This window comes from Clupea harengus, chromosome 20, assembly GCF_900700415.2.
Source record: "Clupea harengus chromosome 20, Ch_v2.0.2, whole genome shotgun sequence".
Lineage (NCBI taxonomy): Eukaryota > Metazoa > Chordata > Actinopteri > Clupeiformes > Clupeidae > Clupea > Clupea harengus.
In genome coordinates this window covers 16,911,046-16,982,792 of record NC_045171.1, presented here as the reverse complement: position 1 = coordinate 16,982,792, position 71,747 = coordinate 16,911,046, and the positions used below count along the sequence as shown (strand labels likewise).

The window sequence follows — 71,747 nt, the reverse complement described above, 5'->3', positions numbered from 1 at the left end:
ATAAGCCTCATGTGTACTCCTGTTACAGAACACACTTAGCAAAAGGGGTTCTTTTGTAGAACCATGAACAGTGGAAGGTCTTACTCAGACAGTGCCTTTGGTCTTTTGTGACGCCATTGAATGTCTGTAAAAGGAGTCCTCTTTGAGAGATTTAGCACATGAAAGGGAGAGCTTTTTGTGAGATGTAATATACATATCTCCTTTTTTCCCCAGAATCCCCTGAACACGCTGTGCAGGCTCTATCTGACCACAGCAGCTTGAACGAAACAACAGCAGCCAAGAACGAAACAACAGCAGCCAAAATCACTGATGGCCAAGCAGGAGATGGCACTCCTCCACAGCAGGTGAATGAAGATGGACATCGCGCGTCCTGTTACTCCAGCAGTGGCACCCAGACTTCCCCTCCACCTGCTCTAGCGAGCCCTGGCAAAAGTGCTGCCGGGTCAACAGGCGATGATACTGGACAGCCCAACAAGCTTCAGCATTGGCTGAGATACCTCCTAAGGCACCTGCAGTACCGGTGGGGGGGTGGGGCCAACAGGGGAGAAACGCAGCCTCTGCATGACCCTGATGCAGTCCCAGAGTCCTCAATTAGGGCCAAGGGCATCTCTGAGTCTCCCAGAGGAATTGCACCAGGGCCCAGCCAATTCAAGTCAGAGAGGCTAAACGTGCTGTGTGGGTGGGTGGACCAGTGCTTAGGAAGAATGTGAATTGGCAAGAATGTGAATTGGGAACATGTGAACATATTACAATTAAGGGTGTCACTGAGACTTGTTTTGAGAGTGTAAACTTTCTTTCCACCCCACAATGAATTTGAGCTGATGTGTGTGTGTGTTTGGATGTGTGTGTGTTTTGTATGCATATTTTTGTTGTTTTGTGGCACTGTAAAAAACACTTATCGTTCAGGTAATAAGGTAAGGCGACATGCATGACACACTTGCACGTGCACGCACACACACACACACACACACACACACACACACACACACACACATACACACACACACACAGAGTGACATCTTCTCCACACCTGAGGTGACAGAGCTCCCACCTTCTGAGCAATGCCAGGTGTGAAAGCTTGAACAATAGGCTGGCTTTCTTCCACCTAAAACAGATCCATGTCTAAATGATGATCACAGCTTTCTAGAGTGAATACAGGCAACATTATTCCTTCAAGAAAGCCTCTTCTCCACGTCTATACTCAAGGACTACATGAGTATATACAAATACATACTACAGTTGTTAAACCAAGTTCATAAAGCATATGTATGGATATGTGTATGCATATGCATACATATATATGCCTGTATATGTATAAGCACATGCAACGATAGTAAAATATACGTATTTTGTAATTCACCAAGCCTTAAGCATACTTTGTCTCAGCAGCTTATAAGTAAGGGATAATGTATTGTCCGGAGGTCATTATCCAAAAATAAATCCCGACGGGGCGATCAGCACCCCGACGCGCAGCGGGGAAGAGCCGTATAATAAGGAACTTCTATCTACACCTCGGAACTACCTCTACATTCTATTTATATCAAAGTGACTATTGGTACAGAATTCCATAGCGATAAGATTAGCACTATTGCTATGGATCCATGCCAAGTCAAGTCAAGTCAAATGTATTTATTAAGCACATTTAAAAACAACTCACACTGACCCAAGTGCTGCTCAGTTAAATCACAATAAAATAAAACAGAAACAAAACAATTAGATCACAAAAAAAATACACTCAACTAAGCATCTATATACACAGAAAGCAAATATACAAATTACCAACTAAAATCAGGAGGATCCAAATGCTAAAGAATAAAAGAAGGTTTTGAGCCTGGACTTGAAGGAGTGAATAGAGGGGGCTGATCTTATAGAGAGGGGGATGCTGTTCCACAGTCTAGGCCAAGGGCTGCAACAGCAAAAGTGCGGTCACCCCTGGATTTCAGCTTAGATTGGGGGACTGCCAGGAGCCCTAAATTAGACGACTTGAGGGGCCTGGCGGTGGAATAAGGGGTTAAGAGGTCTTTGATATAAGAAGGGGCCTGCCCATTAAGGGCTTTAAAAACGAACAGGAGCACCTTCAAATCAACCCTGAACCGCACTGGAAGCCAGTGGAGGGAGGCCAGGATAGGGCTAATATGTCAGTGGTTCATTTATAATCCGCGCCCCCTTTTGTTCAAGTGTATTGGTGGTGCAGTGGTTAGAGATGAAGCCTCAAACACAGATGACCTGGGTTTGATTCCTGGCCAAAGCAGGTTGACTTTGAATAGGTGCTTCATGCCCACATTTGATTATGGTCAGTAACTTTAATCAATTTACGATGTCACAAAGTTACTGACTGAACATATGGCCTACAATGACTAAGCTGCATCATGGAGGTGCGTCGGAAGGAGGCCATTGGGCCCTGTGTGGCATGCCATGGTGCAAGAGCTAGCAACCTGAGGCACTAGGATTCACCACATTCAAACCATTCTTTTGACCCTCTTCAGAAGCTACAGAATGGGAATTACTGTCATATTGGCACAAGAGAACCATTCTAGTTCAAAGTTCAAAGTACTTTATTTGTCATTGTCACAAAAACAACGAGACAGTAGAGGCAGCAACAGACAGCTAAAAATTTAAATTGCTGTGGACATTAACTGCCACAGCTAAATAATAATAAATAACAATCAATGAATAGATAAATAAATATCCCTGAGTAAATTAAAAAAAGAAATATATACATTGAGGTGCATCAATAGTTGCAGGGTGGAGTGTTAAGAGTGCAGTCTATGAGGGCGGGCCGGGCCGGGCCGGGGGGGAGGTGGGTTGGTTTTGGGTGAGCTGTTGAGAAGCCTTATTGCACGAGGGTAAAAGCTCTTTGCCATTCTGGAGGTGCGCGCTTTTGTTGATCTGAACCTTTTCCCTGACGGGAGTAGCGGGAACAGATAATGGGCAGGGTGGGAAGGGTCCGTGAGGATGCGATTTGAACGCTGCAGGCATCGGGAGGAGGAGATGGAATAGATGTCGGGCAGCTCTGCTCCGATGATCCTGCCTGCTGTTTTAATCAGCCTCTGGATGGCTGCCTGCTCCGCCTTTGTGCAGCTGGAGAACCATACGTTCAGGCAGTATGTCAGCACACTCTCTATAGCGCAGCGGTAGAAGTTGCTCAGTAGTCTCTGAGGAAGGTGTTCTTTCCTCAACTTCCGGAGGTAGAAGAGGCGTTGCTGGGCTTTCCCCAAGACGGAAGCTGTGTTGTTTTCCCAGGACAACTCCTCCGTCAGCGTTAGACCCAGAAACTTAAAAGAGGTGACTCGCTCAACCTCTTCCCCGTTGATGTAGAGTGGGAGATGGTGATTGTGCTGAGCAGACTTCCGGAAGTCAATGATCATCTCTTTTGTTTTCTTTAAGTTGAGACTGAGGTTGTGCTCAGAACACCAGGCTGCCAGGTTTCCCACTTCTTGCCTGTAGGCAGCCTCATTGTTGTTGGAGATGAGGCCAAGCACTGTTGTGTCATCTGCAAATTTAAAGATGTAGTTGGATGGGCAGGAGGGAGTACAGTCATGGGTGTAGAGAGTGTATAATAGTGGGCTGAGCACGCAACCTTGTGGGGCGCCAGTGCTGATGGTCAAATTCGAAGAGTGGTGCTTCCCCAGTTGTACTCTCTGTGTGCGATTGGTCAGGAAGTCCAATACCCAGTTACACAGTGTAGCACTGAGGTTTAAGTCCTGAAGTTTGGAGATGAGTTTGCCTGGAAGGATCGTATTGAAAGCAGAACTGTAGTCTATAAATAGAATACGGATGTAAGTGTTCTTTAGCTCCAGGTGCTCCAGTGCAGTGTGAAGCAGCAGGGCTACTGCATCCTCTGTAGATCTGTTCGCTTTGTAGGCAAATTGGTGTTGGTCAAAGGAAGCTGGTGTGATGCCTCTTATGTGTTTCATGACCAGCCTTTCCAAACATTTAGCAGGTATGGGGGTGAGAGCCACTGGCCTATAGTCGTTCAGGCATGTGACCGCAGTCTTTTTTGGCACAGGTATGATGGTTGATGCTTTGAAACATGGGGGGACATGAGAAAGGGCTAGAGAGCGGTTAAAAATGTCTGTAAAAACCTCTGTCAGCTGGTCCCCGCAATTCCTTAGTACGCGGCCTGCCACACCATCTGGTCCTGCCGCTTTCCTGGGGTTGATGGTTTTCAAGCAGAGTCTGACCTCGTGGGGGCTCAGAGTGGGTGCAGCAGCGTCAGAGGGTAGGGGCAGAGGCAGCTGACCAGTGTTGTCCCTGTCGAACCGTGCATAGAACTGATTCAGCTCTTCAGACAGGGTAGCACAGCTGGACGGGGGGGATGACGCAGTCCCTTTGTAGTCCGAGATTGCCCTTATTCCCTCCCATACTTGTCTCGGATTGGTGTGAGTGTGGAAAAGTTGCTCAACACGTTGCCTGTGCTTGGCTTTTGCAGATTTTATGCCTCTCCTCAGTGCTGCCCTGGCTACGCTGTACGCTGGTGCATCACCTGATCTGTAGGCTGCGTCTCTGGCCTTTAATAGTGTACGCACCTCTCTGCACATCCATGGCTTTTGGTTGGGGAACACTCTCACAGTCCTCCTTCTTGTGACATTGTTCACGCAGAAGTTGATGTAGTCCATAACTGAAGATGTGTATTCCTCCAGTGCCCTTTTTGGGTCAACAGGAGCTTCCAGTCTGTTAAATATTGTCCAGTCCGTGCTGTCAAAACAGTCCTGCAGCTGAGGGATGGCATCCTCATTCCACACTGTTATGGACTTGGTGGCAGGCCTTGTCGCTTTTATTCTTTGTTGGTATGAGGGGTACAGGAACAGCGAGAGGTGGTCAGACAGGCCTAGGTGGGAGTCAGACTGTACTTTGTAAGCCTTAACAACATGAGTGTACACCTGGTCTAGTGTCACACTGCCTCTTGTTGCACAGGTCACGTTTGGATGGAATGTGGGGAGCACAGATCTGAGATTAGCTCGGTTAAAATCTCCTGCTACAATGAAGGCGCTGTCTGGGTGTGTGGCCAGTCTTTTACTTATGTAGACATGTAGCTGTGCTAATGCTAGTTTAGCATTAGCGTCCGGAGGGATGTAAACAGCACAGATGAAAACAATGCCAAACTCCCTCGGTAAGTAGAAGGGCCTGCACTTCAGAAGCATAAGTTCCAGTTCGGGGCAGCAATACTTTTCGACAATGCTTGCGTTTGTGCACCAGCAGTTATTTAAGAATACACACAGACCGCCACCGGACTTCTTACCCGAGTCAGCTGTTCTGTCGGCCCGGTAGACGGTGCGGCCTGCTAGCTGGATAGCTGCGTCTGGTGTGGTGCTGTCTAACCATGTCTCCATGAAAATCATGCAGCAGCAGTTTGTCAACGTCCTCTGTGCTGTGAGTCGTAGTCTGACTCTTCAAGTTTATTTCTTATTGAGCGGACATTGGCGAGGAAGATTGAAGGAAGCGGTGGTTTGGATGGGTTAGCCTTTAGCCGAGCTCGTACACCGGCCCGCTTGCCTTGTTTCTGCTTCCGCTCACAGCGTCTCCTCTGCCGGCCCGTTGAGGCAGAGCTTTCGCTGGGTAAACTGTGGATCTCGGGAGGAATGGATATCTCGCTTGACAGTCGATGTAATTCACGATTTATGTCCAGGAGCTCGGCACGGCTGTACTGTTGTGCCAGTGCAGGGCACATGAGTGCTAACAAACAAACTATTATTAAAACAAAATCCTTTAGCCGGGACAGCTGTGTATGCGTCGCCATGGCAACCCACCTAAACAATTTCACTAAAACTAAAATAAAACTATAACTATACAATTACTGACAAAATCCTATGGTCTTGAGACCCCTGAGATGCTGCGTGGCAACCTACTATACAATTAAACTAAAACTAAACTAAAACTACAACTAAACAATTACTAACAAAACCTATAAGTCTGGAGAGCCCCGAGCCGCTGCGTGTGTACGCGCCGCCATGGTAACGGTTTTTCTAGACGCGAGCCGCATGCGGCTCTTTGCCGGCTGACGTGCGGCTCGGCTCCAGCTCGAGTGCTCACTGACTTTGCTCTTGGTGTACAGAATTTCCATATAGTAAAATAAACATCTAAAATGCATATGCATATATTTGGCAATACAGACAAAAAGCTGTCCGATTTAAATGTGCTATTTATTCATGTATATTTTGTCATCTCGCGATCTTGAGAGATGTCTTTAAGTAATGTTAAACATTAGAATGTTTCAAACATGAAACATTCTAATGTGTGCACCCAGTCTCAGAGAGTTACTAGCCAGACTAGCAGTAGCTACTGACAGAATGCCATGGATCCAGGAAAGCGTAAAGCTAAAAGAAAATATGAAGATGAACACCGGACGTTTTTTGCCTGAATGGGAGGAATTATTTGCGGAGCGAAATGAAAAACCCCTCTACTTAATATGCCAGACGTCACTGTCGCATTTTAAAGCCTCAAACTTGGAGCGCCGTCTCTCCACACACCATGCTAACATAGCCCAGGAGTTCCTAAAGGCACAGAGCTGTGCAAGCACAAGGTAAATACTTTGAAACGTCAGTCAGAGAAACAGACTCAGCTTTTTCGGAAATTCACGAAGTACTCTGAAACGGTCACGTTGGCATCGTATCAGGTGGCATGGAATATTGCTCGAGCAAAAAAGTAATATAGTGAGGGAGAGTTTGTGAAGTCTTGTTGTTGTGTCCTGTACTCTTAATGCAGCACAGGAAGTACCTATACAGGTTGTATACAGATGAAGAAGTGACACTTCCTGGAGATGCCATGTTAGTTCTGCCATGAGTAAAGTACCTGTTGGTTTACCTCTGCCTACTCCGTCATTTATCATACATTACAACACCACACTTGTGTACGTGATGTCGTTGCTATCCTCAACCCTGAAAATGACGGATCATAGCGGTCTGTGTCAGACCTGCAGCTGTCAGGCACGAAAATTGAACAGAGGGTATCTGACATTAACAACATAATTGAGGCACTGTTATGTACAGATCTTGAGAAGTGATCCCTGGAGTAGCCCCCCAAAAAGTTTCCTTAGCCCCATCGAAAAATACATATGAAGTTTAAAATAGTAAAAGAAACAAAATGGTTAAATCATCTCAAGTTAATTATAGATGTCGTGGATCTCTTTTTATCATGCCGGTTCATTGATCCTGTGGGTATGCTACCCTACTCAGTAGCTTCGCCAGCTATAACTAGCTAGTGAACTTTAGCCTACAATGTTAACCTACTCACTTGGGCTGCAAATCCCTACCATGCTACAGTATAATTAACACCTATCTCAGCAGATGTCTTCAATATGTTTATTGTTGTGCCATATTTTAAATCAAAATGTGTTCATTTCTCTTCCTAAAACCCACTAGAGGACACTATTTAAAAGGTTATTTTCAAAAAAAATCTTATGGGGGAGCATGCCCCCAGACCCCCCTAGTTTTGCTGGGTCACAGGAAAAATAATAGGTTTTATGTAGGGGCTTTTTCCCCCCAAAAGTGGGAACCTAGATTTGTGTGGCTCTTCGAAATGGTGTTGGGTTTTGTTGTGGCTCTTTAAGCTGGACTGGTTAGCCACCCCTGTTCTAGACCGATAATATTCAAACTATTGGTACAGATACTAGTGCACTAACTATAGTTCTGGTTCCGTAGCCATAGCCTGTTTATATACTGCATGTACTTATGTACACACTGTTTGGGTTACCTCTCTAGACAGGTGAATGACCATGTAGAGGTCATGACATTGTGGTTATCATCTGGCCGTCTGTGATGTGAATACACCAACCCAAGGGCTCATCTGTTAGAAGGACACTGACTTCAGAGCAGTCTCTTTAAAAAGGTAACTAGGTCCTACCAGGTATATACCAGGAAAACGATAGAACTTTTGCACCATTTTTAAAGGTTATAGGTCGATTTCAAAAGGTTGTGTAGAGTCAACACTACCTCTGTGAGTTTTCAGACGGTGTACTTTAAAAAAGCTCTAGCACTGTGTTTTTTATAAACCGACTTTGTTTCTCCTTTACATGTATCCTGCGTCGGCATCTTTTAACGCTTTCGAACATTTCCCTTCATATCCACCACATAATGCTAATTTTTCAAGTTATGAAATAGTGTGGGATTCTAATTATTGTTTACAAGACACCATACCTATTCATTTCCTGAGAATCACGCCGCCGTTGGTTTTGGTAAATAAAGAGTCAACACGAGGACACATCTGTGATGAGAAATGCTTTGCATGAGAAATGTCTCTTCGAGAGGGGAAATGAGCACCGCAGCACCATCCCCGCATCCCGGGAGAGAGAGCGCCAGTTAAACGAGGGAGAAAATTAGGAGGGAAACGAGTGTGAGAAAGAGTGAGAGAGTGATAGAGAAAGAGAGAGAGAGGGAGGGAGGAGGGAGAGAGAGAGAAATAGAGAACGACAGAGAGAGAGAGTGGTAAGGATGGGAAGTGTGAGAGTGAGAGAAAGAGACACATGACTGCACTGCTCAGGCTACAGGGAATGTGGCTCCTCTCAGTGCAGACAGGCCCTGAAACATCCTAACAACAGCAGTGCTTCATGGGTAGGAACACAAGCTGGGACTGAGGGATGTTTACCTTTTCACACCTCAGCCGACGGAAGCGGAATCCAATTCATGCTGGGAGCGGAATAATTGATTTGGATGGCTGCCATGTCAGGAACATCTGTTGGTCTGACGGTCACACCACCACACCTACTGATGACATAACATACAACGTGTAAATCAAGGGACAACCACGCACTCGAGCGGAGTGACACATACCACACAGACAAAACGGATAGAATGACACACACACACACACACACACACACACACACAAACACACACACAACTGACGGTCACACCACTGGCCCTTCTGATGACAAAACATGCAACGTGTAAATCAAGGGACAACCACTTACTCAAGAGGAGTGAAAATCCTCACACAACATACACACGGACAATTAATACATTTAGCACCATTAAAGAACGAAAGTCAAGCCAAGTGTACAAACTGTGGAAAAAGTAAAAAACATGTTCTGAAGAGGTGTTATGTTGTCTTAAATCAAATAAGATACATTCAGCTCTCTTTAAGTAAACAAAACAGGTAAACAGAAACATGTTTATTTCTCTATATAGTGCATTCCATTTGACATATAATCAACATGAAATCCATACCCCATAAATATTTTTTATTGAATGTGTTGATTCTTGATCATCTGCAGCTAAAACCTTTCCTTCAGCGTCATACCTTTCTTTATTAAGCATAGTACCAGCCTGAGCGTTAGTAACTGAACTGGCAGACGGACACCCTTCTCCTCCTCCTCCTCCTCCTCCGCCGCCATCCAGCTTCATGGCGCTCGCATTTAAAAAGTGAGAAATTATAATTATCAGAATTATGCCTTTAATGACGCGTTAATTAGACTCCTACAGTGAGATTAGCGAGTGCTTATGAATTATTAAATGCGAAGTCTTCCAGAATCTTTACAGGCAGGACCACTAAAATTTGCTTTTTTCATGGTGATTAGCGTTCTCTGAAATAACACAACAGACTGTGCTGCATATGCTTAGGATTACAACTTTTAGGTGCATTTTCTTTAACTCTGTATTGGCTCTCGTGGTTTCTTGCCAAGGTTTTTGCAATAGAAGCAATTAGAACAGATTGGCTCATCTAGTGTACATATTTGTCTCTAAATAGATTTTTTATTTTTTTTATTTGAGCATTTTCACACCCTTAGACCTTTCACACATTTTCGAAACACTTTGGAGGAAACATTTAAAGGGTGAAGTCAGTTACTAATGATACTCCTGTTTGGAAAGTAGTTTTTCTGAAACTCAGTTTTACTCATTGGGACTGAATCATGTCCAAGTCAGTTCTTTTTTTGTATTATTTCGCTGAGCATAGCCTGACCTCAATGCCGATAAACACTGTTGATGGAGTCATTGTCTCTGTCTTGGCAACAGAATTGGAAATTGGGTGTGTGTGGGATTATTTGTGTAATTAGTGGAGCTGTAATTATTCAATGTTTTTTTCTGTGCTTTTTTAGAAGTGTCTGTTTTCTGTGTGGGTACAATCAGAGAACAAAACAAACAAACAAAAAACTTTATTTCGACATCACCTCTGCAACACAAATGGAGACATGCTTCCTGTATCATGTCATGACATGGTAAAAGAGTCTGAGTGGACATGAATCACTGATGGTTGGTAAACCTATAAACAAGCTGGAACATATGACTCTGCCTGTCCCTTATATCAATCACTATTAAAGGCATAGTCTGCAATTCTTTTTTATTTCAATTCAACAGCCAATCAAATTACACACCTACCTTCCGTGTTCCTGGAGCAACGTGTTGATTGGCTGGAGCACTGTATGGCTAGGCCCAAGCCACTTTTTTGGTTTCCCATAATCAGAGCCAGGGGCTATTTGAGAGCACACATAGAACAGACAGCTAGAGGACCGTGACGAGCAGATCACTGAATTTGACAAATAGGTTACTGGATTAGAATTATAGACTGTACCTTTAAAAGAGCACACGAAAGTGATTATGGTAATCTGCTGTCTCTCAACCCTTTGCCATCTACCCTGGTTCCATAGACAGCCCTGTAACAGCAAAATGCATTCTCCTTCTAAAGGTGCCCCCCTTATGCTCTGTCTTCTGCTGTTTGAGCTCTTGGATGTAAATTGGCCTGCTAATTTGCAGGACGTGGGCCACTGCACCTGCTAACTGTACGTGGCTGCAGACGAGGACCCGGGAGCTCTGTGAGAATGAGGCGTCCAAACTGGCACACAGACAACGCTAGTCGTCTCCCAGACCGATTACTAGACAGCCACCTCATCAGCCTGGTCTAATGCATGACTTTCATGCTGATTATCAGGATACTATAACGGACAACACGTAAAAGCTTGCATAGAGTGCGGTTATGTGGTGTCCTCATCAGCTATTGAAATGTTTATGGTGCACGGCAGAGCTTTGTTGACATAATACAACAAATTGTGGTGACAGCAATTTTCATTTTGCCTGTCCACAGCCTCCTTGTATATTGGGTGTTGATGACTTCACAACCGCTCTCCTAGTTGGAGCGTGGCGATTGAGGCTTCTCAATAATGTAATTTGTACTAACAAGTGCTAACAGGGGACCCATGCTCAAGTGAGCATGTGATCATTTTATCTACCTGAATGAACCACCTCACGCTAACAAAAACAACACACTTGGAGAACACAGGCCACCAGCAGCCCGTTAAATGCTTGTATTGCATGTAGGCTGTGTTATGCTACCCGTATTTTCGCCTTGTTGGTACATGGTAACAACAGTCACTTCTGTCCATCACCTCATTTGATATGAGGTAGTGTGACATCAGTCTGGACTTGAACCATTAACTTGCACTGCTTGGTCAAAAGGACTGATCAGCCAACAACAACTGGACTGTGTCTCAGTGAAGTCTCTCCAAATTCAGTGTGGACAGTGTATGGAACTTACTCATTAAACTCCTGGAGTATGCATTGGTCTTTTCTAACATATTTATATATATTTGTGTATCTGTGTTTCTGCTGTTGGACTGCACGTCTTTCATGTGCAATCATATTTTTTCTGTGTAAAAAAACACATTTTCTGAAACTAACAGGAAATGAACTGAGTGATCATTCATTCAGCTATAAACTTACATCTTTTTCACGTTGAGAGGAATTTCTAAGGAAAAAGTTAAGATTAATAGACTTCCACCCGTCTGTTTTGTGTGCAGCTCACATGTTTCAGACTGTTTTAGTAATACGAAGGCTATTGTACACTTAAAGATAGATAATTTAGAGGAATAATTACTATAGGTTCTAATGATGTTTAATTTATAAGAGGATATGGGACAATTTTATCATTCTGTTCAGCTTCCTGATTGAGAAATAATTGGCTGTTGTCTGCTCAACTTTAATATCTCCTGCTGGATGGTTTGTCACCACAGAAGACACTTCATTGTGTGAAAAAGACCTGTGGGCATACACAAACACAAATGTCTCTCACTCCCTGTCGCTTTCTCATACCAACCCACCTACACCAATAAAGGGACCTCCAGCCGACCTACCTTGACACACTATGGTGCATCTCCTCTCCTTTGTTTTTTTATTGTGTGTGTGTTTTTGTGCAAAGTATGCAAATGAGTCCACATCAACTCCCCCTCTCCCGATAACATTAATTAACACAGTGTTACCTTATTCAATATTTGGTAACAGAGCCACATTCTGCGGATGTAAAAATTTACAGGTTTGCAATTTTAATGAGGCAGCTAAGCACAGGTGTGCTAATGAAGAATCTGCCTCATTTGAATAAAATCGTACTGTTTAGAAGAAAATTAATTAGCGAGGCTGAGGTAAACGAATGACACTACCTACACAGAAAGGGTGAAATGTGTGCTACAATGCAAATGTAGTACGATGGCTCAATGCCATGGCTCTCGGCGTATTGTACTTTCGTTCAGTCTGTCATTTCAGTCCTCGTCCATCATTGATCAAACATGAGGACATTAGTGTGTTTTTAGAAAGTAAAACCACTTCAGGGACTTATTACCGTGGTATTAAAATGGCAGCCTGTCAATGTCGTAAGATGTACCATTTCACAGAATTACTCCCTGCACTACATTTAAACTTCAAATGCTGCAGACTAATGGGTAATTTAGACAAGACCCACCTTGACTACTCCGATTTAACTTCCAGGATCATGATGTTTAAACGCTCATTTTCCTCAGACGACACAAAGGTAACAGCACATCATTATAAAGCATGAGGTGGAATTTTACAAGTCGGCCGGGGTGGAGTAGATGATAGGAGGGGAATGCCGAGGCGCTTTCTTTCCAAGCTGCGTGGAACGCAGTTTTAACCTGAGGCCCTATGCTGAAGCCTCCCCCAGTTCTCCGTAAAGCAGCAATTAGTGCGCATTGTGAAACAAGTGTTAGATACTATAAAGTGTCTCACATGATATCTCTCAGATTATCACCTTGAATACCCACTTGAGGCAAATGCTTTTTTTTGTTCCATGGCTATCATATGTGCACTGTTGTTGCATTCACCTCAGCTCTGTGAAGATAAAAAAAAACACTACATATTTTAATCCTTTCATCCCAGCCCAACACTTACCACCTATTAACAAGAAACTGAGGTATCCATTCCTCAGTTTTGTATGGTGAATCCTTAGGGGAGATTAACAATAAAGCACCTTTACAAACCTTTACTTACAATGGAACCAACTGCGGAAATGATGGCTTACTTTTGAAGTAAGATTACCACAGGACTAGAATTTTTGCCATTTACTCTCAGCCCACAGACACACACATGCACACACATACACACACAGAGAGAGTGAGAGCGAGAGAGAGAGAAAGAGAGAGAGATAACAATGACTTCTGACATGTATTAAAATAGCATTAGTTAACTTAATTGGGGATTGTGAGTTAGTCACGAAGTTCAGTATATGCCTCATATTTTTAGAATACATCCCCAGAGGTCTGTTAGGATAAAATGCAAACCAATCTCCAGTAACCCCGGACAGCATTTGGCCTGGCTATACACTGGACGTCGGGCTAATTGTTACACAGATCGTTTAAGCACCCCTGTAGGTCACTCAAGACGAGAAGGGAACAAATTGGTTTCTCCTTTAAGTAGTAGGCTAATGCTATAGAAAAAGGAAAAAAACACGGGGATGCGTTAATGCATTGAAGGAAACCTGCTGTCGAGTGTTGATTGTCGCCGTCTGGAAAGAGCCAGTGTGGACGCGAGTCAGCTCCAGACGAGCATGGAGGAGAGGCGTTGGCAGGCATAGGAAGCCCCTCATCAATGTTTATTAATCATCGGCGTGATATGATACTGTAATTGCGGTGGTAATTTTACACTCACCAGACATGTTCGAAGTGGCTTTTGGCTACAATCATAGCTGACTTTAATTAGTCACAGGTCTCCGTTAGAGCGGCGCAAAAACTGTTGGTAAAACTGATGGTGGCATAAACAAAGAAGGGAGGATATCGGCCCATCAACTGTCAGTCCAAGTCGAGAGTGCAATGGCTGCTCTGTTGCGTTGTAACTACAAACACTATAGCTACTTTCCAAAATGCTGAATGGGCACATGTCTCCTAACTTACCTATCCGGCTATACCACGTGTGTCTACAAATATTTATTAAGTCTTGCATGCTAGCATTTTCATATGGAGGGTACAAAACGTTGTTTTCTGTGACAGGGTTGATGGTGCTGTTATAAATGGGATCATTTTTATGAAGCACATTTTCTGTAATTACTACCTACAGCACTCCTGTTCGTCTGTTTTTTAAACACCGGTGTTAGACTTCTCCATGCATGGGTCCACAATCCACACAGACAGGCGGAGTCAAACGAGATCGAAATGCCTGTCACCAAAGTCGTAAAATATCCAGTCATCCCCATCCAGCAATTTCAACATTTCCATTACCAACGAAAAAACCACCACCACCTTGTATGAGCACAACCTGAGCTGCTTATGAAAATACTGAACGATTCAGACGCTTTGGTCCGTGAGCAAATTGTCACTGGCGTCAACACTCTTGATAGATAAGAACTATTAGATCATAGATGTTTTTATGGTGCATTAATCAGCGACCTTTTCTGATTCACTGGAACCAATCAATTACAACCCTAGACTTGACTGGCATAACCCTATAATTGAGTGGCTGCTTTCCTTTCCCCCAAGTGCCCTCCAGCCAATCAGAAGACAGCAAACAGGTGTCAGCGGAGGAAACAAGCTTTTCCAGTCCATAAAACGGACTAACTAGCTCCTGAAACCTGCCAACCTGCAATTATCATATCATTTGTGTAGTAAATCACTCGGGTTTTGTCATGGTATCATCAGACTTGTAGGAATGTCATGCCACAAATCCACCTTCAACATTCAACACCCCTAGAATGCAGAAAGGACTGATGTAAAGTTTGTGGGGGAGAAAATGTGTTTTGCAGAGCGTGAACATGAATTGTATATTTTTTACCCTCCTGAAAACATACAGCATGGTAGACAGGGTTGGACCACTCGGTGACCGCATAACATTGCTGTTTGTGCCGAGTAACAAGTCTACATGTTCAACTGCCATTTTGGTTTGGATAAAAAGTGTATCTCTAAATATATCAGATTTTATGTGGAGATGTAGTCCCATGTACAAAGCAGTCATCTTGCCTGCCATTGCGAAACCACGTCAGACCCAGCTAGTGTGGACTTTCCCTCCCTGCAGTCCTTACACCCCCCAATTCCAGCTTTCCCTCCCACATACTCTCCTGTCAACAGCTTCCCTGGATTCTGCCATCAGCAATGTTATGCTTTCATTTATAATGGAGAGTGTTTACTCAGATACACTAAGTCCAGAGAGGTGACAGACTAGAACTATATCTCTTGCTTCATTATGGCTGTGGAGAAATAAGAAGCGAAAGTCTGTTTGTTTGTTTGTTTGCAGGTTTTATTTGCAGCTTGTTTCAGCTTTTGGTTCATGGCAAAAACATGTAATCTAAATTTTAAGGTGATTAACTAGGATAATTATGTAAAATAATATGAAGTTACCATGTAAATGGCACACAAATAGAGGCTAATTACAGGTTTTGAATGATTGCGAACTGTACAGACAGATAATTTATGGTGTTATTGGATGCCGGGCTAATGCAGGTTTGGAGCTGCTTCCTGGAACAGTTTTTTTGTTTTTGTATTGTGTGTGTGTGGGGGGGGGGGGGGGGGGGCACAGTGTGTGGAGTAGAGTGGCAAAACTTTGTCTTTGTCCAAACTAATAGTAGCTGCGAATGGAATGGATCGCATCTGGACCAACATCGAGCCGGGTTTGCCCCAGATTCTGCCGCTGTCTGGGTGGCTTGACATTTCTGGGAGTCTGTAATCAGCCAAGCAGGCACAACTACAAGTAGCAGCAAGTCGTTGCCCTGTCTGATTGGGTGCAATTATTTAGCAAATTACATCAGTAATTATTTGGCAATGATTAGCACTTCAGTCATTCCTCATAACACTCATCCGCAGGAGTTAGTCTCGTTTGATTTTTGTTGTATAAGCAACACTAATGAAACCTTAAATGGAGACAAAGACATGAATGGTAGCATAATTCATTCTTTTCCGTCTCACCAAACAATGGGATGACACAAGCCACAAGTGATTCAAAATGTTTTGCAATGTTTTGACAATAAAATGTCTGACCATCAAAGGCTGTTTGGTACTCTGCAGAACACCTGTCAACATCAGCACAATCCCACAGAGGAAAAGATAAGGAGACAAAGTAATTGCTTGGCAGATTAGGTCTATTTGGTCGTGGCAGTGTTGTAAACATGAATGTAAACGTCACTTGCCTGTCGACATATTTTGGTGGGAAGCAAAACAAAGCAAGAAGCAAAACTTGGCGCACGCAGTTTTAAAAAGATGAGAAGCCGGGAATGCGTGGCACGAAGTAACACTACTGAAACCACCGCTTTAATTGAGATATGATAGATACAAAGCAAAACGGCTCTGACACCTCCATGCGTCCAACCATCTGCTCTTTTGTTTACACCTCTATGTTTCCATGACAACGTCTGGGAAGCAGGTAGTGAGTAGAATTTTGTTTGGGTGTGTGTGTGTGTGTTGGGGGGTGGATGCGTGGTTGTGTGTGTGTGTTATCACTGTTATAGAAATACAGCACTGGTCACTGGTTGTGACATATGAGAAGGATCAATGACTGGACAACACGTGTAGATCCTGTCAAAAACAAACCTAACGTGTTGAATAGGTGATCTTATGAAATTGCCCACATAATGTATAGATGTATGTATATATAAGACACCACAATCACAACCTAGATACCTGTAATCCATTTTGAAATGATCACTCGGCTTCATGTTTGAAGGGGGATCTGAACCTCCAGTGGTATTTGTCATTTGGTATCCTTTCTCTACTATAGCCCCCCTGGTGGTCAGTGTCTGATCCTACAGCTCCAATGCCGCAACAAGAGGAGGTCACTTTTCAAACATTACATTACTGAACAAGATCATGAGGGTCTTGTTCTTTTTCATCATTGGCGTTACTTTATGTGTCTGGAAACCATGGAACTGTTTCTGGTGAATGGAAGACACTAGTTTACATTTTAGTTCTCTTGGGTTTTCTTTGTATTGCTGCTTTATGCTATATTTTGTTATGTTTGAGCTCATATATTCCTAATATGCATTGGTACTGAATAATTAGTGGTAACAATACATGTTATTTCACAGTTTATATGCATATCAGGTAATAATGAGGCTGACTATTGAGTAAAGGTGTAGAAAAGGATGCATGTTTAACACGCCTCTGCAGCTCAAGGCTCAAAGAATTAACAGGTGCAAATCACAAAGCATGAAAGTGGCATGTATTCATTTACCAGTCGGTATAATCACAGCCACGGTCCCTGCACTCGCTCCCAGAAGTGGTGTATTATTAATCTGAAGCACACAAATACATCCAGAGGTGACAACAGCTTCACACGAGGTGATAATCACAACACTAGGGTAGACAGTTCACTGGCACAACCATTCTGTTTTAGAGCATCAGAGATTTTGCCTATTGATGGGATGAATGGGATTTAAGACATGGCAATCTTTTAATAGAACATTTCAGAGACAACTCACATCTCTAGAGGAATCCACTATGTGTAAAAAGGAAAGTGAGTCTCTGTGTGTGTGTGTGTGTGTGTGTGTGTGTTTATGTGTGTGTGCGTGTGTGTGTGTGTGCGTGTGTGTGTGTGTGTGTGTGTGTGTGTTTGCGCAGACATGCTTGTGCTTCAGAGTAAGTTTATTAGTTATTGTTTTTTCAGTGTTGATTTTCTTATGAGTTAGAAACATATTTTTTTCCCATTAAGTATTAATATTACAATTGATAATATTGTATAATGAAAATGAGTCCATGTCCATTGTCCATGAGTCAATTTTCCTTCAGAATCTGAATCTCCAAATTCTTGATTTGAGTTTTTAAAATAGTGGATTGATGCATACATTGAATGAGCAAAAGTTAAATTATATGAAAATAATAATACTATTGATACTATTGAAGGTCATCTAACATGATCTAATCCTGTAATTGAATGTTATTTTTAATGTTGTATTTATTGTCTCTTTGGAACAATGAAGTTATCTGCTCTCAGAAGGGTGTGTATTGGTGACTGATGACTTATGCTTTAGAAACATTGACATTGGGAGACACTTTTCAGAGAAGAATTCTTGAATGCTATTTTAAATGTATCTGTATTAGTGTAATTTGGCTGTGACATTTACAAGTTTACAAGTCATGAAATCTAGTTGCAGAGTTGACTCGAAAAAGCCCATTCAGCAAGAATTATGTTATTACTTTTAACTCATTTTAAAATTGACTAAGGATTTTGCAAAAAGTAATATGAAATCTTGTCTGTAAAATAATGTTATTGAAAGTTTCGTATTGTACATGACATTTGTATGGATGCGTGGCTTCCCGACTCTGGTTGTCTTGCATTACCTTGTGTTATGATTCACCCATCCAAACCTGTGGAGTTATGTTAAGGAATTTAGAAAATATGGCTATACATTTGTCCTCTATCTGATACAAAGTGTTTAAACGACTAGGTAATACGACTATAAAACGTTTCGCCATGGGATTAAATGTTTTCCCCTTTCAACTTTTTTGTCTGTGTAATGTTTAAAATAATCTAATCAAAAACAGGTTCTAAGTACGTGCTCTTGAACGTCACACAAGAGGCTTTGGAGTGACATTTATAAAAACGTGATTGCAATTAAGTGTGGTATGCAAATATTACAACCCTTGATTATTAACGCAATTAGTAAGACCTAAGAGCATAAGTGCATTAATTAAGACACAGAAGCAAATGTCAAAAGCAGAGAGCTGTCAACAGTGCAGCTCAGCTCCGTGACTCATATCCCCTTGGCAGGCACGCACATGAGCTGCTGAGAAATGGCCCAGCCGTCAGCTAGTTTGCGTGAAACATTTCAGTGAACACACAACAGAGGTTTTCTTTTGGGGTGTCACGCTGATCGTAATGTGATCGACTGATTCGGACTCCCTGACTGTTTTCTTATATTTTCAGGACAATATGGTCATTTTGGTCACTTTCTCAGAGAGATTTTTGAAAATCAAACACTGGGGATTAACATCATAGTGTGCAGTTGTTTGACAAGTACTCAAGTATCACATTTGATCATACAGTGACCAAATGAATTGGCTTCATGTATATGTGTGTGTGTGCGTGTGTGCGTGTTTTTGTGCAAGTGTTTGTACAATACGTCGTATTGTAGTAATTTGTATTATTTCAGGACATTTCTGCAGATCAAAAATGTCCCCCAAATTCAAAACACCAAACCTGAATATACATAACTGTGTTTTTAACCGAAAAATGCTTGGAATCCCATATTTTTCATAACAAACTCAGAAATCATTGGATATTTAAAATAATTTAAAATCATGTTAACACTTTAATAATCTAATATTCTGAACAGAGGGGTAAAAAAAACAATACAAAATAAGAGAGTCTAGGCATTTGTTAAACTGCGAAGTAGGAACAATACATTCCAACATTACAGACAGAATCTTGCTATGAAGTGCTACAAAATGATTGATGAGTTAGATTGGTGGTTCTCCCTATCCATGGCCTTGCAGTCTCAGTGTTTTGTCTGCGTAGGGAATCAGACACATAGGTTTCACTGTGGGATAATCACATGTCAATCATCATGAATGTCCTTTAAATAAATGCCAATCTAATCCAGATAGCAGGCGATTGAAGAAGGAAACGTGGAGAACATTGAATACACAAATGCATAGAAGTTGTTTTTGTTGTCGCGGTTGTTGTTCATTTTGCATAAAAGGCAAAACTGCAAAACACCAGAACTATCTACTGGGCAAACGCTGTAGAGAGTTTCAAATGAATATTTTTACTGCCAAAACTGGTTGTGTGGAAAAAAAGGGTTTCCTGCCTTTTGTGTATTGAATGAAAATGGCACAGCACACACAGAGTTATAAAAATATAAACACAGCAATTCAGTATATCTCACCAGAACCACAATAACTTCCAACGTAAAACAAGTGTCTGTCACTGAACCATGAACTGAGCTCATTTTACACTTGAGCAAGTGGATACAATTATACAAACAAACAAACAAACAAACAAACAAACAAACCATGATGATGATGATTAGATAGTTGCGCTATCTTTAGTGAAGGTTAAACTGACACACGATGGTGAGGTGAGACAAACATCCAAAGACTGTTAAGGAGATTTCAAAAAATAAAAATAAACTGGAACAGTAAATGATGACTATACCACGGTGTGAGACGCACCGGTGATCTAATGGTCACTGCTGCCCAACAACAACAGCCTGGGGGGCATTTCAGTCAAGAGAGGTTCTCCCGCACACAATCAGTGTGCTGTCGCTGCAACTGCATAGCTAGCGATCCGCTCCTCGGATCTGTTCCGTGTTCTGGGCCGCGAGGTGCGTTTCCAGCTCCGCCGACACCGTCGCGCCATCACCGCTGCCACTGTTATTTTCAACATGTTTTTTTTTTAAACTGAACGCAAACCAAACAAACAAACAAACAAACAAAAACAGAACATTGTACTCTCAGTCTCTGGTAGTGTCTTGGAGAGGTTTAAGTCTGGTTTAGGTCTGATCTCAGTCCTCAGAGATGACGTCGATGTCGTCCGAGCCGGGCTGCTGCGTAGCTACTCGCCAGCGGCTCACGTGCTGACTGCCTTTTCTCTTCTGCAGCGACTCCGGAGACTCCTCTTCCAGCTTCTGACGTTTGTGCTTGGTCCTCCTGTTCTGGAACCACACCTTTACCTGAGAATGGACAGAGAGAGAGAGAGAGAGTGGGAGAGAGAGAGAGTTAGACATGTGCCATGACCTTCAAGAGTCACTTGCTTTTGCCTTTGCTTACAAGATTGAGTATGATCAAGTATTAGCCAATATATATATGAACAGCTTCAAGACGTACATCAAATTATGCTTTCACTGCAGCCTCTGTCTGCAGTTTCCCTCTCCATAAGCCAAATTATGATGGCAGCCTTTAATCAAATTCTATTTCTAAGTAATGTCTTACACACTAAATACAGCAACACAAGCATTAATTTGTTTTAACACTGCCATTTTTTCCCCTGCGATACTGTCACATTTGTGAATCACTCAAGGTAGATGTGTAGTGTGTGTTTCACTGCATTCCTCTGTTGTTAGTCCAACACATCCGGTAGCCACAGAGCAGCAGAGAAACTCTTCCGTTTAGGGTGATGAAACCGTGTTTCGCTCCGAGGGGTGGTGTAGGAGATGGATGACTCAAGAGCCGACAGACATGCTACGGGCTCGTCTCAGAGCAGAAGAATGTAGGCTTGCCGCACCCCTGCATCCCATCTCTCTCTCTCTCCCTCTCTCTATTTTTCTCTCCCTCTCTCTATCTATCTATCTATCTCTCTCTCTCTCTCTCTTTCTGCTGTACAATGTCTTGGGGTGTCGGGTGGGGGTCCTCACCTGTGTCTCGGTCAGACAGAGGCCGTTGGCCAGCTGCTTGCGTTCGGCGCCCACCACGTAGTGGTTCTTCTCGAAGGCCCGCTCCAGTCGCAGCAGCTGCGAGGGCGAGAAGGCCGTGCGGATGCGCTTGGGCTTGCGCGAGAACGGCCCGTGCAGAAGCAGGTTCTCAGGACTGTTGTCCTCACCTACGAGAAGAAAGATGGAGGGGGGAGGGGGTGAGCTTGAGTTGATCTATAGATATGAAGTTGTCATTTGTGTAAATGATGTACCAGGTTCATATCATATCATAGCATAGGTGAGTATTTTGTTTAATAAATCACATTATCATTTAATCATTGTCATTTTTTGTTACAGTATCATGCAAATATAAGGTGTGAGTTTAAAAAAAAAAAACTTTTAGCATTTTATTAAAGTGTTACATCTGCAGAGGGTGTACCAGTGAGCAGTCACCGTCACATAACCACAGTGAGCGAATTTAAGATTAATATCGTCTCCACTGATTTATGTTCATATGTCATCACGCTGACAACACTGTTCATCTAGACAGTGTGATACTGCCTATAGCAAAAATAATTATGACCCCAGAAATCTTTTTCATGAATCAAAATAATATGAACCAATTAATTTTATCAATATAGTATGCATTAGGTGAAATCATATATTTAAAATAAATATTTGTTGAGACTAGATCTAAAAACATTGTGAAACTGTCTGGGAAATGTTCCAGTGAAATTTGATGTAAATCGGTACACAAGTGAAAACCAATTTAGACTAATATAATTTCAGTAATATTCATTTCACTTAAAATAAATACAAGTATAAAATTTCCACTAACATGCATACTCTTCAATCAGAATCATTATAATTGTAAACTCTATATTAGGGCCTCTAGTTTGAACACAAAGTCTTTCTCCTTAGCCTGTTGGATGCTGGCATTAGGCTCATTTGTATACAAATGCAAGGCCTTTAAGTTGTAGCAATTCAGTTAGAAGTCCTAGGTAAATATCTTATTCTGGGTGAATGCAAAAACATCTATGATGGATAAATTGCCTGATGACTATAATGGCGATATGGCAGTTAAGCAAATCAAAATCCCATGGATTTTGTCCGATTTCATTCATGGCAGCAGTGAAATGTCGTTAATTTTCGGTTTAGTTGGGTGCGGGACTTTGTGTCCCACCGCAGACACCATCTGGCTCCCCATGGACCATTATCCATTTATTAAAATCACTTATAAGAAAACGAAAACATTTTACATAAACAAATGATATTTCTACCTGACCACCATTTGAGTTTGGTGTGCATATCTTTAAAAAAAGAAACGTTGAAAACAACCGCCAACACGAATAGGCAAAAGGGACCATTCGGGGCAGAGGACACGCAAAGGGGCAACAACTGATGTCCAAACCCCAAATGTCAACGTTCACCTCAGGTGCCCAACACAAGACACGTACGTCAATAATATGCAAACAAGTGAAACCTGCACTTCACATCTTCTTGATGCACAAATGTATTTCCCCTTCATTTGACTATTGACTATGTTGTGTACAGATCGTATCCTTGACACGGTTGTGAGTTGGGACGAGATGAAGGAACGCTGTACGCCACTGTAACTCAGACGTCTGTTTTGATAGGAGACTGGAATCGTTAGCCAAATAGAGCTTATCAAGGTGCTCACTTTTCACCAATTATACTAATGGCCTTGTTGTTTCCGACTTAATAGGTACAAAAGAAAAAAAATTGCACTGCAAGAAACATTCATGTTCTGCACTTGGCCTAACACTTCATGGAGCTTTCTAGTCTGCATCAAACTGACACTCTTCAAGTGCTCTGGGACAAACTTAATTGAATTTGCTAATTAAAATGGATTTTTCTGCACAAAGGTCCCTTGAGCATGTCGACCCTTTTTGAAACCCTAACTAAATATAAAGATGTACTGATTGTGAACACAAAAGGCATTAATGGCATCAGTTCTATACGAAGGGGGATTAGCTGTAGGCCTTGCAGACTTAATGTGTCTTTCAGAGCATGGAAACCGACCTTTTATCTCCAGACAATGGCTTTGAACTAAGTCCTTTCAGTGGAACTTCCACCTAAAAGCTTGTTCAGATGAGCAACATCAGCTCAATCTGTTTTAGAAACAAGCAGTTTTATCACATTAATAATATATCTCGTATATAGTCTGAGGGTTGCTCAGGAAATTCTTTAGTGAAGTGAGGAGGACAAAACATGGTGTACAGGCATTTCCTATGTGAATACAGATTAAAGCCTGTGCAGCTATTTGTAAACATACCTGTTGGAACAGCCTACTTCTGTCAAAGGCAGAAAAACATCTTCATAATGTATTCTAAGAGCCTCTAAAAGTTATGCACTCCTTCTTCCTAATAAGGCATGTATTTTACTGGGGCTGCGGAAAGAGTGCATATTTTCTGTCACAGGACTGTCATTGACAAGCATTTTCAGCTGGCGTGCTGAAACTCCTTTGAACATCAGAGACTGAAAAGAAAAAAAAAGAAAGAAAAAAAAGGAAACGATAACAATAGAGACATCTCATTGCAAAAATGTGTCGAGTGTTTCTGAGACTGGGTATGTGTGTGTGTGTGTGTGTGGGGGGGGGGGGGTTAAGAATGTCAATAATGAGCTACCTCAGCTCTGCGGGTGTTGAAAAGTAATCCTTATATGTTCCTCAAGGAGCAGTGAGCACCAACAGGCCAAGAAGACCCGGGTGACATTAGGCTGTCCGTCACAAACGTTTGCTCCCCCATGCAAACACATCTCTTAATCTTACCGCTGACAAATTGACCCCGTAATCTCTCTCCTTAGTCACATCAGGGACGATTTCATTGAAAAATGGTCTTCACCGTTCTCATCACACCAGTCGACCGACAAGCACGCGGTCAGGCTCTGCATGCCCTGGCAGTGTGTGTGTGTGTGAGCATGTGTGTGTGTGTGTGAGAGTGTGTATATGCATTTATATGTGTGAATGTGTGTGCACAGATTTGTGTGTGTGCATGTGCATGCACATGTATGTATGTGTGTGTGTGTGTGTGCGCGCGCGTGTGTGTGTGTGTGTGTGTGTGTGTGTGTGCACATACGCGTGTGTGTGTGTGAGCGCGCGTGCGCGCGCGTGTGTGTGTGTATCTGACACTGTCACGGCTTCACCATCTCCATAGGTCCCCCTGAGAGAGGTAGAGGAGCAGAAACCCCCAGCCAAGCTCCACCAGGGACGTGGGCTTGGGCTGTTCCCCAGAAACGAAGGACTCCCCCTGGGGAAGATGGGCTCAAACAGACCCCGGCCAATCCGCACAGAGAGAGTGGCCCCAAACTTGACTGAAAGGGAACCAGATGGCATCTAGTTCAGGGCTGCTACCGTTCCCCTGGCACAAACAAGCTTGGTCTTGTCAGCACTGGCCTCATTATCTTTTGAGGAGGTGGGGGGGGGGGATTCAACAGGGAAATGAAGGACCTGAATCGTTCACCCCACCACCACCACCACCACCAACAACACCATTTGCTTCCACTCACTGTAACCTGTCTACTTCTCTCCATTTCTCTTACTGTACTGGTGTCTACTACTTCACGCTGGCCAAACGGTCCATAATATGGCATTTAACGTTTCTCCAAAAGCCAGCAAAAGTGGCTAAATCTACAAATGCATTTTAAAAAAAAAAACGTATATCACGCACACACATACTTTTCCAACGTGTCACTGACAATTATCTGACCAAGATGCAGAAGAGGAAGAAGATCAACGCAAACAAAAATCTGGGGTGTAGAAAAGTACAGAAATCTCTGTGTGACCTGTGCCAGAGTTATAACAGTGCCGTGTGCAGACATCTCTGTGTGACCTGTGCCAGAGTTATAACAGTGCCGTGTGCAGACATCTCTGTGTGACCTGTGCCAGAGTTATAACAGTGCCGTGTGCAGACATCTCTGTGTGACCTGTGCCAGAGTTATAACAGTGCCGTGTGCAGACATCTCTGTGTGACCCGTGCCCGAGTCTCAAACGTGCCATGTGCTGCAGAATGCGTCCCGTGACGAGACCATATGCACACGCTTGCCTACGATTCTGACATCCTGTTTACTTTGTGCTGCATGACGGAGCCCACAGACCCACAGGTCTTCCCCGATCAGCCCAGGATCGGAAGTGAGCTCCTCAAAGTCCATTAACACCATTAAGCAATAAGCAACACAAAACAGGGAGAGACATGGAAGGGAGGGAAATAAAAGACATGGGGCAGGTAATCCAGACACTCTGGGCTGTGTTTTGCCTTGTCCGAACAGTAGTGTTCAAGGTGACTGGACACCAGCACCGTGTGGATGTGTTCTGGGCATAAACAAAAGATAATCTATCTCAGTCCCGGATCTGGGCAATAGTCACAACAACCTCTGACTTCCCCCAATTACCTGTGGGATAGCCTGAGGGTGTGTGTGTGAGTGAGTAAGTGAGTGACTGAGGCCTGCGCTGAGCACACCTGACGCGGCTTGAGTCTTATAGGGGCAGACTTCCTCTCACTCTACAGGACTGGTCTGGGCAGCAAAGCGTTATTGATCCGCCTGGTTTAACAAATTGCTTGGTTAATGGGGCCACCCAGTATAAGTTACTTGTCAGGATGTTTTGGCCCCAAAGACCCAAACAGTAAAAGGTATAATGTTTAATGGAAAATTAGGGAGAGTCTGCTTTCAGTGAATTGCTGATCACAATTCAAAGTAATTATTCTTGTTTCTTCCATGTTAATTTACTGTTCAGTAATACTGTTAGTCCTGTAAATGTCTAAGCATGAATAATGGCCTGTGATATTTGATGCAACTAAACAAAAACTCTGGAATTAATTAATAAAAGGCCAGTAAATAAAAGTATTGGATTGGATTCCTATAAATAAATATTAAAAACTAAATATCCTAAGAAGAGTCAGTAAAAATTATGACCACATTGCCTCCCAATTAGGATTGTTTTCGACCAGTTAAAAGAAACAAGATCGGCCACAACAATAAAATGCAATGCTCCATATTATGTTCAGTTTAAACCAGGATTAAATTCATGCTCGAGTTGGCGGCGACGGCAGGTGTAATTTATTTTCTCCAAACCTAACAAGAGAACGCACAGTCTGCATAATTAATTAAATAATTCATTTTCTTTTTTTTACCCAGACTGACGATTATGATAACAACCAAAACACCCTGGTTTTTATTTACCAAAATATAACTGTATTACTTATAGCCTTTGGTGAAAAAAAAAATACATGTTTTACTGAAGGCTGTTCTCCCTAAAATAGGTGGGTACAAGACATTTATGGATAAAACCAATACTTTTTCAATGAGTTCACCATCTTTAGGTACGTTTTTTTTGTTAATAGCTCCACGTTTGTTTATTGCTTCTGCGCTAAATGTTTCATGTTGTGTGTGAAACATTTGTGTGTGAAAATAATGCTTTTTAATCGGTCGAAGCAATCTCCAAAATGCACATGCCGGTATGTTATTTTAAACGAGACCTAATTATTCACGAGTTTGCATTGTTTTTTTCTTCAAAACAACCATTTTATCCTCCCATTTTTTATTTGTTAATGCAGAAAATATAAAGCAGTCCGAATACTGGCACTGGAACTAATTGTATGCCATGCAGCCTTTCAAAATAACTGTGTAATATTTAAACGTCTTTTGAAATGTAATTTAACTCCGAGTGTACGATGAGGGTAAACAAATAGTTTCTCATGTTTTAAAACTATGAAAATCTGGTGACATGGATGTTTTGTGTTGAGTTCTTGTAGCTTGCTCCTCACGTGCTAATTGGCAGATTCATCCGAATCAGTTTAATAAGATCTGACACAAATTATGTTATTTTGTTGACAATCAACCCCTTTTCTGTTCCACCGAAGGTCTCCAAACAACTACCGATTTGTCAGCTGTAACAACCCTGTGCACGCAGACTGCTGCAATTACTAGGCCTAATAGCTGTTTCATTACTTTGCCACCGGCAGGATTACTATATCCTCACGACATGCGCTCGATGCTTTGACAAGAAAATTGCAACATTACAATTTGCAACATGCATATTTATATATGGCATATAACACAGTAATATATGTGACAACTTCGTTGTTATTTAATGTAACTTCATGGAGAATGTGCAAACTCTCTGTGGGCCCTGCTACTGAAGTCGTGCAGAACTCTCCGGGATCATCATAGGCCAACTATAGGATGCCCATTAAGTCTGATACAACACCTGCACATGAGACTAACCATCTTTTACTTTCACCAGTGATCCTTATCCTACACTGAAACCTGAATGTAAGATGTTTAACTAGCCTACTTAAAGATCATAAGGGTTGTGAACTAACCTTGGAACCTGTGTCCAAGATATCGGTTTCGCAGGACCCACGGATAGAAGTTCAATGTATCTCTCTGATGAGGGTTGAAGAAATGCTGCGAGGGGATTTGGAGGTGATGGAGAGACAGTGCGGGGTTGGTAGAGTGAGAGCCCGGATCTGGGAACATCATTTCCGGGCCACTGTACAAGGTCCTGCCGGAATTCTGGAAGCATGTCCCAAAGGGCGCGGGATGAACAGACTCCGTCAATCTCAGCGCCGTGGGTCTGATAGGTTCGTCCCCAGATGTCGAGGAATTGGCATCTTTGCCAACGAGCGATTCGATGGTAAAGCACTTTTTGTTGTGTTGAAACATCACGTCAAAGTTGCATAAAATCAAATAGCCTACCTTATGACAATTTAAAACACTGTCAGACCTGAGAGCAACAATGGGACTTCAGATCGTGTCCAACAGTTCAGAAACAGTCAGTAAAAATCCTCCAAATGCAAGTTAACGTAATTTGTATGTTCCTATGGGATCCATAACGTGCATAAGATGAATGTCAGCGTTTCGATAGCTCCAAAAAGTCTCAACGTAGAGATTGTTCGCGCTGAATCCGAGTGTCCGTCTTCCGAAAACTATTCGCACATGAAGAAATTATTTCAGAAATCAGCCGGAGTATACAACGATTCACATTAGAACGCACAACAAGTAGGCAGGGTTTGTTAACCTCGATGTCAAATGGTTTGTGACAGCGCTACTTGTGTCCTCTTCTCCCGGGGAACATTTCTAAACGCTGTTATGACCGAAGATCAGACAGGCTTTTGAGAGAGGGCTTGTCATTCGCCAACATCAATACCTGCCATCGACTCTGTGACAGAGGTGTGGAGAGCATGCGCAGATGAGGCCACGAGGCGCAAATTACAGCCATTTTGTAGGATGTTAAACGGCGTTACATGCACCCTGACAGAAACTAACCATTTAGCTTTACCTTTCTCCCATGCATGTGTTTACACAAAAGAGCATTCCTTCATTGCGTCATGGCAATATGATATATTTTGCAATGCTAATAATTTCAATTTCAATCACAGATTAATTATAAACTCTATGGGGGGTTCAATTACAGCAACTGAACACATTTTTACAGCAACTTACGCTTGAAGATGAAGTGGGAGAAAACATTCTCGTATCATTATATTTAAAACTATTCTGTTCAAATTGTTGTAGCCTTCAATAATGTTTTCGTGTGTGCGAAAAGATATTGCTTCGATATTACTCCAAACAGCCTATATCATATAGCCTAGTAAGTCATTACTTGCATCATTTTAAAAGTATTCTCAAAGTTTCTTTGTACAGCAGGGCAATTTATATCAGCATAATAATTATGTCCATTAAGGATCTACAAGAGTCACACCGTTGGTGTGCGCACCTCTTTGTATTTAAAGATTCGGTAATCAATGCCCTATTTTTACACCATGGATTGTGTGGAGTCCAGCTTCCAAGAACAGCTGTTAATGTAAACTATAAAGAAGTATGGAGACAGATCACTATTAATGAATTTCATGTGGATTATAACAAGAAATAATGTATAGACACATGTGATAAATGTCATATTCCTTTCAATTACTGCTTTTTTTAAATCACAGTGGTAAATCTGGTTTTGCAAAGGTATGGCTTACCGACATACAGCGGAAAGTAATATGGAAATATACAGTGTTAGCATGAACACCTATACAATTATTATTATCTTTTATATTGAGCAAAGAATGCAAACTAGCTACATGCTCTGCTAACACCACAGATATGGCTAATTTACCAGACATGCTCAGTGCTGATCAAAATTGCCTTTTTTATAATGCATAATGCATAATAAAAAAAAATGACCCAATTAAGGGGTACAATTGGAGCAACATATTCCTGCCCTTGATTTTGAAACACGTCTGTGCATCGGATGTCCCTTGGAAACACTCATAGCACTGATTATGTGGGAGCACGCGGATGCCACTTGACCTTTGGACTGCACGACCTTGTGTGGCGTAGAGAGCACGGAGGACTGAAGGAGTGTCATGTATACTATTATGTGAGGTATCCCCCGGTGGGACTGGAGGGGAAGGTGCCATCTTGCGTGGAATCCTAATGCTTACTGCTGAACAATTGAAGGTCAATTTCTCCGTATGGATGTTTATCAAGTGGTCTAGGAGTCTATGTGATTTTGTATTTACTTTACACCGGCCCGATCAATAAATAAAGCATGCAATAGATTGAAAAGGAGTATTTTTTGCGTTTGAGTACTCTGCAGGAGTATTCGCTGTAAGCCAGTGAGATGTTTGTCTGTATGTTGTCCGGATAGATGGGTGTCTGTCTGCACGCAGATATAGACAGATCATAGCACTGGGAAATCTTGAGCTCCTTCACCCGTTACACCCCCACCTCTGCTCTTCCTCCTTCCCTTCCCTCCCCTTCCTTCGCTTTTGTCCGTTTAAAAAAAGAGAGAGAGAGAGAAAGACAGAGAGAGAGAGAAAGAGAGAGAGAGAGATCTTGGAAGTTGTTGAGTGAGCGGCACACCTAATGGGCCTGAGCAGTCTCCCCCAACCCCCGGACAGATGTCGCCCTTTTCAGATGAAACAATCCCGGCCGCCCGGACCCAGCCAAAGCCCCCCTGCCTGTCTTTTTCATAAGGTGCTCTGCGGAAGTCCGTGTGAAACTTGCAGGCCATGGACCCTTCAGAGCCTCAAAGCTACCCACCCCTCCCTCTCTCCTTCCTTCCCCATACACACACACACACACACACACACATATCCACCCCTCCAGTGCCTGCCTACCCGCTCCCTCTGCATATAATTAATAGCTTTCACTGGCAGATTTTGCCCCCTCCCCTCTCTTTGCCTTTCGGATCCAAATGGCCATTAGTGTCTATTAATTTTGCCTCTGGCCATTGATTACAGATTGCGCGGCATTGAAAGGAGGCATTAACAGTTGGAGTTTTTGTGAATGCTCGGGGTGTGAAGTCGCGTTAAAATGTGATTATTGTTCCCCTGCCAGGAACAAGCTAACTGATGTTAAACCCTCTTTCATCTGAGGCTAGAGGAAGGGTGTGAAGCAAGTGTCGGCTATTTTACTAGTGATAAAGAGGCATAGATTAGAAGATTAAAGGGAAGATAGTGCCATTTCTATAAAAAGCCACAACTCTATACCTAATGTAAAATGAAACATTATAAGGACTTTCAAGCAATTATGTCATGCTTTTTGCATGTGTTTTAAGTTATATGCAACTTTTATGAATACTGTTTTCATACAGCTGGCACAAAAGATGGACAATAATATAGTCAAATATAGAATTGGTCAAATATCTATGATGGATACCCTTATAGTATGTGTTTCATCACAGTTTACCTCCTCATTCAGAGACAAAAAAGAAGAGCTCCATGATCACTACAAACATAGATGAAGTTTAAATATAATATATGTAGCTTTAAATCAGAATATTCAAAGTAAACCAATCAAGGCTGTACTCACAAATCAAGTCAGTTTAAACATTTCCAAGTCTGACTATGGCATCATGGATTGATGTGAGCCTTATGTTTTAATCAGTTACTTATCTTATGCACTTCTTATTATTATAGGATTAACCAAATGTAGCAAATTATTCTTTCCATCATATCATTAATCTTGTGAGTTAACCACTGATTGAGTCTTACACTAATAACGTTGTGTCCACTCTTTAATGCCATCTAGTGATCTAATCATGTAAAGGGTGACCTTCACTGTTTATTCCTCAAGTGCATTTCTACAGATGTTATTACCAAAGAGGACATAGCATTCAGTGCATTTTAATTACATTACAAAAACAACTAATAATATTATATTATTAATAATAATTTAATCATTTGTATTATTGTTTATAATTTTCAGTCACTGCAGTACTTGAACAAATGCGCACGATAAGGTTAATCTGCAAACAATATTAACGCCAATTCTACAGTCTGAAAATCCCCCCAAAATTCCCATTGAACATGACAGAGACTGCCAGAAAAGTATGCAGTTGAAATTATCTCGTCTCGATGATTATTTTTCCTCTGGAAGACGTATGATTAGCTAATAATTTGTATCATTGTGTTATTATAATTCCATTTGCACTTTTGAGCCACCTTGATCCCCCTAGGTGCAGAATATAGGCCGATTTAACGTATGGCGCTCATATTAACACTTAGCCTACTCTGAAACATGTGTGACCTTCCTGTAAAACGATTATTACATGATTTGCTACGCTAATGAATAACATTGAGGTCCAGTCCACACTGTTGATTGAATATTTAATTTAAACGACTAGGCTATATCGTAGTAGGCCTACAATATTTTTAGGTGATTCGTTTGAGAGAGTATAGACTACGTCATTTTACATAATATTAGTAGAGAATTAACCTGCATACATTATTATACAATATTAACAACAATATTAATATAATAATAATAATATAAACTTGCATTTCAATTAAAACTAGCCAAGCTATTTAAATACACCTTTGTCGGGTTAACATAGCTAATCTAAGATACAAGGGATATTTCATTTTCTTGTAACATATTGACGCCACTTGAAACAGAAATGGTAGAGTATGTTTTATTTGAGAGGCATGGTAAACCACACAGTAGTGCCATCTTCCAAACGTATCTTGTTTGACAAGAAATACCTAAGGCCAAATATTATTTGGTAACAGAAATAAAAAAAATAAGGGAAAGCCGTTGCAGGGTCTTCACTGCAACTTTTAAAGTTCCTTGAGACTACAGGGAGTCGTCACTGTCCACAGATATAAACTCTTCCGCCTCAGAACAAACGGAACTTTGGACTTGGTCTTCTTGGCTTTTTCTCCATTTCGTTCTCCTGTTCTGGAACCATACTTTTACCTGGGTCTCGGTAAGGCGTAGCGCTGAGGCGAGCAGCACCTTCTCAGTCCCAGTCATATAACGCTGCTTGCTGAACACTTCCTCTAATTTCCTCAGTTGTTCTGTAGTGAAGATTGTGCGGATCCGTCTGCATGTTTTCTGCCCGAAAGCTCCACGACATGTCATGTGATTTGGATAACCGATGCTACCTTAACAAGATAAAACAAGATTTTGTAAGCGGATTGCACAATTGTACAACCTAGCCAATCAGCACACGTAGGCTATTGTCAAGCACTAGCCTACTATCAAAAATAGTATTAATCTTACCATCATATAACTCTGTTTCGTAGGTGTGGTGATGTTGCAAGCGATGGCATGGCTCGATGTGTAGCTGGTGGAGTTGTTGCTGGTACGGAGCCGTGGCAGGTATGTAGCCATAAGGCGATTGCAGCGGGGCATGCGAGGGCTTCGACGCGAGTATTTGTTGGGGGTAAGCGCACCGCTTCGCTGCCTCCCGGTGGTCTGTGGACAGGATGGCATCAATGCTGAAGCAGTATTTAGGCTGTGCCCACGGTCCCGATATTTTGTTAGTATCGAAAGACCCCTCCAAGAAAGAGAGATGTCCATCTGTGCGCCGGTCGAGCTTCTCAGAGTGCGTCCAGTTCCTCGTCATGCTTGCCTATAGTAATGACTGCCTTGGAGACTGCCAGGCATTTATAGCCCTAGTGGTCTAATCAGAGAAGCCAAGGGTGTTGTTCCGGCGGTTAGCGACGCCTTTGAGGGAATTAAACCTAAATCCCGCTTGATGAGGGCAGAGATTTGGGTGATCGGTGTTAATAGGGAAATTACGACCTAACGAAGTCCTGACTTGTTCTCTGTTCCCTGATGGCCAACCAAAGTAATTATATATTATTATACTGACAATGTTTTTGTTGTTGTTGCTGTGTAAGTGAACCGCATATGCATATTCAAATAAGCGACCTGCCGCGAAACAAAGACATGAAAGGTCACAGGCCTATAGTCTACAAATCGTTGCAACGAAAGAATGGTAATTGTTCAGTAATATTAGGGCTAATTCTGACAATTCAATTAGTTTCAACAAGGCAGATGTTAAAAATAAATTTGATAAACGTAAAGGTCTGGTATTTAGCAGAAACTATTATCCAATGCGACTTAATTCATGTCGAATTAAAGACTTATAGGCTACTTAGTAGCAGGTGTATATTTTCTAAATATGGAAATTTCTAGTCTATGCCGTCTGAAAATTATAGTCTAAGAATATTTCAGTGAGACATATTTTTGTCACTTGGATAACCCTGGTCGAAAATAAGCATAGACAGATTGTAATTATTGAAATTATGTATGACTATAATGAACGATAAATGGACATAGGTCTTTCCACATAAATTGTCCTTGAAGGTGTGCCACGTCAGAATCGACAACACCTTCGATATAACAGCCCCGACACCTGAATGATTTGTCAACAGCAAAAAAAATAATAAAAAGTCGTATAATTATTCTCAATAAAATATAGTCTAGCCAATTTAGGCCTACGCTTAATGTAGGCAACAAGGCTAGTTAGACCCATTAGCTAGGCTCAGCGGAGATCTCAGACAATTGTATTCAGCAGTAGACAAGTCTGGGGTCTGGACCAATCATAAACTTCGTTCGTGCTTAAGCTCTAAGAATATTTGAAATAGGTCAGCGATTGACAAGTTATCTTAAATCGAGACATTTAGGTTAAGAACAATGTTGCATCTTACAAATGCAGGGATTAATTGTATTGGATGCATTTTTTGCAGGAATGACCACTATGATAGGCTACAGCATACTCCAGAAGAAGTCTAATATCTTGAGTCATTAGGCCCCATTAATCGAGGATATGGCCTTGTCAACTGGCTGTAGCCTATGGGCAGACAGCAAAGGACTAACCCATAGCTGCCCTTTTACTCGTTACCAACTCTTTGAAGGGAGAATGCATTTTCAAAAAAGGCTAACCTTTGGGCTAGAATTTGCTGCTATTTTTATCGGATAATCTCCACTCTACAGGCGGTGGAGACGTTAAACTTGAATTATTAAATGTCCAGTCCATGTGCAATTTTTGATCGGGATACCAGGAACGTTAAAGGTATACTTTGGGATATTTTGACATTAGTGCTATTTCCCATCCGTTTAGGTCAAACATTTTACTAGGGACGAAAACAATTGAAATTGGTCCAGTAGGATTTGTTATCAACACAATAACCGGCAACTGCAAAACAACTAGGCTATAGCCTACAATGTAATCCCATGGAGCAAGCATCTGTGTCTGACAGGTTCTCGTCATGTTATGATAAGGGTCTGACAACATGGGAAGGAACCCTACAGAGACAGCCCTGCGTCTGTTTACCTCAATAACTGTAATTATCTAGTTTCTTTAGTTAAGGTATAGAGACATATGTCTATCTCTGTAGGGATCCTTTCATGTAGTCAGACCCTTATCATTTCATTAAGAGCGGGAAAAAGCGAGAAAAGGCGGTTTACTTACTGGCTACAGCAGTTTTGCGGTCGAGAGTTATAGCGTCCGAAGTCAATAGGCTACTAAATACTTTTGTCCCTAGTAAATAAAAATCTGGTCGCAAAAAGATGGGAAAATAGGGCAAAGTGTAAAAGAAGTTCCCTTTCAGCGTAATATTCTACGTTCGGTTTGAGGTTTTTGTGGCATTTTGGAGACAAGGTTACAGCTATTTTTAAGTTAATTAAAATGGGCTTATTGTTCTCCTCCCTTAGTACTATGTCATATCAGTCAAACTGCATCTTTACAGGCAGATCACTGCTTATTAACACTGATCAACTGTGCTGTGAAACATTAATCAAACACATTAATGGCTTAGCTCATCAAAATGTGTTTCACGGTTTTAACTTTTAAATGATTATCGCATGCTGACAAATTGTTTAATCCTATTTAGCAATGCTAATATTTCGAATTAACGTTGGGGAAGAACATCGACAGGTATTGGAAGTTACAGTTAATAATTTTTGTGAGATTCATTCCCATCTAGAACAGGTAAAAAAAATCAAACTCATTCTGCCAGCACCTTAAAATTCCAATCGTAAGTAAAATCCCCATTTTACCAGAAAGAAGGTCTGGCAAGCATTGACAAGGAGTCATGAATCCTTGTTTCTTGAACTGTTGATGTGGCTGTGTAGGTCTGAGGGCAACCAGGACTGTGGATAAATTACATGATCTTGCATGCATCTCTTGGAATAAAACATTACTACAAAGTAGGACTGATTGGAGGCCTACTTTGGAACCAGTAGAACTATGAAAATTTCAGACACATACATCTTACAAGAAGTTGGATTGAAATAAATTTATGAATTTTATAAGAATAAAACAATGTGCAAATAATTTCCAGACACTTAATGTTATATAAATAGGTGCAAATGCACGCCAAAGTACCCTAAAACCATCTGTCACGTTTGGGCGTATGAGGATTTTGTCCTCCCAGTGATATCCTAGTATCCAGCTTCAAGAGGTTTAAGTTGTCCCCAATCACCGTAACAATAGATGTGAACAACTGCATGAGGATACCGTTGGATCCCTGTGAAATAAAGGCCACTGCTGCATCCTATGGTGTAACTTGACTCCACAAAACAAAAAGAAAAGAAAAAAACAAACAAACAAACCCATACAAAATGCTGGAATTGGAATAGATCAAACTCCTGTGCAGTTCATGAAATCTAGTCACAAGATTCAGCCAGCTTGTTCGGAGAGGAAATCAGGCAGCTATAGAGCACTTTAGCATTTGCATAAAATGAAAATATTTTCAATGAAAAGTGACAGCATTCACTCCCATGATGTCAATGTTCTAGCGAGAAGAGGGTCGGACTAGCTGAACTGACACCAAGGTGTGTCATCCAGGTCACACTCCAGTTTGGTACTGATGACTGTGCAGGGAGCCCCACTGATGGTCAACTCCTGCCTGGCCTCCACCGTGTAGCGCATGTTAGTCAGCCCCCCCGTAGGGTCCACCTTAAACTGCTCCTGAAGGATGGAGGGAGAGAGAGAGAGAGAGAGAGAGAGAGGAAAGAGAAGAATGGAAATACGTAGCTTTAGCATGAACACCTGTATAATTCATTACTATCACCAAAAAGGATGGATGTAGATTGAGGAATTGTGCTTGAAATGGGGAAAAGAGAGACAAGAGAGGAGAGAGAGAAAGAAAGATACGCAGAGAAGGGCATTACAATAAGACTTCTAGATTTAACGGATTTTCACTGACACCTTTAAAAGTGTTTCACAAGCCATTAACATGACTCACACTTCGATTAGATTGTGTGGTAATGAAACAAACATGATCCTGCACTGAGGGCAGTTTCTATTGTGTGAACAATACAAGTAAAACAAGTAAAATGAATAAAAACTGCACTTTTCTAAGAAAGCAATGCTGGAACTTAATCATATTCAAATGAGGATGGTTAGAACAGGTTACAACATGTCCAATTTAATCAGCATATGAAATCGAACAAATCTTACTGGGTTATCACCGAGAGTGAAATATAAAACAAGAAGAGAGAGGTCTGTAAATGGCTGTCACTTAGAATGCCAACTGTGACATCCAAACGACGATAAAGACACCAACGATAACTACTTATTTGTTACATTATATTCCACTATGAAGGCAGGGTGTGTGTGTGTGTGTGGGGGGGGGGGCAGTTTATTTCAGTGACTAGGACAATGACATGTCAGAATTCATTCCCTGTTCTCTACCTGTTTCTGAGATGCTATCCTCCTCTGGTCTCTCTTCCTCCATGCAGGGTCGTGGATGTGGCGGAAGGTCTTGTAACCCGTTTTTATCCCATTTGGCCTGAAAAGCTGGAGGCACAGTGACAGCTGATCAGTTCATGCTAATCACTTCTGATGAGGGAAGCTGGATATAGCATCAGCATCAAAATTACTTTCTAAATGTCCTACGTGTAACTCTCTCCCTTTCTCTGCAAGGCCAATCACTGCATTTTTGGGTTGGCAAAAAAAACACCCAGTAATGATAGCCAACAAACACTATACTCCATGACTCAGGACAACAGTGCAGGAAGTTGTAGAAGTCCCTGGCAATGACAATAGAATAACCACCAACCACCAGATGGCGCAAGCGAACCAGAGGATTACCTGCAGTCCAGCAGTCTTGAGTCTCCTAAAGAACTCATCATCCTCTCTTCCCCAGCCCCAAAACCGATTGGACATGCCATTGCACTGTGGGAGACAGAGACACATCAGTCAGACAGGCACCCATGTTTGCACAGAGCATGATGGCTAGTTTATGGACAATCAGCTTCATTTCTTGGTGCCATGAATAAATGCGTAGTTTAATTTGATGTATACACAGTGCCAACACATTGGTAAAGTAAAACAAGACCAAATACCTCTCTAGGCCATGAAAACCAACACCTTCATTAAAGCACTCCAACTGACAGAATGGCAAGCAGTGCAAAGCAAGCAAGTTTATTTATCTAACACAATTTATACACATTTGTAAATCAAAGTGCTGTACAAATGAGCCGATACAAAACATAAAAACACAAGAGATTAAAACTAGGTCAAATGCCCATTTTTAGGTTCTTTCACATGTTTGTGTGCAAGTTACCATTTGGTAATGTTGTTTGGTGAGGAGCAGGATGCCGCCTACGTAGGTTTTGTAATGGTAGATGGGGTGCAGCTCTGGAGAGGCCACATGGAAAGGCCCCTCCGTTGGAAAGCTGTAGTCCAAGGCCTCGTTCATGGGAAGCAGGTCCACGTCGTGCATGGCTACGTAGTCTGTCTCATTTCCACTCTCCAGATAGCCCACGTTAATGAGGGAGGCTCTGTTGAAACTTTGAGAGATGGGAGAACATAAGACATTGTGAGGAAAAAAATGTATATGTATTTACACATTTATGTGATGAAAATGCACTGGTTAGTCACATAACTGAACAGCCCGAGGCTGTGTGAGTGTTTGGCCTGGTGCTGTGGGTGCTTGGGGGTACAGTGTTTTGATACTGTTAAACACTGAACATAATCAACAGCCAATAGCACAAATATTAAACAAAGGACGAGATGGAAGCATTTTCTTTTTTAAGTAGTCAAGTAGTCTGCTCATCAGTGCTATGAGTATTTGTTTGAAACTTCTGCCCTTTATCTTTTGTCACACACATTCAAAACCACAGTACCCACTGAGAGACACACACACACACGCACGCACGCACGCACGCACGCACGCACGCACGCACGCACGCACAAGCACCTCCACTTACCGAAAGTGGTCCACCTGGTTGACCACAACGATCTTGTGTCGTATCCTTTTCTTGTTGAGGAACGCGTGCATGAAGGGCACAAAGACCAGCAGCTCTTCAAAGCGCTCCCTGAAGGGGATAATCAGGGCCAGTTTGTGGGGGCCCCAGCCCGGGTTGTCCTGGCTGAGCGGAAGCCTCTCGGGGCAGTGCTGGGGTGGGGGCTCGCCTGGTGGGGGCTGGCCCAGGTCTCCAGAGCAGCTCAACTGCAGCCACAGCAGAGAGCCCATCACCAGGAGCAAGCACAGGCCAAACAGCTTAAACACTGTGCACTTCCTTGTCAAAAACCTGCCAAACACACATATGCTAAATGAATGTAGTCACCATACACCAAACGAGTGGTAATGCAATTCAGTAACATCTTCAAAGTCTTTAGGGTGATTTTTAAAAAGACAAAATTTTAAACCACCACCACCAAAACCCACTCAAGTAGCCCACATGACCCTTGTGTGGGCAGTAATGCTATGCAACTCAACCAGTTATGTTTCATGCCTGTCTAGTATGCACACCACAACAAATCACACAATCACAGCAGTCACGCACAGTTAAAGTTAAAGCTGGCTCAATGAGCACTGTTAAGCTGTTTGAACAATTTGGCACTCAACTGTTAGCTTGTCATTTACACACCCGAGGGATGGAGACGGCCGACTGAGGCTCATAAACGCACAACTAATATGCAAGAACACTGCTTTTAGCCAAAAAAAGTAGTCATGGTAAAACTAAAAAATTAAATAATAATTTATTGAAGACTACTCCAATATTGCCAAAGGTTGCAATGGGTCCCCGTTATGAGCTGGGTTCTGCTTAAAGTTTCTTCCTGTTAAAAGTGAGTATGCCACCATGCCACCGTTTTCTTAGTGCTTTCTCTAGGGGGTTCAGGCTCTGGGCTCTGTAAAGCACCTTGAGACAATTTCAATTTGTATTGCCGTTAAAATTAAGATTATTGAATTGGATTGCAGAAAATAGTTTTGAGGCAACAAAGTACACTTCAGGTCTCCCCTGTAATCCTGATTCTGTGATCACTTAAATGATGTGTACCAATTATGATATGCACTGTGTACAGCTGATATCATAGCAAGTCACTAAAAGTGGCATTAGATAGACACATAATAATGCTGACGTTTGAGGACAAACTTGCTCCCACAACGGTGTCTAGGATGAGGTGAAAAGCTGTGGTGACTGCTCTTTCATCGTTTCCAGATTTCTCTTGACTGCATTTGTCTCTCATTTGGATGATGTAACGAACACATCCAGTCAAGGATGTCCTGCTTGTTTCACATTTGAAACAAGAGGAGGGTTTTGGAGAGTGACAATAAACCCCCATGTTGGGTAGGAAGGCCCTGCTAGCCCGTTGGGTTGGTAGCCTAGCCTGTAATAGAACAGGACCTCTGCTCTATCTCCGAAAGGGGATGCATCATATAGTAGGACACAAAAACAAATGCTTAAAAGACAACATGCGGTGCATCAACCACTGTAGCACACCAGTACACCAATAGGTGTAAGTAGGCTATACTTAAGACGCAGCTTCAGCCCTGTTAGGCCAACTCACGGATTAGTGTCTTGTCTGTTCATCTTGGAGTTTGAGCTTTTGAGCGAGAACACCACATCATCAGAATTGAAACAGCTTGAACTTCGCATTTCATTGTTATGGCATACACAGAAAGGCAGCTAATAGGTAAAAAAAATCCCCAAAGAACCAAATCTTACTAGGCTATGTAGTCTTACCTAGGATATGATGTTGGTTTCATTTAGCAAAGATAGGCTATAACCTATATTAAGGAGAACTAATGGTAATTATATCATTATATTAAAATATACTGGTGTGCAATCTTACCTTTTGTCTTCTTTGAAATAAAGGACTGGTTTCCTACGCGAAGAATACATCATCTTGCGGATTGGTGTCAAATTAACTTCGTTGGTGAGCTGATGTAAGGCAGACGTCCAAGGAGTTTAAGTCGGGTACCTTGGCAGTTTGAATGTCTCTGAAAAGTAAATGTAGCAGCTGGGGTATCCAACTAACGGTACAGTTCCTCCAAATGTAAGAGTGTAAAAATGTTCTTCCTTTTACGGACACTCTGCTCCATTTTGCGCCTTCTCCTTAATGTAAAGTAGCCAGAGTTAAACTACAACTCTGATTTATTCATACCACAACCCGTATAATTTCATTGCAGCGAACTGGCAGCTATCTATCAATAAAGTTAAATTATTCAGCATTGCTGAACGTTGTCGTTAACAAGTATCATGGTATAAATGTCCCCAGCCAAACTCATATCCTTAGGCTGTTGTCTAGCTAGGAGTTTAATTACCCATTTAGTTAGCTAGCTAAAGATACATTCTCTGCGCTTACGATAGCTTGTCAGCTATCGCTAAATTATATCTAGCCTAAGTTAGCTATAACATTAGCGCTTAAGTTTATCATTTCAATGCGACCCTGTCTATTTGTATCACAAACTTATATAAACTGCAAAGGATTCATTTCACTATCGCAAATCCTCTTCCGTTGATAAGACCCGTCACCGGTACTACTTGGCATCTTCGGGGGGAAAAAATCCTACACGCTGGCTATTTTCGATTTTTTTAAAGTGTGTGTAACCGCAAATGTTGCCACTGCAACTGTTGTCTTGAGTAAAGGTTCCGTAACTTCCTTAACGATGTACCCAGTTGCAAACCAACTTGTTACATTACTGCCGCCTTCCGTGTTGGCGTTTAAATGAGCTGTTACCTGGACTGTTCAATACAGTTGTTGTTCTCTACCCTTGCCATAGACTCACGATCAAGTCACTTTGATCTGGGACACAAAAGTGAGAATTATAAAACGTGGACCTAGCAATCTAGGGCTGTCTCTTGCAGATTGACAATTGCAGTTTCAGTTTTTTGTTTTTGTTAGGGTGCCATACCCTCCCCCCACAATAACGTAGTCTTAAGCCATGGGGGTACGATGCTGTCCATGTCTCTCAAAATGGTTTAGCCCCCCCTTACATCAGTTGCATCATATTATTGTTTAAGCATGCAAAACAACGATCTTTCATGTAATATAAAGGACATGTTATGAAAACTAATTTATGATCATATTTTCCTCTAAAAGAAATGATAAAACAAGGTGGCATTGACTTAAACTGAAGGGGGGGGGGTCCTCTGATGAGTCTGCTAGCCTATTAGCAATCACTTCTCAGATCTGACCTGTTGACTGAAATTGTGGCATGATTGACATAATCTTTAATCACACCTGTACATATGTAGTAGCTTCCAATATCCCACAGACCGTGTAATACACTCTGGTCTGCGCCCTGTGAACTATACCGCTAGTGTGAGATGAAGCATATCTACAAACGACTGTACCTTCTCTACTGACATCTGGTGATTGAAAGTGGTATTACGTACGGTTCCTTTGTTCCGTAGTAGACTACAGGTTCAGAAGACTGGGCTCAAGATACAAAAACCAAAGGAGACAAATCTTTTATTTCCATTTTTTTTGAGTGCAATTACAAAGATGTTTTGCTGCAAATATCATTACCTCTCACCCACGGTATTTAGAAAATAAAAAGCCTCAGCCCAATGACTCAAACTGTCTTTGAAAGTCTACTAAGATGTGATACAAACAACCAGATGTTTAAAAAAAAAAAAGGATGGAATCAGTGAGCATCAGCCACCCATTAGCATTTTCAGTGCCACTTTAACAGTAGTTCAAAGGATATGACCACGTTGCTGGAAAAAGGTGTACGACCAAATGAATGAAAATTGCACTACACAGACATGCTTTTTCTCACATTGTTGTTGGGATGTTGCGTCCTTCCATGGCAAACACTAGGACCAAAGTCCCCATTCCCTGAACACTTGTGTTCTGAACAGTCCGTACAAAAATGACTACCTGAGCGTTTGCACAAGGAAAGTTTAGCGATCTGTTAGAAAAATACATTCCTGAAACTCAGCTCATGATTGTTATACTGTTTCATAAACACATGTAGCATACGCAACTACTGTTTTTTTTGTCTGGGTTTCCTTCCATAAGTAAACAAAAAAAGGCCCGTTATGACAAACATCAAGAATGCCATGGAAGAGGGATACCTTCAAATTGACTTACAACATTATGCAACACACAGTTGGAGGGGGGTATCATACATGAGAAGTACAAAATATATTTGTACTTCAGACACCTTACTGTACAAAGTGTTTTTATAGCACTGAAATTCCAAACCCGAGCTGGTTGCCACCTTCAGATAGATGCTAAATATATCTAATTTCTCCAAGAACTTGCCAAGGATGTAGATAGCTTGTGTCCGTTTGCAGAATGTGCAACAAAAAGAAATTTGAAAACAAAACCATATCCAAAAACATACATTCATTTCTACACAAACAAAACCTTAAATATCATCTACAGTAACAAACCATTGCAAGCAAACTACCAAACACACAACATATTTGGGTGAAAGGTGTGTGTGTGTAAGCTAGTTTACCATCCAGTTTCAGAGCTGTTAGTCCACATGGCAAACGTCTAGTATGCACAAAAAAAAAAAAAAAAAAAGGGGGCAAAATCCTTTTCAATTTGAGGAACTGAAACGGATATAATTACTTTACCTCTGAGGTTGAAAAATGATTGAAACTAACTGAGAATGGTTAATGTAAGGGCAGTGGTTTTAACCCTTTCAAGACACTGAAAGACCAGGTTTGAACAGATCCTCAATGACCGCGGTAACTCAAATGAGGTCAACATTGGATTGGCGTCAAATAAAATGTTACTTCAGACAACCAAGCATTTAAAATGCATCTTAAGCACGGTCAAGATTCATGTTGAGAGGGAGGGTAATAAAATTAAGTTGAAAAAACAAATCTCAAAGCAATTAAAAATGAACACGTGGGGTAGGGGACTTGTGTTGAAACCAAATGCATCCACCAGCTTGTGCTCTGGCATTTTAGGAAATATCACCAAAACCATTGTCTGCATACTGCATTCACTGTACAATGTACAAGCATATTCTTTCAAGGACATACAAGGACAAAAAAAAAAACCTGCACACACACGCACTACACTAATTTTTTAGCCTCGAAGAAACTTTTGAGATGCCTCATCTGCCAGAAGCCAATAGCCACCAGGATCAACGTCTGGACAATGGACCACCACAGCACTCTCTGATTGGTGCTCTCGCTGGTCTGCCGGAAGCGCTCCTCACGATACTGCGGGGGAACCACAGGACAAAACAAATCACTCAGACATCCCTTGAGAAATTAAATAGGCTACTTCTTAGTAGTCAATTTTCCAACTTCTGACTATAGTAATATAATAGCAGCTGCAGTTTATATGACACACGTCTTCTCTGTCATAATCAACTATTCACTACACCTCATTGATTGGTGAGTATAAGGATGTGCCATAAATCTATTGCGCAATTGTCAGTATGGAATCAGATATGAAATCATTCACAAGCAAAACAAATAACCAATTCATATAAAGTACACTAGTGTGGACACTGTTACGTATGATTTCATCTAGTTTATGAGTTAATCTAGTTACCAATGATCAACTTTCATATGTATGGCAGTACATTGCATCTTCAAGGTATCTAACATGTCGGGAAGTTATACGTCAGGAGTCCATGGAATTAAGTGCAAGCACTTGACATGACGGAGGACTTGCCCGCTGATAGTTCTGCTCCTTCTGAACCTGATCCACCTGCTCCACCAGCTGACGGACCCTTAGCTGGAGCTCAGTCAGCTTGTCTTTGGCTGCGATTTCTGCATAGTTGTTGGTGTGCTCGCCAACCTGAATGTCCAGGTGAACTCTCTGGAGTGGAGGAAAGAGGCACGTATGATCAAAGACAGAACCGAATGAAAGGGCAGTGCTGTGAGTGAGGGGAGGTAAACAACATAACCCACAGTCTCCAGTTGTTGAGGGGAGTGATGGTGCGTTCCAGTTACCTTGGAAGTCTGAACTGAGAATGACGTCACAACCAAGTGGACCGTGTTCCAGTAACAAAATGCAATAACAGTTGTTAGCAATAATGCTTTTGTGCATACAAACACCGTAGCAACATGTCCACAGATAGAAGTGGGACAGTACTGTGTGTGCGACTAATTTAATGAGACACAAACAAGACAGAAGTGCTAACAATGTAGATGTGCGGGGGCTGCCATCTTGGATTCTGAAGTCGGGGTTAATGAAGTGTGTCAGACTTTCAGAGTTAAAATGCCAACTTGAGGAGGCGCTCCTTTTGAAATTTCCAACTTGGAAAATTCAGACTTCCGAGGGCAACTGGAATGCACCACAAGCCTCATAAAGTTGAGCTGTGAGTCAAATACTACTGCAAAGCACTATGAGGCCACATATGCAGTCTCAGACACCAAAACCATAGAGGTGCAGGGTATGGCAGGGTTAGACTCTTAATATGTACATATACTTACTAGCATCCCACCAGCAAAGAGGGAGAACTTGGAGGAATTAGAATGAAGGCAGATCTGGTGTTCACCAGGGGTGTGAGAGGTAAATGTGAACCTGCCCTCTGACCCGTACTGACGAGACAGGATCACCTACAGAAACACACACACCACATTAACATACACCATATTTAATTTCATGTACGGATATACACAACAGACATGACATTTTAATGTCGATTTTACAACCAGTTTACCTTCTCGTCTGGGTCCTTCACTTCAACAAACATGCCAAGTCCTTGAGTGGCAGGCATGTACTCCTCCTTCATTTTGTCATACAGCTGTACACGATAGTTTCCTGGAAGGGCGAGCAATAACAATATAGGTGACGCCAGATGGCAACTCCATGCAGCATGTAATGTTCAGAAAAATGACAGTCCAGAAAAATCAGGAAAAAGAAAAATGACAAATCAGCTAGCCTACTTGCGATTACCTAGTTGCAAAACACTCGACTAAGTCGTTTACAAAGCCGACAATTAGCAAGTCAAGTCGCCATCAAAAATGCTTTGTAATTCTGACTGATGAAACATATTACACAAGGCGGCTAGCAAACAGCAACGCTAGCTACTTGACCAGGAAGACAAGCAACATCAATTCATCTTGCAAGCAGTTTAAGCATCTGGGTTAAGTGACAGGAATTAGCTTGCTAGATTGCTGGGCTAACTGACATGAACTTTTCGTGTTAAAAGTAAACAGCGAACACCTACAAGGGATTACTTGTCGCCTGTTCACTTAGCAAATGTCACTAACGTTACCCTTACCTGTGGGACATAGTTTTTTTGAGTGAATTGCAATGACTTTGAAATCCTTCTACTCTGAAATGCAGTTCAACTAATGATGGTTAGCCAACAAGCTCGCTAGCAGGCTAGGTGACGTACACTACCGTCTAGTTATCGTGCAGCCAGTTCTAGAAAGTCGCTAGCCGAGCTAACCGCTAACTACCCATGTTTCAACGACTGGCTAGCAAGCTAGCAAGGAAAACTCAGCCTGAAACAATGATACATACCAATAATCATAGTTTCGTCTGGAATTTCCTCTATGAAACATTTTTTCTCCGTTTCCCCGATGTGAAAGTATAAAGCGGAGACGAAACTGTTGAAAAAGTTCAGAAGCAAAACCGTGTACAAAGTGAGCTGCATCCTGGCTGCCACCATCTTGCCACTAACACTACCGGTAGACCTACATAGAGACTGCGCAAGGTTTCCAGTGCCACGTAACCTTTTAGCTTAACATCGTCCAATCAAAAGACGAATTGCATAGTCTTGGGAAATACACTTAACATTGCAATTGCCTTTATAATGCCATTTGTATTTTAACTGAATATACACACCTATCCATTGGGTAGTTGTCTTTACAATACACATACAACCAAGTTATGTATTCGATGTTGAATCTGAAGCGTCTGTAGGCAAACCAATTGTCATACAGTCCAACCCATTAAGTCACCCTGGAATTTGCAGCATATGTTTAAATCTAGATTATGATTGTGCTTTGATGTTTTTGCTGGGTTCCAGTTTTTCTAAGAATATGAATCATTAGATTTAAAATGAATGGCGACACGCTGAAACTTAAGACCCCTCTCTATAGTCTTTGGTCAGCACTATCTTAATGATAACCATGATGGATTGTTTGTTACATGTAGAATTAGAAACAAATGTATGCCTGGTATTGTTTCTAATTCTACATGTAACAAACAATCCATTTTTGCTTCATTTGTGCACACAAAGACCTATAAGCTCCACCGTCAATCATCAACAGCAAAGAACAGAGGGGCAAGGCTTTGCATAGTTTTTTAGCTAATTGACAGATCAGGTGATGTATTTACTTACCTTCCCAACATAAGTATTTTTTGCTTTTGCTTTGTTTATAAAATTATGTTTCAGTCTTGTTAGTCTACTTCAGTATAAAGACCATAATAATATAAATACAATAATAGTATGAATACAATAATTTAACTTTTATGATGTGCACAAGTATGCTGAACTACAGAGGAAAACCATATTTTGGTTTCGATCTTCAATAGGCTACAGTGGAACAGCCCAAGGTCAGCGCATGCAATATGTTCTGTTTTAAGTGGTGGGTATGATATGCTGTATGGAGTATAGTGGGTAACGGTAACTGTATTTGTTCTTGTTGGCCAGAGAGAGAAGAGTGGCTATAGACTCTTACAGTCAGGCTGACCTGCTAATAAGAGAGGAGTGGGTGTTGTATGGTGCATGTGTTGTGTTATTTTGTTTATTATCGTTGTGTCTGATCCATTCAACTGAATAAAGTGGATATGGCTGCCACTAATTTTAGAAAAGGGTTAAACATCTTATTTTACGTTTCCTTTCCCTCTCTTTCGTGGACTAATCCACCAGCAGCTGGATTAAAGTCATTAAAAAGAAGAGAAAACAGAGTCAGTCTTGTTTTTGCATGCCTGCATTTGAAATATATTTGTCTGTCAGTGACAGGATGTGGTAGACTGAACACAGTCTGTCTTCATCCTAAAAAGAAACAATAAAATGGCTGACGGAAAAAAATCCTGACTGTAATGCATGCTTGGCTCAGAGCATGGTGACATACATAGTGTTTGCAGCTCAGGCGATTATATATTGGTGCCAAAACTGAGCACCTTGAAAAAATATGACAGAGGTCAGAGGTCATTTTCAAACTTCTTTGGTTGAAGAAGCTAGCATAGCACTGGCCACTGAAATGATTGGGAGTGGTAAGCTGTCACCCTCGTCAGGGGAGTATTCTAATATGGTTTGGAGGCAAACCTGGGTAAGTTATAAACCTCCTAGTTAGAATACCTCCCCAGACCTATATAATACCTCCAGCGACCATGACAGAAACAGAGGCATGGCATTATGGGAACAACTGTAATCTGTGTCCATTCCCAGCTACTACTTGGATGACGCTAACGCCTGGAATACTCAGATCATAAACGGGTGGAGTAAGCCGGACACGAAGATCCCATTGGATTTATAAGGCTATCAAGCAAACGAGAGGTGTTTACATCCTCACCCAGTTAAAGATTAATTGAAGGGGGACGTATGGTGTCACCCCAATTATCCAGCAACATTACGTCTTTTGTCTCACAAAGGCAGACCTTTATCACACTATATATAACAGGCTGCAGAGTGCAGGTAAACTTCATTCATTCCATGGATCTGGTGTACTGACAGACTCAGAGGGCATTGGAGTACCCCTGGGGGGTTTGAGTTGATCAGAAAGTGCTTCCAGGTTGGGTTTATGCACTGAAAATATGCTCCTGTCCCTCAAATAGTGTGAGTCCACTACTGACTTAGAGTACAGGCAGGGTATAGGTAGGGTACATCAAGTCACTTACACACTGAGATATGCATGTGGAATCTTTTCTTGTGTATGACCGAAGTTATTCTCTTTGCTAAACTGCTTCCCTTCTCTTCCATACAGTAGGACCACTGCCTGCAAATGCTGAAGGCTGTGATTACATTGTTCCTCACCATTATAACCTGTAATTAAAAAAACGTAAACATTAACATATCATTTAAAGACAGTCTTCCAGCTAAAATGCACATACCTTCTAAGTCAGATGTAAGATATAAAAAAAACTCATCTCATAGAAGCACGTTTTATTTTTAAGTTTAATGTGTGAAATTTTGAAAGTGTACTACAAAACCCTCCCCCCCAAAAAAACACCACCTCAGCCCCCTAGATGGCAGCATTGCCCAAACTAGATCCAAAATGTACAAACAACAAAACACAAATAATTAATTTAATTAAGAAAAAGAAAATGCTCTCAAACATCTCAAATGCAGGTTCGACAAAGTTAATTCACTAACTTGAATAAATATTAATGTGCTATGCTATTATTGCAGGAATGGGTTTCTTTTGATTGTAATCTTTACACTTCAAGTGTAAAAAAAAGCAATTTTAGAGAAAAATAATACAAAACATATTCAATAACCAGTCTGCACAAGTAGTAGCATGTAGCACCTATTTGACTTTAAGGTTTCCTGGGTCATCAAATAATATTTAATCTAAATAATTAAAATCTACAGTAAATAATGAGACAGTGATCATCTATTTCTGAGATCGAGAGATGAAGGTGGAGCTCACAATTATAATCCAATACAGTTTTAACTGGGAATACACAAACAAGCAAGGTGCACTATTCCACTACATAAAGTAACAAAAACTGCTGCACAACCAAAGACTTTCTTTTCAAAAGGTCATGTATTTGTGGAGCCAGTGTGTTGAAGCCATTTCTGTGGAAATAATAGTTTTGAATAATAATTGTAAATTGAGAATTTAAGATTGAATAGTGTTTATGAGAACTATAAGAAATTGTGTTGCATGTGTAATGTAGAAATGAAAAATATTGATAGTTTACCAGTGACGCTAAGAATAACGTAATTTGATTGGCTGTTTGATTTGATATGAAAGAACAAGAAACACCGCGAAGCAGTCAGAAGCTATCGGACCAACACAGTATTTTTACCTACACTAATGCCAGTTAACCTGTTAGAAAAGTATTATCCTGAATTTTTATGCTGTATTATTTAAATAATTTTAAGTAAACTTCTAAACGAAGAATTTCGGATTACAGACTTTTGTTTCTGAACTTTGGTGTCGAGTAAGAAAGAACTTTGAGGTCCTAATGGGCTAAGCTAGGCTGCACCCATACAGTGCTTTGATGATTTGGAGGCCCTACCGTTCAGCTTGTTCTTTTCTCAGTTCATTTTTTTTTTTGCAGTGTTGTTACCATTTAAACTTATAGGCAGTGTCCACCCTGCTATGCCGTTTGCTGCTGAGACCTCAGTGTGGGAGGTTGATAGTGTACTGTCGTGGTGTATCGTGCCAGATACCCTACACCTCGATACTCATACCTACAGGAAGAAGGCCTGAAAAACGTGCCATTCATCAACGACAGAGCCAAAATGGAGGACATCTACTCCAAAAAGACAGAGAGCTAGTGCAGTCTGTGTTACAGGGGGACACTCTGTCTTCATCCTGGTCGATAGCAAGGCCGGGAAATCTCTCACAGCTCCTGTGTACATAATAATAATAATAATAATGTATTTTATTTGTAATGCACTCTTCATTCAAAAGAATCTCAGAGTGCCAACATATTAAAAACTAACTATAATAATACAATAAAATAAAAATGAATTAACATAAGCATAATAGAAAACTTTTTAACATTTTAACATACGATTTAACACAAGGCCAGAAATGCCTTCCTGAATAAAAATGTTTTTAGTCCAGCTTTAAAGGAGTCCAGCGTCTGCGTTGCCCTTAGGTGGTCAGGGAGGCTGTTCCATAAGCGTGGCGCTGCCGAGCAAAAGGCCCGGTCGCCCATGGTGCGGAGCTTTGTTTTGGGGACGCGGAGGAGCGAGCTGTTTGAAGACCTGAGGGTGCAGGTGGAGGTTTGGGGAGTAATTAATTCTTGCAGGTAGGGAGGTGCATGCCCATTTATGCATGTATGGGTGAGTATAAGGACTTTGTAGTCAATCCGGAAAGAGACAGGGAGCCAGTGTAGTGAGTGTAATATTGGTGTTATGTGCACATATTTCCGGACCCTCATCAGGATCCTGCCAGCGCTGTTTTGGATGTATTGCAGCTTCTGGATGTTCTTGCCAGTGATCCCATAGAAAAGCGAATTACAATAGTCCAGTCTTATATAAAGGCGAATAGTCCAGTCTTATATAAAGGCGATAAAGGCGTGGACAAGCTTCTCTGCATCTGATAGGGTTAAAGTGGGGCGGAGTTTGGAGATGTTTCTTAGATGATAAAAGGAGGTTTTGCACAGGTGTTTTATATGGTCATTAAATGTCAGGTGAGGGTCAAACCTAACTCCGAGATTAGTGACTGTGGAGGAGAGGGGGATGACCTGGCTGTCGAAGGTGAGATGAGTTAAGGAGGATGACTGCACCTGGTGTGGAGTGCCAACAAGAAGGGCTTCGGTTTTGCTACTGTTTAGCTGGAGAGTCTGATAGTCCAATGGTGGTGTGGAGGCGCTCTAGGAGGATAGTGTGGTCCACTGTGTCAAATGCAGCAGTCAGGTCCAGGAGGATGAGGAGTGAGGGTGATCCTGCATTGGCTGTCATCAGCAGGTCATTCGTCACCCTGAGCAAAGCTGTTTCTGTGCTGTGGGCTGAACGAAATCCTGATTGAAATTTTTCAAACAAGTTGTTGTGTTTGAGGTGGTCCTGAAGTTGAGAAGCAACTACCTTCTCTAACACCTTGGACAGGAAGGCAAGGTTTGAGATAGGCCTGTAGTTGCCTAGAACCTCCGGGTCCAGGGTGGGTTTCTTGAGAAGGGGACGGATGACAGCAACCTTGAGAGCAGGTGGGACATAGCCAGACTGAAGGGAAAGGTTAACAACTTTGGTGATGAAAGGACTGAGAGTGGGGATGTGTGACTTGAGCAGAGCAGTGGGAATAGGGTCCAGGGTACAGGTACAGGATTTCATTTTTCTGAGGATTTCCTCAACATGGCTCTCCCGAACCTCAGCGAGATGTAGAGGAGACAGGACACTTGCAGATAAGGTGTTGGTGGCAGATGGAGAGCTGGACATCAGAGAGCGAATGTTGTTGACCTTGGATCTGAAAAAGTCAATGAAGCTGTTGCATTGCTCCTCTGTAGCCTCAGTTGAAGAGGATGGTTCTGGCTTCAGGAGATGGTTTATGGCATGACTAAATGGCTGCTATCGTACTGTATACATCAGAAATACTAGATTGATGTTAATCTTCTGCAAAAGGACATCTAGTGGTGATTTTGATATAAAGTACTTATGAGCGGCTTAATGTATTAAAATTCTGAAATAGCTTACAAAGTACAGTCTGACTCCCACCTAGGCCTGTCTGACCACCTCTCGCTGTTCCTGTACCCCTCATACCAACAAAGAATAAAAGCGACAAGGCCTGCCACCAAGTCCATAACAGTGTGGAATGAGGATGCCATCCCTCAGCTGCAGGACTGTTTTGACAGCACGGACTGGACAATATTTAACAGACTGGAAGCTCCTGTTGACCCAAAAAGGGCACTGGAGGAATACACATCTTCAGTTATGGACTACATCAACTTCTGCGTGAACAATGTCACAAGAAGGAGGACTGTGAGAGTGTTCCCCAACCAAAAGCCATGGATGTGCAGAGAGGTGCGTACACTATTAAAGGCCAGAGACGCAGCCTACAGATCAGGTGATGCACCAGCGTACAGCGTAGCCAGGGCAGCACTGAGGAGAGGCATAAAATCTGCAAAAGCCAAGCACAGACAACGTGTTGAGCAACTTTTCCACACTCACACCAATCCGAGACAAGTATGGGAGGGAATAAGGGCAATCTCGGACTACAAAGGGACTGCGTCATCCCCCCCGTCCAGCTGTGCTACCCTGTCTGAAGAGCTGAATCAGTTCTATGCACGGTTCGACAGGGACAACACTGGTCAGCTGCCTCTGCCCCTACCCTCTGACGCTGCTGCACCCACTCTGAGCCCCCACGAGGTCAGACTCTGCTTGAAAACCATCAACCCCAGGAAAGCGGCAGGACCAGATGGTGTGGCAGGCCGCGTACTAAGGAATTGCGGGGACCAGCTGACAGAGGTTTTTACAGACATTTTTAACCGCTCTCTAGCCCTTTCTCATGTCCCCCCATGTTTCAAAGCATCAACCATCATACCTGTGCCAAAAAAGACTGCGGTCACATGCCTGAACGACTATAGGCCAGTGGCTCTCACCCCCATACCTGCTAAATGTTTGGAAAGGCTGGTCATGAAACACATAAGAGGCATCACACCAGCTTCCTTTGACCAACACCAATTTGCCTACAAAGCGAACAGATCTACAGAGGATGCAGTAGCCCTGCTGCTTCACACTGCACTGGAGCACCTGGAGCTAAAGAACACTTACATCCGTATTCTATTTATAGACTACAGTTCTGCTTTCAATACGATCCTTCCAGGCAAACTCATCTCCAAACTTCAGGACTTAAACCTCAGTGCTACACTGTGTAACTGGGTATTGGACTTCCTGACCAATCGCACACAGAGAGTACAACTGGGGAAGCACCACTCTTCGAATTTGACCATCAGCACTGGCGCCCCACAAGGTTGCGTGCTCAGCCCACTATTATACACTCTCTACACCCATGACTGTACTCCCTCCTGCCCATCCAACTACATCTTTAAATTTGCAGATGACACAACAATGCTTGGCCTCATCTCCAACAACAATGAGGCTGCCTACAGGCAAGAAGTGGGAAACCTGGCAGCCTGGTGTTCTGAGCACAACCTCAGTCTCAACTTAAAGAAAACAAAAGAGATGATCATTGACTTCCGGAAGTCTGCTCAGCACAATCACCATCTCCCACTCTACATCAACGGGGAAGAGGTTGAGCGAGTCACCTCTTTTAAGTTTCTGGGTCTAACGCTGACGGAGGAGTTGTCCTGGGAAAACAACACAGCTTCCGTCTTGGGGAAAGCCCAGCAACGCCTCTTCTACCTCCGGAAGTTGAGGAAAGAACACCTTCCTCAGAGACTACTGAGCAACTTCTACCGCTGCGCTATAGAGAGTGTGCTGACATACTGCCTGAACGTATGGTTCTCCAGCTGCACAAAGGCGGAGCAGGCAGCCATCCAGAGGCTGATTAAAACAGCAGGCAGGATCATCGGAGCAGAGCTGCCCGACATCTATTCCATCTCCTCCTTCCGATGCCTGCAGCGTTCAAATCGCATCCTCACGGACCCTTCCCACCCTGCCCATTATCTGTTCCCGCTACTCCCGTCAGGGAAAAGGTTCAGATCAACAAAAGCGCGCACCTCCAGAATGGCAAAGAGCTTTTACCCTCGTGCAATAAGGCTTCTCAACAGCTCACCCAAAACCAACCCACCTCCCCCCCGGCCCGGCCCGGCCCGCCCTCATAGACTGCACTCTTAACACTCCACCCTGCAACTATTGATGCACCTCAATGTATATATTTCTTTTTTTAATTTACTCAGGGAAATTTATTTATCTATTCATTGATTGTTATTTATTATTATTTAGCTGTGGCAGTTAATGTCCACAGCAATTTAAATTTTTAGCTGTCTGTTGCTGCCTCTACTGTCTCGTTGTTTTTGTGACAATGACAAATAAAGTACTTTGAACTTTGAACTTTGAGGAAAGTGAACCCCAGCAAAAGTAGAAGTAGGCAGAAAAGGGGACACCCGGCATGTGCAACCAGTACTGGCAAATGGGGCAAAACGCAGGATTGGAGATTGCTGGCTGATGTCAAAAAGCAAATTAGTAGAATAACGATATTCTTTGAAGATGCAAATAAGGAAGCCTTTGAAAGGAAGAAGCTGAAGTATGCAGACCTATAGCGGTCAAGGAAACGGGGTTGGCAAGGACACACAAGACCGGTGGAGACCGAAGTTGGAGGCTTCTGTTGGATTTTGGTTTTCAAGGACAGTCACTCAAAGAACTCCCTAATCCGGTCGTAATCCCGGGGGGGCTTTTTTAATTTTGGACCTTAAAAGGAAAGGAATATTTTGTACCATTTTTTACCAAGCAATTATTTTACCATTGCTTCTCTACTGTAATTGGACCTCCTTTGACCAGTCTCACTCTGTTTTTCTTTCATCCTGATACTAAAACATCTCACATCACTGAATACTACTAATTAAACTAAAGATAGTGAATATGCTCAAGAGGTTTACTGTAAAAGAGGGACCGTTTGGTAATGCTTTACTAAGACTCTGAAGCACTGTCAGCAATGCAACATAATCTTAGCCATTATTGCTCAGAGGGTTACCGTCAGCCGCCCAGCGCCTCTGTTTTGACTAATCTACAACTGGATTGAATGGGTTGAATGAGTTATCGTTCAACATACACGCATGCATTCATTCATCACTCATGGGAAAACAGCTGCCATGACAATTACCAACAACTGCAGAACGACCCTGTTACATCTTTGGGCTCTGAATGGCATGATTGTTACGAATGGTGGGTGTTGTGCAGGACTCAATAGCACGACTCAGCACAGGGGTAGATTTAAAGGGTGAAACGTTTTACTAGCCGGGTTCGGTACACAGGTAGGCAGTCCAACAATTGCAAACAAAACCAAACAGGGAATAGGCAGGAGAATAGTTGTAGGGCAGGCAGAGGTCAGAAGCACGAGTAATCACTTTAACAAGGAGGAAGCGCTAAACGCTAGAAACACGAGGAACAGTGGGAAAAAAAAAAAAAAAAACAAGGAACATACCATATAACAATAATTTACGAAGACACAACGAGAAACAAGAAAACAAGGACTATATATACACAGGCAACAGATAACGAGGGACAGGTGAGAACAATCAAGGCGGGGCAGACAAAGACACAGGTGGACTAAACAAGGGGAATTAACAGGACACAGGTGAAACCAATAATACAAACAAACCGGGAGATTGGGAACATGTGAGGGGTGGAGACACGGACAACAACAAGAGGGCACATGGCATAGACAAACAAACATAGGAAAGCACATGGCGGGAACAAGGAACCACAAGGACAAGACAAGGGAACACACATGTGACAACACAAGGGAGACAAACTCAGAAATTACACACAGACAGAACACAGACCTTACAATGATGGCTATTGACAACATCTGCCCTGTGACATGTTCTTGTGACTAGGTTGTTACTATGTAATTATTAAAGATAGATAGATCAAAAACAGTGTTTCAGTCATGGACCACCTGAATGTACATTTCCATAATCAAACCAAATGTCAAACTGTTGTTGTATGTCAGCGTGTGTGAGCTGTCTTTACATGAAGACATGAAGGTGTGCAGAAAGACAGATAGATAGATAGATAGATAGATAGATAGATAGATAGATAGATAGATAGACAGACAGATAGACAGATAGACAGACACAGTAGTGAGTAAGTCGGTATATCGACCAACACTCCAGCGAACCACCGCTGTTCAGCAAGGGCTCGCATTGTTCTTTTTTAAACCCAGCCCAGAACAGCGTGTGCGAGAACGAGAACCACACCGTCTAGTGCAGGAACAGAAAATGTGGTCACAAGTATCGAGACTCGTCACAGAGGAAATGCTACCGGGTGGGTGGTTAAAGGCTCTGTTAAGAAAACAACTTTTTGTAACTATAGGGACAAGCATATACTGTAGAATTACACCAGGTTATTTTTACATAGTTAATAGAATGTTAGTAGAATAAATCTCTGTATAAATCTCTCTTTTTACTACTTTTACTGCTAGTTAAGGGAGTAGTGCAGAGCCTATACTAATGCAGGACATTTTTACAGAGTTACTACGATGTTAAAAGATTCCTCTTTTGATCTCCCATTTACCTTTCAGAGATAGCATCATCTTCAGAAATGAAACACTATTGCCTTTTTCCCAACTGAATACATTTATTAAAAATTGACCCAGAGCATAATCATCATAAGATTCATGTGTTGTTTAATTAATATACAAACAAGAGAAGTTTTATAAACATGTGTGTTTGTCAGTCAGTGCACCAATCCCACATCCCTTAGGCTTGAGGTCCTGTGCCCGTAATTCCAAACTCAACTGGGTCAACATCCTGACCTCGCCGGTATGTGAGAAGCACAGATGTGTATAAAATACAGAGTACCTCTGCCTAATCCACTGAATCATCATTTCATCTAAAGTATTAACATATAATCAAATTAACATGTAAATTGCACTTGTATGATTTATTGCGTATTCACACATTCATATGTTCGGGTGGTGAAAATGAGAAATCATGGCAAATCATTACACAACAAAGTTCGCATTGATCAAGGAGCTTTCAAATAACATGATAACAAACTGTTACACTGCATTTTCAGAATAGAAACAAAAACTACTGAAGAACAATTGAATACAGTGGCTCTGGTTTCTTTTTCTTTCTTTTCTTCGACACTGTGGCATAAGGTCTTGCGGCTCCTTCATCAGGGGCTCCGTCTGGAAATCCACAAAACAAACACGTTTGCACAGAGGGTGAAGGAGTTTGCAAATCAGGATTAAATAATTAATAATGAATGACAATAATTAATAATCCAATGAATCTCATATTAATTTGTATTTTGCCTCTTAATTAGACTTAAGTTGGGATGTAAAGGGTCTGTGGTTAAGTGTCCTGCCATCTGGAATACTGTGTCCTAGGGATAGCAGGAGGTGTGATGGCATAGGCGTCTTTCACCTCTTATCTCAGGTCATATCAGAGTGTCATTTTATTCCTTTTACCCCCATCCCCATGATACAGGCCTCTAAAACATTTTCTCACATGTATTTAAACTTGGACTGTTTCAGTGTCTAACCACAGGCCAGGTGAATCTTCTGAGCAAAACCTTCAACTCTTCCTTGAGGTGCATCATTGCAAGAATAAAGTCTGTTTCCTGATTGATCATTCTCCATCTGAGTCTCAACCTATCCGTGGTATTAGGAAAAACTACCAACAAGGGCAAGTGTGTTATAAGTTATCTAGCATGCACGCATGTCAAACAAGTATTGGCCTATCTCTGGCCCCGCCTTAGTCTATTAATGTCAGAAGACGTAGGGACTATCAGAGAGGTGAATGAAGAGGTCTGCGTGTGGTTACATGCACTGACTGCACACCCAAACGAGCCCCTGGGCTGCAGGGTTGTGTGCATACAAGTGTAGTTATTTACATAGCTATAGCTTTCGGGTCACACTATATTTGGATGGTGCCCTTTAGACTATGAACAGATGCTCAGATTATAAACACACTCTGTGAACTATCTGAAACTCTGTTAACTACAATTGATGGCTAAGGTTAGGGTTACAGGTTGGGTTTGGTTAAGGTTATGTTCAATAAACAATTAGAACGACTGAAATTGAATTTCAACAAACCATCTGTAAAGTCTTTGCGATAGATAGATAGATAGATAGATACAGAGATAGATAGATAGATAGATGGACAGATAGATAGATATATAGATACAGAGATAGATAGATAGATATATAGATAGATAGATCAAAAACACAGTGTTTCAGTCATGAAGCACCTGAATGCACATTTCCATAATCAAACCAAATGTCAAACTGTTGTATAGGTCAGTTGTTAGATGTGATGACATGGCACACAAGGATTTATGAAAGTGAAGGCAAACTTCAATGCCAACTTCTGTCTTTCGGTAGTGACCGCATATGATCAAACAGCATTATCTGGGCCCGTGATAGATAGGGATGCCTCTTTTAAAACATCCCATGCTGGGATTGAAGGATCTTAGTGTTTTATTTCCTGACATTGCTTACACTATTTTATGTTATGAAAAATGTTTCCACCAGTTAGACATAATATACTTGAATGACCAAAACAACCTGATACATTGTACAGAGTGATAGAGAAGAAGGGGAAGAGAGGATCCTCAAGCTCGAAGATAGTAGACGCAGAAAAGACCAAACACTCTAAAGTCTTTGGTTTTATACCTCAAGACCCATTGCTATGCATGAAGCCAATACATTAAAGCCCCTGATTCCCTAAGATAACATTCTCTCCCCAACAACCCCTTCATTGGTCATTCACAAGGGGACGGAGATACAGCCTTTCAACATTGACCTACCATCAATAATGATGTTATATGTCTTTTTGACAGCTTTTATTGTGATTTTCTGCCTAAGTAAAAAAATATTTTGAGAAAAACACCATTTACACTGCTGGGTGCGGAAGGACGGCGACGGCGAGCAAAACCCCCCCTTTACATTCCAGGGGTGTAGATGGTATTTTTTTTTACAGCGCCACCTATCGTTTAGGACAAGACTGCAGCGAGTCACACGAGCACCAAGCCTGAGCATCAAAGGTTTTGGCGCTGTGTTGATGTCACTATTGGCGCGCGCAATGACCAATCCGTGAAGCATACCAGCACCTTTACTGTCGGTTTCCACGCTCTGACAAATTGAAGTAGTGTATGATAGGCCGTATCAATTGATTTGTTTGATATTCAAATGTAGGCAGGGCCCGAGCCTTACTGGCACGACCGGTTCCGTGGCCCACGCTCATGGCCAAACAGCAGAGATCTGAATGTCCATTTTCTGGATTTCATTCTCAGAATTCAAGATCAATTTATAATTTATAATTTCGTCTTACCTCATCTTGCATATATCCTGGTATTAGCCAATTTCTGTGTGAAAAAGAAAGTTTAACTGTTACTTTACCTGCTCCAGTTTTCCCTGCCATAGTTTGCGAGGGAATAGTCAAGTAATGACCCTATTAATTCCTTTAACGCTGAAACACTCCAAGCAGACTGTTTAATGCAGAAGATTGACATTACCATGTCATAAACATGTCATGGAAGATGACATATACTCTTGAAATCTTTATGATGGCTCTCATTATATGTGAAGCTTTGCATATAACTGGATTATATGAAATGCAATTTGGATTTATTGACAATAATATAGTAATATGCACCTTCTATATACACCAACTATTTTATTTTACCAGGCAGTGACTGTCCCTTGAAAAGGAGGTGTCATACGTGTGGGGGGGCCATGCTACCTCCTGTCTATCCATCCACCAATCCTAACATGTTGCAAGTGAGTGAATTGCCTGCAATATTTCTCTGTAAATCGACCCGCATTGCCAGTGATTTTACTTCACTTTCACAGTTTGCTTTCTTTTCAGTGTGCAAGGGCACAGTTTGCGCTCTTTTCAGTTTGCAAGTGCACAGTTAACGCTCTTTTCAGTGTGCAAGTGCACAGTTTACGTTGTTCTCAGTTTGCAAGTGCACAGTTAACGCTCTTTTCAGTGTGCAAGTGCACAGTTTACGCTCTTCTCAGTGTGCAAGTGCACAGTTTGCGGCCTTTTCATTCTTGTGGAACCTCATCAAACTTGCAGCAAGTGAGGTTGGCCAATGGCAACATTTTGGAGGCGGGTACAAAGGCAAGAAAAGTTGTACAGACAGAGCTCAATATAGTTGATGAGTAGCTTCTAAATTTATTTTTTCAAGTTGTCTAGTCTTTCACCTATCTTGTACCTTGGCATATTAGGAGCCCCCCCCCCCCCCCTTTTTTTCTGGTGGACTCACCCTGATAGGTATCGTTGACATAGTCGTCAGAATCATCGGCAGAATTATCACTCCATTCAGTGGGGCCCCTGAAGAAAAAAGAAAACATGGTGAAGACAACAAGTATGTTGACTTCATCCATACAATCAAACAGAAATCCAAGTTACAACATGACAAAAAAATCAAAGAGAAAGGAAATGAAGAAGAAGAAAACACTTTACATGTCCTCTCCTTGATTGAGATTTTGTTGTCTGTCACACATCCCTACAGGGTGACAAACATATGGGAATGACAAAACAGAGGAGTATGAGATGCTAATTGGCAATGTCAGAAATAGAAATAGAAATAGAAATGTGACCAGCGTACCCGTATCAGTCCTGTCCACAGCAGGCTCTTCACTTGTTGCCTCAAGTGATCTGGAACGTATTAACAATATGTAACCATGACAACAATACACAAAGACCAGTTACAGCACAAACAACAAAGAATCATGTGTTGCAGAGAGAGACTTATGTCATGATGAGTGTGTTACCGTCCATGTGCAGGCAGTCCTGTGAACACATATATTTCAGGGTTAAAAAGATTTAATTAGATTAGACTGGATTCAACTTCTATGTCATTGGGTACAGTAGGTGTAAAGCCAATGAAATACAGTTAGCATCTGACCAGAAGTACAAAAGTTAAGAAAGCTAGTAATAGTAAAGTAATAGACAGTACTACAGCATAAATAAAGATATATCTTACAATATGTACAGGCCATGAATGGTAGAGTACAACATCTATAGATTATTATATAAGCATATTATATATAAAAGAAGTAAAACAAAGGGCTGCAGGTATAGAGAGAGTAGTCTTTCTTAGCCAGAAGTATATAAACATACATCTATATTACGTTAATGTCTGGTGAAAACCACAGGGGAATATGATCTAAATGTTGGTGTGACTGATAAAACCATCAGTGGCCTTTGAAAGTTGTAAACCAATGTCAGTGAAGGGGGATTGAAAATATTTGTCTAAGAGCATGGTGTCTAAAAGTGAAGTAAAAGTTAAAAAAGTGAAGTGGTCACTGACGGGTGCGGTCCTTACCTGTGTTAGCCAAATCTAGACAATGCTGCTCAGTTGTGCTCTGTGGAGATCTGGGACATACAACATCACGAATTAAAGGTACAGGGTTTTTTGTTAAGTTTTTAATGGCATCTAGTGCCATCTTGAGCTGGTATTTTGGTTAGTCTGTTCTACAGCTGTAGAAACATGGCAGACTCTGTGGAAGAGGACCTGCTTCCTATGTAAATACAAAGGGCTCATGCTAAGCTAACGAAAACAAAAAGATTCATAGTTACAGGTAATTCATACACTAATGAGCACAGGGGTTGGGTTTGGTTAAGCTAAGCAGACTATCCAAATAAGGTGTTACTGAATTAGCAATATTTGTCGCTAACAGTAGGACGAGGTCAATAGGAGGGCAAGAAGAGAGAATAAAATCTGAATGTGATGAAATGTGACATGATGACACTGTCTTACTTCCATCGCCTGAATGTCCCTGTGAACACAAAAGTCAAAGTGTCAAATAGGGTATTTGCAGATGGCACCAGTGAGAATTGTGAGAACAGGCACTGAAACAAGGAACTATGTTTAGTGGTACCTTTCTTCCACATCAGTAAAATCAGCAGCGCAAGAAGGAGCAGGGGGATTAGCAGAAACTGAGCGGCCATCATTATGCAACCGGATGGGGCGGCAGGTGACTCTTCATTTGGTTTCCCTGTTTTTAAATTGAACAAACATTTGCTTTTTTGTGTGAGCATCAAAAGTAAAGCTTTATTTGACATATTCAAAGTGTAACAGGGTGTGAATACTAAAATGTTTGTTGCAAAGCTTAGGTAATGTAGAAGGTGCAGATCAACTTTTAAAAACATCAACATATTTTAACATCAAATGAGGTGGAATAAGGAATAACATATAAGAGTGGTGTATACTTTGGTGTAGGATTTGCTTTAAGATACAGAGCTTGCAGAGGCACTGCCTGTAAGAATTGTATACTCTGCATGTACTCACATATTAGCCTTCTCATAATAAACACTACAACACATGTCCCACACAGCCTACTGTCTAACTTTAGTTTGAGGCATGGTGTTAATATTTTTGCAATTCTTACCGTAAACCTGCAGGAAGACTGAATTCCCTCCACACATGTCCAACTCTGTTGCAGCAAGCGGTCGCTCTGATACCACACAGCTATAGTTGCCCGAGTCTCTCTCCTGGACTCCTATTAGATGGAAACTAGCCTGTTTCTGCTGAGAATTCCACATTTCAATGTCAACGATGGTTTGATTCCTCCAGAGGAATGCCAAAAGGAGGCCTGTGTCTGGGGCATCTTCTGAGGTGCAGTTGAAATCCACATCTGTCCCTGATCTCACAGATGTTTCACCAGCTATCACTGCTGGGTATACTCTATCTACACAGACAGACATGAGACCATTATTCAATGATTTATGATTCATACTCCACTGAAACATTTGATTCTCTATGTGCATTTGTACTGTATATCAAACATCCAACCACGTGTAATATTCATATCATACAACTGAGTTTGATAAAAAAAAGGATCCAAGTATGTGTAATATTCATATTATACAACTTTAATTGATTTAAAAAAATGATATCCAAACATGTGTAATATTCATATTATTCAACTGTGATTGATTACAAACATGATAGTGCACTGATGTGAACAGAGCTCTTACCAATCACTTGGATGAAGATGGAATTCTCTCCATCTCCTTTCACCTCACTGACATTCTGTTCTGTTCTGGAGGACAGACAACTGTAGTTTCCTGTATGTTCCTTAGTGGCACTTTTCATTAGGAAAGAGGAGTCTTGACTTTTGGTCTGGGACATCTCTATGGCGACTCCATTCTTGCAGAGGTAAACAAAGCGTTTTTCCCCTTCATTCTTCGTTCCAAATGTGCTGCACTTCAGCTCAAAACATTCCCCCACTTTAACATGAGAATGTCCAAAAACGCGTGCAGGATATACCGGATCTCTAGCTGCATGTACAATAAAATATTATAAATACATATTTTAAAATATTATATATACGGATTTATATGGTCTTGACATTTCACACATGTGCATCCACAATAAAATATTATGTATACTTATTTAAAATATTAAAAATACGTATTTATATGGTCTTGACATTTCACAGATTTTCTTTTCTTTTTCATAATATTAAATATTACACACCTGTAACTGTGGAATGCTCCTCAGTCGCAGTAATTACAACTGTAGAAAAGGATGAATAAACAAATGAATGCAAATATATAAAATCAATAGTTCACTCCCATGAAATGGCATTTATTAATATTTTTTATTATCAGTAAATAAAGACTAATACCTGATGAGTATTCACTTACCAAGAATAATTAGTAGGATAATCATCGCACAACTTGTGAGAGCTAAGCCTGTAGACAGTAAATCAATTGTTGCTCAGGCTAAACTTAGAGATGGCAGTTCTTGAAATAATGTGTATGAGGTTCTGGGGCTTTCTGACGTATTTGGTATGAACTTTCTGTTTAACAGCATTTCCTGTTTTTGCTGCTGCTGCCTTTTTTTCTCCCTCAGCGATAAGAACACATTGATACTTTAAATGCAGTCTGTTTAGTCCATTGCCATTTAGGCCATTGCTGTTTAGGCCATTGCTGTTTAGTCCATTGCACTTGCTGTAAGAAACGAAACAAGGACATAGTCCATCTCTCATTCAGTAATGAACTTCACCTTCTCAATGCAGATCATCTGATGGCATCTAAATGTGTTTCTCAAAGTCAGCATAGAAGGTCAATTTCACAATTGTGTAGAAGTGTACTCAGAAGTTAGAAACCGCATTTAGAAAAGCATTCCACTCAATCCCTCTCATGTAATGTGTTGTGGTTACAGTAAATTCCTCTCCCTCTTTGGTCTTTGAGGCGCTTTGTTGATGTAAACCACAAGGTGGCAGAATTTGCAAATTTGCAGTCCTTGTATGTGGACAAGCCACAATTGGCAAACCGCTGATACTGGGTTTTTAGCGGCTTTGTTCTACCAGTGGGTAGCACTAACAAGGAAACCCACGTTTTCAGTGATTATGTTAGGGATGTATAGTCCGGCGCTCCTAGGCCTACCGAAAAATAAATCCTGACAGGAGCCCAACGCGTCGGACTATCCATTATCCCGCTTATTACACGGCTATTTGCCAGAACGAAAGAAGACGTTCCTCCAGAATACCTGTTTTTAATGATTTTTTTTTGCCGTTTTCGTGATTACCGCTATCAAAAAATTGTTCTTCACGCAAGTTGAACTTTAAAGTTTCAGGTGTTGCGTTGAAACCTGCTGACTTCAATTTACAATGACTTTCCGTTACGTTAAATGACCGGACTACTTGCGGAATAATATGAAAGATGTGAATTAGAAGCACAAAACTCATTGCCAATGACAGCGGTCATTCATTTATCCCAGCAGTCAATATGAAGAAATATCAGAACTCCGTACGTTGGGGTGGCCCATTCAAATCAATATAACTTTATAATGCAATCAATGCAACATTCTGAGGAGCCGTATAATAATAAAACAAATATGTATGCATTTTTTTAATACAAATATAACTTTGTACAAATTCATGGGATATGTTGCTGATGTTAAATTACTTTGTGTTGTTTAATCAACTGTTGTCTATTTGTTGTTTGTATTTCTTTACACTGGCTCAAGATCAGCTGGATATACTGTGAGATGCAGTATCATAGCTCTGCCACTTTATCATAAATCAATAAATATTTTTTGCTGAAATGGAAGGATACACCAAAACAACCCTCATGAAAGACTTTTAATTTTGTCGACTTGACACTGAGCAATCTTATCTGTACCCGTCACAAATGATTATTCCAATGTACAGAATAGCTCACAACAATTTACCACAAACAAATGCTACCGTACAGACAGAGACAACTGTTGACGCAAGCAGTAGCTGAATTGGATAGGGTGAGTTATTTAGACTGTAGATACAGTAGGCACCAAAAATGTGAAGCAAAGTGAACTGTTAGCTTTAAGACCGTCACTCTTTAAACCTTCCCTATGGGCAGCAGTTTGATGGAGGCACTCCTGCCTCGCTAGTCTTTGCAGTTTAACAAAGCAGAGTGACCGTAACAGAGAAGAGAGGTAGTAGTCCCATTGAGGTTTTCAAAACCTTTGTGATGTAAATACATTGATACTTTAAATGGAGTCTGCTTCAGTCCATTGCACTTTCTGTAAGCTGCGGTTGAGGCTGAACAAGGCCTGGTCAAGTAATAAAAAAACAACTGTTTCCAGATCAGTCGGATGATGGCTCTATGGCCTGGCCTGGCCTTTGCTCAGTGCAAGCGTATAGCTTTGATTGAGATGGCGAAAGAGTCTGGGTCACATGTCCTCCGCAAGGAGAAGGGGCTGCGGGAAGAGGCCTGTTGTTCCCAGAATGCACACCAGGATGAAGACCCACAGGAATATCCTGTCAATCACCATGGCAACGTACTTCCAGTCATCCTGAACTTTTTGTTGAGAGAGAAGAAGACAGACAGGTAAAGAGAGACATGCATGAGATGCTGTGTGAAATGCATCAGCCAATCATTATGTGCCCTTTTCATCACAGTGCTACTGCAGTTTGATACCAACTCACAACAGGACAATAACCATCCCACACAATGAATGGCCAAAACAGCAGAGATCTGAATGTTCATTTTCTGGATTTAATCATTCTTAGAGTGAATTTCGTCTTACCTCGTCATTGTATTTATCCTGGTAGACATTTTCTGTGTGAAAAAGAAAGTTAAACTGTAACTTTATCTGCTCCATTTTTCCCTCTCATAGTTTGCGAAGGAATAGCCCAGTAATGACCCCATTCATTCCTTTAACACTGAAACACTCCAAGCAGACTGTTTAATGTGAGCAGCTGCATGGGTGACAAACATATGGGAATGAAAAAAACAGAAGAGTATGAGATGCTAATTGACAATATCAGAAACAGAAATAGAAATAGAAATGTGACCAGCGTACCCGTATCAGTCCTGTCCACAGCAGGCTCTTCACTAGTTGCCTCAAGTGATCTGGAACGTATTAACAATATGTAACCGTTACAACTATACACAAAGACCAGTTACGGCACAAACAACAAAGAATCATGTGTTGCAGAGAGAGACTTATGTCATGATGAGTGTGTTACCGTCCATATGCAGGCAGTCCTGTGAACACATATATTTCAGTGTTTAAACAGGCATTTGCTGATGGCACCAGTGAAAACTGAAAACTGAAATAGTATTGAAACAAGGAACTGAGTTGGATATACCATTAGAATAGATTTGATTAAAATAGATTGGATTCAACTTCATTGTCATTGGGTCGAGTACAGGTATGAAGCCAATGAAATGCAGTTAGCATCTGACCACAAGTGCAAAAGTTAAGAAGGCTAGTAATAGTAAAGTAATAGAGAGTACTACAGCATAAATAAAGATATATCTTACAATATGTAAAGGCCATGAACGGTAGAGTACAACATCTATAGATTATCATATAAGCATATTATATATAAAAGAAGTAAAATGAAGGGCTGCAGGTATAGAGAGAGTAGTCTTGCTTAGCCAGAAGTATATGAAAACATACATGTATATTACGTTAATGTCTGGTAAAAACCACAGGGGAATATGATCTAAATGTTGGTGTGACTGATAAAACCATCAGTGGCCTTTGAAAGTTGTAAACCAATGTCAGTGAAAGGGGATTGAAAATATTTGGCTAAGATAGGGTGACCAGATTTCCCAGACCTAAAACCGGGACACTTTGCGCGCGACCGTAATGCTCGTGCACGCACACGCTTTTTATCCTGAACATGTGCCCAGGTCAGACATAGACATGATTTTGCCAACAGCACACGTAGGCCTACTGTTCACAACATAATGGGGTATCTCAGTTATTATTCATGCATTTTCTATGTAGCCTACATATCTAAGAAAAAATATTAAAAGACATTGAGTGAGTTTTATGTGGGACCAACTTTATTTTTCAGAATTAAAGCATTCTTTTGGAAAATGTACCCACTGAACTTGTGAAAAAGTTTGTGAAAAGGTATTTTTCATTGCATGGCAATAAACAAACTATTTTGAACTGCTGCCACAGGCTTGAACTAAAGTTATGGTGACACTTTACAGTAAGGGTACATGAATTATGAATTATTATTGTGCTTTACTTCATTCCTTTATATCTTATGAATCATCAGGAATTGACATGAGTTCATAGCCTCTCATTCATGACCTCATGCATGAACAACACATCAACTAAAGCATTAGGTGGGTACATTATTAGGCACAAGTTGTGTTCAAATCAGAATTTGCGCAGTGATGACCACATTGTTTTGCATAAAAAGAAATAATCATGATCATACTTATTAAAGCACAATTCATAATGATGTGCCGTACCTAATGCTTTAGTTGTGTTGTTCATTTATGAGGTCACGAATGACAAATTAACACGTCAATTCCTGATGATTCATGGGATATTAAGGAATGCAGTAATACATAAATCATTAATGACATAATGCATAATATATATATATATTCATGCGTGAATTCATGATAATTGTATCCTGTACCCTTAGCGTAAAGTGTTACCAGTGTTATTCCAACAACACACACACCCTATTGGAAACATTAATTCCGTATATTTGTTAGAGGAGTGAATTTGCTGAAGTATCATTTTATTGGCTAACGTCCCCTCCTCAGTAGCCCGCTTGAGCTCACCACCTCCAGCGCTAACATTGCTAAAATAGGTGGCTATGCTGCTAGCCCCTGCCTCTACCCACCTGGGGTTATGTTTGGCTGTTTTCACATGATCTTTCACATCTGCGCTACCACCATGGCTTACAGAAAATTAGGTTTTGCAGTGTGTGCAGAACGCTGCATAATCATCGCCCTGGACTAGCTATGGATATAGCCTGACCATTAAAACGAGACAGATAGAAGAGGCTTTTGCAACAATGTTTACAAATATACATTGTAACGCTGGCTGCACAGATTATGCAGACACAGACCACTACGATTGACTGACACACACACACATTGTTCAAATCAACTGCTGGACGCTTTATTAGTCCTTCTATTAGTCCATTTAGTTAATGATCGGGCTATAATAAGTAGGGATGGGTATCGTTTGAGTTTTTTCCAATACCGGTGCTAAACCGATACTTTTAAAACGATACCGGTGCCTGAACTGATACTTTTTTTTTAAAGCACAAAGCGACGATTGACCACATTAAAGAAAGGCTTTTTTTTATTCCCAAGGCAATTTTTCTTCAAATTGAACAATATATTAACTGTTTAGTGTATATTATAAATAAAAAAACATACAAAACACTTGGCTTCAAACTACAGCTTCAAACTTTTTAACTTCAAACTCTGAACATTATATTAACTGTAAACAACAGTTTATAGTATACTTAAATAAATATAAATAAATACAAAAAACAGCTTCAAACTTCTTTTGCAAAAATAAGAGCACATTTGCCTTTGGAGTCAAAAATGTATTATTTTGTTTGCATTTATTTCATGAAATTTCACCATTTTATGAGTTGTTTACCTATCTTTTCTATCTTGTTTATAGTTAATCTTGTTACTTGAACACACTGAGTACGAGAAAATGTGTACTGCCCCTTTAAGAGACTACCGTAGGTTAGCTGTCATCTCCGTTTATTTTTCAGTCTTCGGTTGCTGATCTGCCTTTGACTCTTGCCTTCTCTCCCCTCTTTTCACGCAATTGTTTTGTTGCATTTGCTGCACGTCGCGATGTTTGAATCTTTTTGTGTGAAATACAGCCACACTTTTGACCGTTTACCTTTTGGTATTTTCTCTGTTAAAAGGTTGATGGCTAGTTCTGTTTGTGCTTGCTCTGTGAAATGCTGCCTGCTCTTCACCGTCATAAGACTGTTGCTATGAAAACACCAATGAGCGTGAGCGACACAGGACAAAGTTTACATTGGGAGCTGGGGCAGTTTTACATGTGCCCCACGGAATCTGCCTAGCGACCGTGTTCAATTGGCGCAGGCACCAAAATGAAGCACCGAAATCTGCGTTGCATTTCGGTCCGGGTAGGTACCGGTTGTATTGGAACCGGTTCCATATTGGTACCGGTTCTTGGTACCCAACCCTAATAATAAGACCACATCGGCTATGTAATCGCTGACAACTGGGACAATTTCATAGTGGTTGGTGTAAACCGGGACATTTTAGCGTCCCGCCAGGTTTTTGTCGGGACTCGCAACTCAAAATCGGGACTTCACCTTTTAGGTGAATTTCGTTTTTTTTTTTTCGTTTTCGTTTTGCTCATTTTGTTTTGTGAGGTAGATTGATGGCTGAAAACGAGTGAATAATATGTGCCACAAGTGACCCAAACCTTCTAAGGTTGTTGTTTGCCAGCCATCAACAGAACAGAAGACTAAAAAAAACATTATTTGCAGGCGATTGGGAAGATGAGCGAATTCATTTTACAGGCCGTTGGACAGGGGGGCGTGGCCAGAGCGGAGTTCAGCACAGACGTGACATTTTCTCAGTGGTTTTGTTTTTTAATTAATGCTTGTTCATCGTTGCAATCTTTGTTGTGTTTATTAGAAAGAAATACAGCCTTGCAGGGCAAAATACTGGGGAATTTGGGCGATTTTGATGCACAAAATGATGTTTCCGTCTGAAAGTTGCAATTCTGTTTTACATTCCGCGAATTCCGTCCGTTTTCCGTTATCGCGGACATTTTCTCCCCGCGTACCCCCTGAACCACTTCGCGTACCCCTGGGGGTAGGCGTACCCCAGTTTGGGAACCGATGCCCTAGGCTAAGAGCGTGGTGTCTAAAAGTGAAGTAAAAGTAAAAAAAGTGGTCACTGATGGGTGCGGTCTTTACCTGTGTTAGCCAAATATAGACAATGCTGCTCAGTTGTGCTCTGTGGAGGTCTAGGACATACAACATCATACATTAAAGGCACAGTGTTTAGTTTTTAATGGCATCTAGTGCCATCTTGAACTGGTGTTTTGGTTTGTCTGTTCTGAGCTACAGCTGTAGAAACATGGCAGACTCTGTGGAAGAGGACCTGCTTCCTATGTAAATACAAAGGGCTCATGCTAAGCTAACGAAAACAAAAAGATTCATAGTTACAGGTAATTCATACACTAATGAGCACAGGGGTTGGGTTTGGTTAAGCTAAGCAGACTATCCAAATAAGGTGTTACTGAATTAGCAATATTTGTCGCTAACAGTAGGACGAGGTCAATAGGAGGGCAAGAAGAGAGAATAAAATCTGAATGTGATGAAATGTGACATGATGACACTGTCTTACTTCCATCGCCTGAATGTCCCTGTGAACACAAAAGTCAAAGTGTCAAATAGGGTATTTGCAGATGGCACCAGTGAGAATTGTGAGAACAGGCACTGAAACAAGGAACTATGTTTAGTGGTACCTTTCTTCCACATCAGTAAAATCAGCAGCGCAAGAAGAAGCAGGGGGATTAGCAGAAACTGAGCGGCCATCATTATGCAACCGGATGGGGGGGCAGGTGACTCTTCATTTGGTTTCCCTGTTTTTAAATTGAACAAACATTTGCTTTTTTGTGTGAGCATCAAAAGTAAAGCTTTATTTGACATATTCAAAGTGTAACAGGGTGTGAATACTAAAATGTTTGTTGCAAAGCTTGGGTAATGAAGATGGTGCAGATCGACTTAAAAAAAAAAAAAGGATTTGCTTTAAGATACAGAGCCTGCAGAGCTTGCTGAAGTGCTGCCTGTAAGAATTGTATAGTCTGCATGTACTGACATACTAGCCTTCTCATAATAAACACTTTTGTTTGAGGCATGGTGTTAATATTTTTGCAATTCTTACCGTAAACCTGCAGGAAGACTGAATTCCCTCCACACATGTCCAACTCTGTTGCAGCAAGCGGTTGCTCTGATACCACACAGCCATAGTTGCCCGAGTCTCTCTCCTGGACTCCTATTAGATGGAAACTAGCCTGTTTCTGCTGAGAATTCCACATTTCAATGTCAACGATGGTTTGATTCCTCCAGAGGAATGCCAAAAGGAGGCCTGTGTCTGGGGCATCTTCTGAGGTGCATCTAAAATTCCACATCTGCCCCGGATCTCACAGATGTTTCACCAGCTATCACTGCTGGGTATACTCTATCTACACAGACAGACATGAGAAAAAGATTCAGTGCTCATACTCGACTGAAATATTTAGTTCTCTATGTGCATTTGTATATCAAACATGATCCAAGCATGTGTAATAATCAGATCATAAAACTGTGATTGATAA

At 41.4% G+C, this 71,747-nt stretch overlaps 5 protein-coding genes and 1 long non-coding RNA gene across 9 annotated transcripts in view; 1 reads left to right on the top strand and 5 right to left on the bottom strand.

The window, feature by feature from the left end:
* LOC122128551 overlaps window positions 1–795 on the top strand; it is a 3,977-nt gene extending 3,182 nt beyond the window's left edge. For all 3 annotated transcript variants that reach the window (XM_042702748.1, XM_042702747.1, XM_042702746.1), the window contains one exon: window positions 214–795. In XM_042702748.1, coding sequence (XP_042558682.1) covers window positions 214–710 — 497 coding nt within the window. In that variant the 3' untranslated portion in view covers window positions 711–795. The remainder of the gene's footprint in view (window positions 1–213) is intronic.
* An 18,682-nt stretch (window positions 796–19,477) lies between these two features.
* On the bottom strand, window positions 19,478–28,517 carry emx3 (empty spiracles homeobox 3). The gene is made up of 3 exons (XM_012834400.3): window positions 27,828–28,517; window positions 21,490–21,674; window positions 19,478–20,808 (listed from the first exon to the last, which is right to left on the bottom strand). The coding sequence occupies exons 1-3, from the start codon at window positions 28,168–28,170 to the stop codon at window positions 20,641–20,643; spliced, it is 696 nt and encodes a 231-aa protein (XP_012689854.1). The 5' UTR covers window positions 28,171–28,517; the 3' UTR covers window positions 19,478–20,640.
* A 3,882-nt stretch (window positions 28,518–32,399) lies between these two features.
* On the bottom strand, window positions 32,400–33,378 carry LOC105906230 (homeobox protein notochord-like). Its single transcript, XM_012834345.3, has 2 exons — window positions 33,004–33,378; window positions 32,400–32,885 (listed from the first exon to the last, which is right to left on the bottom strand). The coding sequence occupies exons 1-2, from the start codon at window positions 33,347–33,349 to the stop codon at window positions 32,575–32,577; spliced, it is 657 nt and encodes a 218-aa protein (XP_012689799.1). The 5' UTR covers window positions 33,350–33,378; the 3' UTR covers window positions 32,400–32,574.
* Window positions 33,379–36,014: 2,636 nt separating this feature from the next.
* Window positions 36,015–41,579, bottom strand: b4galt7 (xylosylprotein beta 1,4-galactosyltransferase, polypeptide 7 (galactosyltransferase I)). 2 transcript variants are annotated; one of them, XM_031587253.2, is made up of 7 exons: window positions 40,820–41,579; window positions 40,535–40,570; window positions 38,950–39,273; window positions 38,304–38,529; window positions 37,829–37,912; window positions 37,430–37,534; window positions 36,015–36,703 (listed from the first exon to the last, which is right to left on the bottom strand). In XM_031587253.2, exons 1-7 carry the CDS (start codon window positions 40,870–40,872, stop codon window positions 36,548–36,550), a joined length of 984 nt encoding a protein of 327 aa, XP_031443113.1. In that variant the 5' UTR covers window positions 40,873–41,579; the 3' UTR covers window positions 36,015–36,547. The 2 variants fall into 2 exon arrangements, with proteins under 2 accessions (XP_031443113.1, XP_031443114.1); XM_031587254.2 differs by lacking the exon at window positions 40,535–40,570 and having other exon boundaries at window positions 40,820–41,577.
* Window positions 41,580–42,425: 846 nt separating this feature from the next.
* Window positions 42,426–46,622, bottom strand: tmed9 (transmembrane p24 trafficking protein 9). Its single transcript, XM_012834432.3, has 5 exons — window positions 46,421–46,622; window positions 45,612–45,712; window positions 45,382–45,507; window positions 44,618–44,764; window positions 42,426–44,157 (listed from the first exon to the last, which is right to left on the bottom strand). Exons 1-5 carry the CDS (start codon window positions 46,566–46,568, stop codon window positions 44,008–44,010), a joined length of 672 nt encoding a protein of 223 aa, XP_012689886.1. The 5' UTR covers window positions 46,569–46,622; the 3' UTR covers window positions 42,426–44,007.
* Window positions 46,623–63,404: 16,782 nt separating this feature from the next.
* On the bottom strand, window positions 63,405–63,874 carry LOC116225254. Its single transcript, XR_004166005.1, has 3 exons — window positions 63,815–63,874; window positions 63,645–63,683; window positions 63,405–63,445 (listed from the first exon to the last, which is right to left on the bottom strand). It is a non-coding gene; the product is annotated as an uncharacterized LOC116225254 (long non-coding RNA).
* Window positions 63,875–71,747: the final 7,873 nt, after the last annotated feature.

Coding starts and splice junctions, on each gene's coding strand:
- emx3 (XM_012834400.3), bottom strand. CDS start 28,170: ATGTTTCAACACAACAAAAAGTGCTTTACCATCGAATCGCTCGTTGGC. Junction 21,675..27,827: donor TCTTGGACACAGGTTCCAAG/GTTAGTTCACAA, acceptor TTCTTCTCGTAG/GTGAGGACAACAGTCCTGAG. Junction 20,809..21,489: donor TCTGTCTGACCGAGACACAG/GTGAGGACCCCC, acceptor GTCCATTCTCAG/GTAAAGGTGTGGTTCCAGAA.
- LOC105906230 (XM_012834345.3), bottom strand. CDS start 33,349: ATGACGAGGAACTGGACGCACTCTGAGAAGCTCGACCGGCGCACAGAT. Junction 32,886..33,003: donor CGAAACAGAGTTATATGATG/GTAAGATTAATA, acceptor TATCTTGTTAAG/GTAGCATCGGTTATCCAAAT.
- b4galt7 (XM_031587253.2), bottom strand. CDS start 40,872: ATGATGTATTCTTCGCGTAGGAAACCAGTCCTTTATTTCAAAGAAGAC. Junction 38,530..38,949: donor AACCAGGTGGACCACTTTCG/GTAAGTGGAGGT, acceptor CATCTCTCAAAG/TTTCAACAGAGCCTCCCTCA. Junction 36,704..37,429: donor GGATAGCATCTCAGAAACAG/GTAGAGAACAGG, acceptor TCCATCCTTCAG/GAGCAGTTTAAGGTGGACCC.
- tmed9 (XM_012834432.3), bottom strand. CDS start 46,568: ATGGTGGCAGCCAGGATGCAGCTCACTTTGTACACGGTTTTGCTTCTG. Junction 45,508..45,611: donor TGAAGGACCCAGACGAGAAG/GTAAACTGGTTG, acceptor GTGTTTCTGTAG/GTGATCCTGTCTCGTCAGTA. Junction 44,158..44,617: donor AGGAGCAGAACTATCAGCGG/GCAAGTCCTCCG, acceptor GTTCCCCCGCAG/TATCGTGAGGAGCGCTTCCG.